This window comes from Peromyscus californicus, unplaced genomic scaffold, assembly GCF_007827085.1.
Source record: "Peromyscus californicus insignis strain IS unplaced genomic scaffold, ASM782708v3 Scaffold_13__1_contigs__length_99412109, whole genome shotgun sequence".
Classification (NCBI taxonomy): Eukaryota; Metazoa; Chordata; class Mammalia; order Rodentia; family Cricetidae; genus Peromyscus; species Peromyscus californicus.
The window spans coordinates 26,077,488-26,148,878 of NW_026294424.1; the positions used below are offsets into that span (position 1 = coordinate 26,077,488).

General features: G+C 47.1%; 1 protein-coding gene, 1 long non-coding RNA gene and 1 pseudogene across 5 annotated transcripts; 2 read left to right on the plus strand and 1 right to left on the minus strand.

The window, feature by feature from the left end:
• Window positions 1-2,038: 2,038 nt before the first annotated feature.
• LOC128108319 (uncharacterized) lies at window positions 2,039-34,665 on the minus strand. 3 transcript variants are annotated; one of them, XR_008217426.1, is made up of 3 exons: window positions 34,405-34,665; window positions 4,368-9,223; window positions 2,039-4,241 (listed from the first exon to the last, which is right to left on the minus strand). It is a non-coding gene; the product is annotated as an uncharacterized LOC128108319 (long non-coding RNA). The 3 variants fall into 3 exon arrangements; XR_008217425.1 differs by having other exon boundaries at window positions 2,039-9,223; XR_008217427.1 differs by lacking the exon at window positions 34,405-34,665 and adding an exon at window positions 12,037-12,137 and having other exon boundaries at window positions 2,039-9,223.
• Window positions 21,278-22,634, plus strand: LOC128108316 (uncharacterized; annotated as a pseudogene).
• On the plus strand, window positions 33,590-42,260 carry Lgalsl (galectin like). Of its 2 annotated transcripts, none has more exons than XM_052734739.1 (5): window positions 33,590-34,299; window positions 35,470-35,541; window positions 35,691-35,779; window positions 36,348-36,525; window positions 39,294-42,260. In XM_052734739.1, exons 1-5 carry the CDS (start codon window positions 34,288-34,290, stop codon window positions 39,435-39,437), a joined length of 495 nt encoding a protein of 164 aa, XP_052590699.1. In that variant the 5' UTR covers window positions 33,590-34,287; the 3' UTR covers window positions 39,438-42,260. The 2 variants fall into 2 exon arrangements, with proteins under 2 accessions (XP_052590699.1, XP_052590698.1); XM_052734738.1 differs by lacking the exon at window positions 33,590-34,299 and adding an exon at window positions 34,716-34,828.
• Window positions 42,261-71,391: the final 29,131 nt, after the last annotated feature.

The window sequence follows — 71,391 nt, forward strand, 5'->3', positions numbered from 1 at the left end:
AGCCTCTAGAGACACCTAACACGGCCGACTTCACAGTCTGTGACCGCCGACCTCACAGGACGGTGACAGCACACAGCCAGTCCCCAGCAGAGAGTTAGGGAATAACTTCAAAGCTGGCTTGGTCTGGGGCTAAAGAGACATCAGTGTTGAGGGTCCACCTCAAGTTCAGTAGTTCTCAAGGCTGAGTCGCCAGCCACTGGCTGTGAAGCAGATTCCAGGGAGTTGGTCTCTAAGGAAGCCCAGAGGAATTTGTCTCTTAGGAGACAGAAATTGCACACAGATTTTATAATGGGGTCAAACTCTGGCAATGTTCAACCATGAAGCTAAGGGTCATGAGAGCTGTATTAAAATAAAGATTGAGGATTTTTTTTTTTTTTATAGATTTTCATCAGGGATTTAATGTTGCTAAGTGTGTGAATACACCCCCGTCTTTCACTGCTGAGTAAACTCTCTACATTCCCCTGTGGTGGCCATCAATACTGTGGGCCCTTCATCAGCTTGCCTGACACTTTGTGGCATGCCAACAGGCTCTAAATGCCTTTGGAGATGCCAAAGAGAAGACAGAACGCACACTCCATCTCTGCACCCAGTCTCTTGGAGTCTCTCAAGTTCCCCATTTTCCCACAGGAGGTATTTCTCCTACTCTGGGCTAAGATTTGTCCTTTCCTTCAGTGAGGCCAAGGGGAAACATAAGCGCCCCGCCTACATTCCGAACCCTAGTTAAAGAAAGGCATTTTGGATTCCCTGGTATTTTTTATGTTCTCTTGTGCAACCTCAGCCTAGGCTTTGCACAAAAACCAGCTGATAAATGCCCGATGCCAGCCTTTGAAATGGTCACACTGCCACTTCCAGGGACCTGGTCCAAGGATGATGCTGAACAACAGCCCCACCCCCTCGCCTGACCTGGGTGAGGCCCAGATACAGATGGAAGCCCTTAGGAGAGGGGGCCTGGCCCTCATCAAATGAAGACTGACTCAGGGCTTCCAAGCCAGAACCCCGGTGTCTACATGACACATGCTCTTTCCTCCATCTTTGCCAAGATGGCAGGCTTGGAGCCAGCCCTCTCAATTCTCAGTGCTCTCCTTTGTGAGAGCCCCTCTCATGAGGCCATGGGAATGTTTTCCCACTCTCCAGCACACAAGTGGGTTGTTGGCTGGGGTAGCTTCAAGTCATTCAGATACCTGCCTCCTCAGTCGCTTCTGTCCCTCTTGCCATCTTTCGCTGACTGAAAACTACCAAGCTATTCCTGACAGCAGGAGCTGGGTGATGTCAGAAGAGGCCCTCAAGTGAGGACTGTAAAGAAGTGGGGCTCACCATACATTGCGCAACAGAACAGAGACCATAGGCTCAGGTTCACTCACTGCCAAGGTTCACTCATCTGCACATCTCGGGGGCGGCAGGGGGTGGGGGGGGAGCGGGTGGCAATGGCGGAGAATCTCAGGAAGTATCACCCCTGACTCCCAGAGTCTGCTCCCTCTGGGATCCTTCATTCTGAGTGAGTCATTTTGCCATCCTGGGTACACTGGCCCAGGTCTGTACACAGATGGGAAACTTGGTCCCTGTAACTGATTTCCACCAAGACTTTTGGACAAGTAACACCCCTGCCAGGACTGCCTAGGCCAAGAGGGTTTGCACCATGGAAGTTTTGGTTTTTAAGAATCCTCTTTAAGGTCACCCCACCTCTGGAGGATTCCCAGTGGCCAGACCATTCCATGCTGCTAACCCAGTTCACGGTTCCCTACAGCATCATTCAGAAACTCCCTGCACCAGAATCCATGCTATAAGAACGGGAGTCTGCTGAGGGAATGTGTGTGTGTGTGTGTGTGTGTGTGTGTGTGTGTGTGTGTGTGTGTACTCATGAGCATGTAAGAAAGAGAGATGGGGATGTGTTTTTGCTTTATCCTTTTATATCTAATTTGTAGAGACACCTAGTATTAAATGGACCTTTACCTTTAGTGTCCTGCTAGGTATGGTACCCACCCTAGAACAGACCCCTCAAAGTCCATGGAGCTTGAAGAAACAGTAAATGCCATCTAGCTCAGGGCTCTTTAAGGGTTTTTATTTACATAGCTTTAAAAGAATCTTGAACCACAGAATGCTATGTTGGTGGTTAAGATTGTTCACGTGCCCGTTAAATAGATGTCGAAGGTTAAATTCCAAAGAGTGGGGAAGTAGTGGTTAAGCATGGGGGGTGGGGGGATGGCTAAACATTTCAATTGACCTACACCCCACTCTTTGGAGTGTATCTCAATACATTTCTAATGTCACAGTAATTTGATATCCTCCATCATCTTGAAAAAGAATTCCCGAGTAGGACTCCCTAACAATTAGACATTTAACTTTCCTCTTTCCCTCCTTTCCCTCCTCTTTCTCTGTAGAACTTGAACCTGAGATAATATAATAGACATTTTACACATTTATCTGCTGGAGTGGAGATGCGGTTTTGGTTTTGGTTTGTTTGTTTATTTGTATCTCTCTCGCAGAATAGCAGTTCTCAAAGTATTGTCCAAGGGTTATCTTACTCGGGTTTACTATTGCTGCAACGAAACACCATGACCAAAAAGCAAGTTGGGGAGCAAAACATTTCCACATTGCTGTTTATAACCAGAGAAAGTCAGGACAGGAACTCAAACAGGAGAAGAACCTGAAGGCGGGAGCTGATGCAGAGACCATGGAGGGGTGCTGCTTACTGGCTTGCTCATTATGACTTGCTTAGTCTATGAATTTTTATAGAACCCCAAACTACCAACCCAGGGATGGCACCACCCACAAAGGGCTGGGCCCTCCTCTATCAATCACTAATTAAGAAAATGCCCTATAGTCAGAACTTAAGGAGACATCTTCTCATTTGAGGGTCCCTCCTTTCAGATAACTCTAGCTTGTGTCAAGGTGACATAAAACCTTTATGTTTTATAAAACTAGCACAATTGACCCCTTGTCAACTTGACACATAATCACATCACTGTTAAGTCATAACCTTTCCTTTCTTGTTCTTCCCCAAGATCACAAACTAACATCAACCTTACAATAGAAACATTCCAATTTTTAAAAGTTCCCCGTCTTTAAAAATCAAACACTTCAAATTCAGTCTCTTTAAAAGAGGCAGTCTCTTAAAATCCAAAGTCTTTTAAAATTCAAAGTCTCTCAACTGTTCACTCCTGTCAAATCAAAAATAAATAAAATACTTTCTTACTTCAAGAGGAAAGTGCCAGTGCAGACTAAACAAAGCAAAACCAAACTCCAACAGTATAAATAATTCAATGTCCAATCATCTGGGATTCACTCACGATCTTCTGGGCTCCTCCAAAGGGCTTGGGTCACTTCTCCAACTCTGCCCTCTGCAACACGACCAGCTTGTCTTTTAGGCTTTGGCTGGCTCCACTCCACTGCTGCTTGGTGGTCATCCCATGGTGCTGGTGTCTCCAAACATGCTTGGATCTCTTGCTGCAACTAGGTTGCACTTTCACTGGCAGTCTCTTCTGGGCTCTCTTCAGGGACTCCAGCCCTGCTACACAGTGCCAATCCTCAGCTGCTCTCCATGACCCCTTCATGCCTTCAAAACCAGCAATACCTGGGTGACTCTTATGCTACCAAGTTTGGTTGCCAGAATAAGGTACAATCTTTGTCATTTCTGGAACATATTTTCTGTGTGCTGACCCTGAGGAAAGACTTCCCAGAGGACTCCACCTCAATGATGCTGGTCTCTTCTTAATCATGGCTGATTCTTCAGCTCCAGCTGACCAGCATCCATAGTCCCAGCACAGCAAAGATTTTACTTCAGTGTTTCTGTTCTCTTGTTAATCGCAGCTGATTCTTCAGCTCCAGCTGGCCAGACACCTCAGATTCTTCACAGAAATGGCCAGGTAGAGTCTTTACTTCCCTCTGAAACTTCACAAGCCAGGCCTCCGTCTTCTGCACGGCTCTCAACAATCTTATCTTCCAAGCTCCTACAGAACAGCTCACTGAGCTCTCAACACTCAATGTCTTTTCTAGCTTCAAGTTCCAAAGTTCTTCCACAGTCCTCCCCCAAGCATGGTCAGGTCTGTCAAAGGCCTCTCAGGAGGGCCTGTGAAGTCAAGGCTATTTGCTAATACACAGCAGTGTTGTCTCTTTCAGCCCCATCCTCTCCCTACAGAACTCAGGAATTTCCCAGCAGAGCAGAGCATACAGCATCCCAGCAGTCCTGCAGGGCAGGCATGAGGCTTCCACCAGACACTGCCCTTCTCCTCAGGAAGCTCCGCCTGTTATTTGTTTTGGAAAATATGGGTTTTTTCATAAATACATTACTTTTATTAGTACGCATGAGTTTATTATTTTTTTAATAATTTTAACTGCTAATATGGTAAATATCAACCAGTTAAACTCACCTGAACAAGTCATATGGGGTCTTTACTAATATTTAAAAACGAAAAGTAGTCTTGAGACAAAAGGCGTGAAGGACTGGTGCTCTATGATATTAACAATGGGTGTTACACATCCTCAACTCTCCCATGGAATGTGGCAAGTTCTCCCAACCATGCTCACTCACACTCCAGCCTACAATGCTCCAATAGCCTCTGAAACCTGAGGAGGTGCCCTTTGACCCCCATCTTTTCCCTGTTACAGGGTCTCCAGGCCTGCTCCCTCGGTTCTGGGCGCCAAAGTGAGGGGGGTTTCAAGTCAAAGCTGTGAAATGCCAGGATTCCCTCTCCCATCCCGTCTGGGGTAGGTTAGCTGGTGGCTGGGGTCCTAAAAAGAGAAAGGCTACAACTGATGTTAAATCTTATTTGGATTAAGTTAATTTTAGACCTTTTCACAGTGAAAAATGCATAACCATTTCTCCCTCCTCCTTAATGTCACCTGGGTCCTCCCTTGGAGTCTCCTCCCTTGAGTTCAGTTCCCCATCAATCAGGCAGAACAGGGTGGTTGCACACCCACATCCTGACACCTGACAGCCTGAAAAGCTCCTGGACAGTGGTTCTCAATCTTCCTAATGCTGCAACAATTCCTCAGGTTGTGGTGACCCTTCCCTCCAAAACCATAAAATTATTTTCATCCCTATAACTGTAATTTTGCTACTGTTATGAATCATTGTGTAAATATGTGATATGCAGGATATCTGATATGCGTACCCTGTGAAAGGGGCATTAGCCACCCAAGGGGTAGAGACTCACAGGTTGAGAACTGCTGTCCTAGACGCTTGTTGGGTCCCTGGCTCCGGTGGGCTAAAAGGGAGCTGTCCCGAAGAATGAGTTCCCAGCCTGTCCTGGAGACAGCAGAGAAAGCCTGCTCCCACCTCTCAAACACGGAGGAGGAGCTGACTTCTCCGTTACTCCGGAGAATGCCCAGACAGAACTGCGAATAGCTTATAACATTCCTGTTTTGAAAACAAACACACACCGATATGACCGAGTTCACAGGAAATATAATGCTGGCTATGTGCACAACAGCCCAGGAGGATAAAACCCTCCTGGTTTCCAGAAATATGCTCTGTTCAGAGCAGAGCTTTGCCAGGGAAACCGTGGCCGAGATGTCTGCTCGCTCCAATGCCCCATCCTAACCCACAAATTCCCTCTTCCGGAGCTCCAGTCGGCTGGAACTTGCCGTTCTCCTGGGAAGCCTGCCAGACCCCTCCTATTTCCCCAGCTTTTCTTCTATTTCTAAATGGAGTCCTTCAAAACCGGATGTTCCACAGAGCTCGTGAGGACCTCTGCCTTGGGGCCCCCACCCTGAAACACAGGCCCCTCCCCTGTTCTGGACTGTGGGCCTGACTGTAACCCAACCCAACCTCCTACTTGGTGGGCACTGGCCCCGGGCCAGAGGGCAGATGCCAGAGAAACTTCACTAGGCAACAGGGATCCCACAGAGCTTTCAGCCCCTCCTCTGGCAACTCTCCCATCTCCCTCCCTGTCCCTGGTCCTGCTGTCCTGGAATCCTCAGGGCAGGTTGGAATAGCCCATCTGGGAAGTCCCTGCTCAGAGAGGGCCACTTAAGTCACCACAGATCACAGAGTGACGAGGAACAGCCAAAGGATTGTCGACGCTCTTCTTACAGTTCATGGTTCACTCATCATTTCACGTGTCCACTTTCTATTCAATAAGGCGTCCCTCTCCAGCAGCTAGCGTAGGTGCTACGGCTTCAGCAACAAATGCGACGGCCAAAGACACCTCCCCTGGGGACCCAACACACAGATGGATGTCAGCAATCTCAAAACAAGGGACCGGGGAGTCACCGGAAACAGAAGGAAAAGCTGCACAATCCCGAGGCTGCTTCCCCTAGAAGGATGCTGTACTTTGACCCTGTCACAACCAAGGGTCGCCCGGGCTTCCAGGCACGAAGCCCAAATCTGGCAACCAAAGGGGTAGAAAAAACAGGTGAGAGTGCAATGGCTAAGGAGAATGGGAGCTCCTAAGTGTGGCTTTGGATTTCCTGTGGTAGCTGGGTAGAGGGAAGGCCCCTCTGCTTCTGCTCAGCTCTGTGAGACAACCAGGCAGGGTTTCCTCAGTACCTGGTACAGTTGCTTTCACGGGGGCCGAAACCCCGTTCTAACCACACATCACCCATGAGTGTGGGCATAGTGGGAAGGACACAAAACACACGGCCACGGCTTTCCTCAAGGGCTGTGGTGATGTCATGTCAAACTCCAGCTCCCTGTGTGTTTAATCCCTGAGAAAGATTAAAGTCAATAGAGTTTAAGACCCCTCCTGTGGGCTGGGGTCACAGTGCAGCCCTATCACTGGTCTGGTGACCATTTCTTGGACAGCGCCTCCAACGTTCTCTTACCAATTTCTTTGCTTCCAGGGTATCTGTCTCATGCATGGGATCTGTGCGTGCACATTTGTTTTTAATGTTTAAATTTTTATTTACCATTGTTTGTGTGGGGGGGTGTATGGGAGGGTGTGTGTGTGTGTGTGTGTGTGTGTGTGTGTGTGTGTGTGTGTGTATGTATGTCACAACACAAGTTTGAAGGTCAGGGAACAACCTTTGAGAGTCAGTTTTCTTCCACGGTGGGCTCTAGAGATCAAACGCACAAATGCTTCCACCCACCGAGTCACCTAACCAGCCACATACACATTTATTCATGCAGCAAATGTACTGTGTGCACACGCACCGGAACTCATACAGGATGGAGCCCGGCACAAACCCGAGAGGCACTCTCACAGAAGGACCGGAGAGCCAAGAGCTGTTAGGCAAGCCGAGGTGAGGGCCCTCCCGCCTCATCTGGTTCCTCCAGTGGTGGCTGCACAGTGAGTGCTGGGCACTGCCTCGTCCAGGGTCAGGGATTAGCTCTGAGGACACAGTGAGTGCATTTGAGATGAATCAACAGAACTTTCCAAGGCCACCGGGCTGGGGAGGAGCTGGGGAGGTTGCAGGCCGAGTTAGCAGCCTGTGCAAAGACAGAGAAGCAGGGAAGGGCAAGGTCCTGAGAGGGCCAGCTAGTGATGCCTGCTGGGAGTCCCGGGTGGGGGTGGGGTGGGCTCTAATTGGTGGCTGAGCAATGGAGGTAGAGAGAGGGTGTAGAACCAGGAGACTGTGCCACCGGAGGCTCGGACTTTATCCTAGAGGAAACATGCAGGAGCCATGAATCAGGCCTGGGAGGCATGTACGGTCACGCACACCTATAAAACAAATTCAAAATCTACTTTCATTCCCATTCCACTGGACATAAACTATCCTCTGAAGTATCTGGAAGATTCCCAGGTGTCTCCCAGCTTCTTAAGGCTAGTCACTCAAACAGGACGCTTGCCACCCAATCCTTCCCGCTCAAGCTCGTGAGTTCCTGCTGGTGTCCTTGTTTATGCCTCCTGGCTGCTCTATTTCTAACATCCCACGGCAGCCCTGTTCTCTGTGGTCCTCTGCTGACCTTGCCGGAAGTGGGTGACAGGAAGTACTTCTGTTTCTCAGCCCTTTTCAGGGAAAGCTTAGCACACACACACACACACACACACACACACACACACACACACACCCCGACACACACACTCTTGAGGGATGACCACCCAACCATTCACAGGGGCTTGGGACAGGAGGTCAGGATAACAGGCTGGAGAAGATCAGTTCGGCCATCTGGGCGGGTGTGACCAAGCTTCCTGATTCCTTGGCAGTCGATGGGTGGACAAGGAACACAGGCTAACCCTGTACCACCACCATGGGTATGGCACTTCACCCTGGAGATAGCTACACCAACCTTTCAAACCACGCAGCCTCAGAGAAAGAGTCTCATCCCTGTGATTGTCCCAGCCAGCTCTAGAGTCAGTTCCAGCACCAGAGAGAGACGGATTAAAGTCAACAGAGCTTAAGGTCCAGGGCCCTGGAAGGGCTCTAGCAATGGAACCACAGCAATCCACACGGTAGAGAAAGTGTGTGAGTCTGCCTGAGCTGCCATAACCCTAAACAAGCCACATGCATTTCTCACAGTTCAAGAGGCTGGGAAGTCCACAGATCAAGGGCTGGACGATTTAGTTCCTAATAAAGATGCATGGTTAATACTGATGGCCACTCAGTGTGACAGAGACCATCCTCTGAGCATGTCTGTGAAGGATTTTTTTTAATCCAACCTTTATTTTCAATAGTCCTGTGAAGGATTATTTTGGTCAGGTTAACTGACAAAGGAAAATCCTTCCTGAACTTGGGCAGTGCCGTTTCCTGGGCTGGGGGGCAGAACGGCAGGAAGTGGAGAAAGCTATCTCAGCGCCAGCGTCCCCTGACAGCTGATGAATATGAGCAGCCCCTCGGGCTTCTGCCTCCCCTGACGTGATGGACTGTGCCCTGGAGCTATGAGCCAAATAAAGCCGGTCCTTCCTTAAGTTGCTTTGTCAGAATATTTTGTCACAGCATCAGAACAAGTAACTAACACAAGGGAGTCACCTGCCTTCCAGACAGCTACTTTCTCACTGTCTTCACGCTGTGGAGAGACAGCCGGTCTGTCTCTTCCTCCTCAGATGCCATCACGGGGGCCCTGGACTCACGACCTCATCTCATCCTAATCACTTCCAAAGAGACCGTTTCCAAAAGACCATGACTGTCAGGGCGAGGGCTTAAATACGGGAGCTTAAGAACAGCGCGATTCAGCCCCCGGATTCTATTCACATCTCACAGTTCTCCACGGAAAACGTATGCGGACACTCACGTGTATAATATAGACACATACCTGTGTTGAGAGAAGGCTGGTACCACTCTCTCTCCGCTGTCCTCATGCCTCCCCCTCAGGCCAGGAGTGGCAATGGGCATCTTGGGGACCCAGCTGAGGAGAAGTTGAAGTAAATACGCATTAGACGTGAGTGTGTAGTCGGGGTGGGGAGGGCATGAGGCCCCCTCTGCCAGCTCCTAAGGCCCTGCTCCGCAGGCCCAGAGGGTATGCCTCAGAGGAATGTGGACCGGGGCACCCGGCACTGAAATAGTCCAGTAGAGGATTAAGATGGATGAGGCCAACGCATTTTTATGGAAAAAAAAAAATCTAACTCTTACAGCTCAGCTATGAAAGGAACCTTTATAAAGACCTCTCTAGGCTTAACTGCAATCCTCAGGGTGCACAGGGCACCACCAACAATGAGCCGTGAAGCTGCAAGGAATTTTACTGTCAAAAGCTTAGAAAAGCACACTTCAAACACATCAGAGGGAGACAACTATCTGTTCTCTCAAAGGACCGAATCAAATCCCCTGACACATGAGGAGAAAGTGTGTGTGGCCTGAAGCTATGAAGAAAGCTGTTAGCAAGGTGATGGACAGTAAGCTGATCTAAAGACCATTCATTTCTGACTCCTGTGTTTCTGCTATTCTTCATAAAACACAGTTCCTCCTAACTTCTTTTGACATTCTAAATACAATTCTTTCTCCCACGCTGTCCTCTTTCAGCTGCACAGGGATCTTCCCTGATGGCCCCAGGTCAGTGTCATGGACGGTCTGGGAACTGGAGCATGAGTGCTAGATGGAATGTTAGCACTTATTTAGAACCCCCCCTCCCCCCCTCCTGCTTCCCGAAGAGGAAACAGACCCAAAAGCAGACATATTTGCATAAGGTCACAGAACAAGCTGATGTCAGAACTTGAACACAGGACTCTGGCTCTTAGTCCAGAACTCTTTACATAATTATACCTGTGGTTTTCAAGATTCATTATAAGCAACCAAACTGCTCAAGTTTTATATACATAATTTCAGTTTTCTATAGTGTTAACACTGTCAGGCACAACTTTGCCCACAGCTCTCTGACATGAATGTCTTGGGTCTCCAAGGGTCCACACCAATGAGCCACAGGGGCCTCAAAATCACCCATTGTTTGAAAGTAGATTTTTAGGCCCCACTGGAGAGGTGGTGATTCCTTAGAACTAAGATCTAAGATTACAAATCGGTGATTTTAGGGACTTCTCCCAGAAAAGCGGGGGCAGATGGCAGATGAGCCACCTCTATTTCAGCCCAGAGCTCTGACTCCTCCATCTCTACCCTGCCCCCCCTCTAACCCTTCCCCTCCAGTTATAGTGGGGAAGGGAGCACAGAGCTCTTTCGCTGACTTCTTACCATCCTGCCTCTGAACACACACTCTATTGCAGGGGAATCCTGAGTTTAAGTCCAGCCTGGGCTACATTTACTTGCAAGCTTCTGTTAAGGGGAAATACAGGGTGAGCTTGAGGAAACAGCCTAGAATCTATACAACAAATAGACTTCAGATTCCTGGAATTCCTCAGTGTTTACTGGTCCTCCAAATGAAATAGAAAATCTGGACCTTGTCACATCCAATTTCATTCATGATCACAGGGACACTATAGAGCAAACCAGGGATCGCTGGTGTGACTAATTGTGACTGAGGGCTTTAACACTGTCTTAATGCTAACTAACAAGGACACAATCTGTTCGCTCCAGATGTCTGGAGCCTTGTGAGATTTGGCAAACAAAGTCTGGACATGCACTATTGATTTCTAAACAAAGCAGATGACATTTGAGGCCTTAACAATCAGGGTCCCTAATGAAGAACCAGCCTGCTTCCATCTTAGGCTTAAAAGCCATCTTACAGCAAAGACAAACTAGGTTCATTCCAGTCTATGACTAAACCTCTGTCTCTCAAGGATTGGGCTGTGCCCCACCTGTAACCTTAACTACTATGGTTCTGTACTGCCTGTTCCAGGAATGGAAATTATGTCTTTGTTTCAAAAAGTTGTTTATAACCATCTTGCAAACCTATCTCTGTTTCCAAAGGTTATTTGACCACCTATGACTACCTTGTCATGACTGCCTGTTGCTATGACTACCTTTTATGCCAACTTTGCAACCCTGTCTTTATTTCAGGAGGTTGTTAGGACTAACTTGTTATGATGTTCTGCTCCTGTAATCCAGCCTATTTTGCCCACCAAGTCCCCCATTTGAAAACCCCCTACTCCTGAGCTATACAACCCTTGTCTTCCTCACCTCCAAGGCTGACCTCTCAAATCCCACCTTGGGGTGGTGGGAGGCAGCCTGTGTACACAAATGAAAAAGCTTGCTTTAACTAACTGCTTGATTTAATTAATTTGGCCATGATGATTTGCATCAGTGGTCTTTCTCCTCCCATTTTTGGGATTAACATTGCATCAGCTTAAGTCAGGAAAAGGTGGCTTTGTCTCTCCCTTGGTGTAGTGGGATAATATATGCAAAACTGCAGATCCCTGAAGGCTGTGTATGCCTGGTGTTTCCATTCATTTGTTTTATATAAAGTCTGATCTAAAAGCTTCCAAAAAATAAACCAAATCTGATCAGCTGGTGTCCCCCAAGTCAGCTGGTGTCCCCCCCAAAGCACATGAATGTGGACCTGACTAATAACTCAGTCTAAAGGAATCATTCAGGCACTACAGTTCTGTTCTTACAAAAGCTGAGGATGGTTTTATGGTGATGTGATGGCTTTGTTAGTAACGATCAAAGCTGCCCAAAACAGCTCTCAGAGGTGCACAAGCCTTCACGTGTAACTCCACACGCCTTTCCAGGGATGTCCGGAGCCCCTGAGAGAACCACCCAAAGGCCTTCTGCTTCTCTACCCACCCACCCCAGTGGCTTGTCATCTTAAATACATGGCTAATTCCCTTCTCTGACCTTTCTGCCTCCTCCATGCTCAGTGTCCTAAATTTTAATCCATAGGGGAGCTAAGCCAGGCAGGATGGTGCATGGCCATAACCGCAGCAAGTTGAGAGGAGGAGATTACACAAGACTGTCTAAAGAAAGGGAATGAAAGAACTCATTTCTAAAGACGGATCTGTGCTCAGTGCTCCAGGAGGAAATCCCATCCGGGTCTCTCAATCGCCGAGGCTCTGATTCCAGAGGCAGCACTGTCCCAGTCAGAATAAACATAAAAATTAATTGAATCTGTGATTCTGTCTTGACAGAGAATTCCAGGGAACCAGAATCCACCGCTCAACAGTCATAGGCTTCATATCAGAATCTCTGAAGACAAGACCACTCTCGGTGCTACAAATGGGAAATGAATGCCTGGCTACTTCTGACCTTTCAAACCAAGCCCATGTAGACAGTCGTGAAGACCACATCTTGACTGTCAACACAAAGTGTTCTACTCCCTATTCAACAAGTGGAAGTCGGAATCCTGCCTTTGAAATGGTGACACGCAGAGAATTATGTCAATTCCTGTCAAAACAAGCACAAAACAAAAACAAGTATGTCATCATTTCTGCGCAGAGGACCCTACAATCTAGTCAGGAAAGAAAGACACAACATTGATAAATGTAAGTACAACACGAGAAGTCCCACAAAAGAGGGTAAACAAAGCTACAGGGTTTCAGGGGTAAGAGATTACATCTGGGTGCCGTAACCCACGAGGGTGGACGGGAGTGCTATGTGAGCCCAGACTCTCGGCACACAGAGCTACAGGATCTGCCTTGTATTTCTCCAGTTACCCACACAATGAAGTTGTCTTGCTAGCGGAGCCCACGACACAACTTGTGTTAATTTCTGTCACCACAGAACACATTATTATGAACTTGGTGGCTTCGGATCACACATGCATTACCTCGCAGTTTCTGAGCATCAAGACCCTGGCCACTGAGTAACTGAGTTCCTGCTGAGCAGCTCACAAAGCTGAACTCCAATGTCGGCTGGGCTATCCTCTGATCTGGAATGTCTCCAAATCCATTCAGTTACTGACAGAATTTGCTGTCTTGCACTTGGAGGGCTGAGGTCCCTATATCCTTGCTAGCTGTTGGAAGGGGTTACTGTCAGGAGCTAGGGACACTCATATTTCAGCTGTGGGACCCTCCTACAGTAGGGTAACTTCTTCAGAGACAATGGCAGGATTCTGTCTTCTTCAAGGAAGACCCAAATCCTCTTCAGAAGGGCTTCCCTGTGGAGCTGACGAGATGGCTCAGCAGTTAAGAGCGCTGCATCTCTCTCAGAGGACTCAAGCTCCAGGGAATCCCATGCTGTGTTCTGGCCTCCACAGGCACCCGCATGCACGTGGCATACACATATGCAGGTACACATGTTCTTACATAAATTTTACAAATAAATAAACCTCTAAAGAACATGCCTAATTACATTCTGTCCAACTGGCATAATCAGGACAACCTCCCTTTAGATTGACCCAGAATAAATGAGGACTTCAATTATATTATAAAACCCTTCACTTTCCTAACCACTGCTCAAAATGCCATCACATTCCCATGTCCCCTCAGAGAGAGGGAATCCCATGGGTGTGTGGTCTAGGGACAGGGGACATTAGTGTCATTGCCTGTCTGCAGGGGCAAAAGCAGTATCGAATGGTTTAGAGATGATGTAAGAGCACAAGCCACACTAAAAGTTCTCTCTCCTGTACCAATTCAAACAGACCAATAAGAGGCCAAGAAAAGGAGGGCGAATATGGAAAGAAATGAAGTCCATTATATCTTTAGATATGACCACCACAATATAGAGCATGTTCACTACAACTTATGAACATTATGTTACCATAATAAAGTGCGCACACACACACACACACACACACACACACACCCCACATGTTATTCTTACAATGTGACACTGAACTCTTTCCATTCAACGGTACAGTCTGTGTCACCCTCTGGCCGACTTGGCCAGTGAGTGCAACGCCAACAGAGAGAGCGGCACTAAATATATGAGCACAATGAAGAGAGGAAACACTAACGAGATTACGTCATATAAGCGCCATTTTTTTCCACCTTGTCTCTCCCCCGCCCCTTACAACCCCGCCATCACATACTCACAGAAAAGTCACACATGAGAGCAACAGCTGACAGCCCCGGCTGAGGTCCCAGCCAACAGCCAGCAGCAAATGCAGGTATGTGGGCAAGAGAGCTGGCTGGCTCCCAGCTGCTGAGTCACCCCTCCCCTTCCAGCCAGACCAGTAACTGCCATGCAGAAGCACAAGGACTCTGATGTGGACATAAAACAAATGGCTGTTGCTTTAAGCCTTTGGTGTGAGGTGGTTTGCTGAACAGCTACACACACACCTGGACCGGTGGAGTGAATGCCTGCTGGACTCAGGGGGGTGGGGGGAGCCAAAGCTGGCCCAGCCCCTCCCAAGCCGGAAGGTGGGAGCAGCCAAGGGCCAGCTTCCTGACAGTCACACAGCATTCTGCTCCTCCTGCTCCTCTGGGCCGTCCCTGGGCAGGGATTAAGATCCCTGACCTCCTGTCTGGAAGGGGATTGACTTAGTGCCTAACTAAGCAGAGAAAGCCAGAGGATGGGGGAGAAGGCTGGAGAGAATAAGGGACAGGAGGAGAGAAGCTGGCTTTAAAACTGGAGCCTGAACCGCTCATGGAAATGGAGGGGCTGGCTGAGAAGACCGAGACTTGAAATAAGAGGTAGCCACAGTGGTTCTCAACCTGTGGGTCGCGACCCTGCAACAAACCACCTTCTATCTCCAAAACTATTTACATTACAATACGTAACAGTAACAAAATTACAGTTACGAAGTAGCAACCAAAATAATTTTGTGGCTGGGGTGGGAGGGGCGGTCATCACAACAGGAGGAACTGTATTGAAGGGTGGCGCAGCGTGAGGGTTGAGAACCCCCGCACTAGACGGATGCCCACCCTTACACACGCCGGAGAAAGGCAACCTGGCTCTTCCCTCTCTTGCCCTCCATGCTGGTTAGTTTGTGTCAGTTTGACACAAATTAAACTTCTTCTACACACAGCTGGGAAGAAGGAACTTCTGTTAAGGGTTGCCTCCTCCAGTTTGGCCGGAGGACATGTCTGTGAAGCATTTTCTTGATTTCTAATTGATGTAGGAAAGCCCAGCCCACTGTGGGCGGTCTCATCCCTGGACAAGTGGGTGTGGCCTGTACAAGAAAAGTAGCTGAGGAAGTCACAGAAAGCCAGGCCGTCAGCAATGCTCCTCCACGGTGTCTGCCTCAGTTCCTGCCTCCAGGTTCCTGCCTCGGCTTCCTTCAAGGATGCGCTGTATACTCTGCAAGCCGAACAAACCCTGTCCTCCCTGTGTGGTTTACCACAGCAACAGAAAGCTAAATCCGCATTCCCACAGGTTCTGAAAATAGGAATCTGGCTTCTAAATAGAAACTGAACTTCCCAAAGCCATGCCACGTCCCTAGTTCTCTACAAAGCATGTAATTCCAGCTGTGTAGAGCTGCAACTCAAGAGGCACTGTAGTTAAAAAAAAAAAAAAAAAAAAAAAAGCTTCACATGTGTTCTTGCTTATTTGGCTGGGGCTGGGGAGAGGATTTCTGAAGGATCTGGAAATGTGGTGTAGATGGGGCAATGTGGGAGGTTGCTCAGAACAGCAAGAACAAATAGTGTACAGCACACCATTCAGACACATCTAACACATGCCACGCACACTGCACACTGCACACTGCACACCGCCTGTGCCACCCTGAACATCAGCCCATGGGAGAGAAGCCTGGGTTAGGAAGCTGGGCTTGGCTAAAGTGAATGATGAATCCTAGAATTTCAACATTCTGTTATTCAATCAAATCCTTCCATTTTACAGACGAGGAAGTTGAGGTTTAGTAGGAGCATGTGTTCTCATTGCTAGAGGGGGAGAGCTGCAGTGAAAGGGAAGGAGGTGGGTGGCATGGGGCGGGGAGGCTTCGTTGCTTTTTCTCATTACTCCTGCACAAAGCAATGGGTCCCCTTTTGCTCCATGCTCATGGGTTATGTTGTAATCAGAACACCAAATCCAGACACAACAGGAGCCCCTAACCTTACTCTCCAGAACTATGCCTTTGGTATAGCATAAAATTTGTTGCTTGGTGTATGTCTGTGTACATGTGCATGTGAGTGTGTGTGTGGGGGGTGGAGTGCATACATACCTGCAGGCATGCTCACCCATGAGGGTGCATGTGGGGACCAGAGGATGACTTCAAGATGTCTTCCTCAATTGCTTCTCCTCATAATTTATTTATTATATTCTTAGTTTGGAGAGAAAGAAAGAGCCACGGCATTTGAGTTAGGCATGGTGGTTGGTCACATGGCAGATAAGCAGCCACACAGTGGGAAAGAGCAAGCCCAGACAGAGTACAGGGAAAGCACACTTAGGCTCTGGCCAACAGTACAGAAAAAGAGACAGAGGAGGAGGAGAAGGGAAAGTCCTGCCTTAGGAAGGAAGGGAGACCCAACAGAGCTCCGTGGGAGTGGGAATTCTGGGAAGGGAAAACACACTGAAGCCCTTCCAGCTAGACCAACTGGCCAGTGGATCTCAGAGAGCCACCTGTCTACACATCTCGGCCATAGGGTTATAGCCACTGCCACCTCACCTGGCTTTTGCGTGAGTGTTGGGATCCGAACTCAGGTCCTCAGGCTCATGCAGCAAGTACTTTATCCACGGAGCCACATCAACAGCTGCATCTTCCCGTCTCTACATTCTATTCCCCACACCCTTGGTATCCAACAAACAACCCGGATGGCAGAAGAAAGAAACTGCACAAAGTTTCCCATTTCAAGACCCCCTTCCTTTCGCATGTTAATCAGCTCTTTAGACATCATTGCCCAATTTAGGGTCTAATCTACAGCAATGTAGTACATTCCTCATAATGATGGCCAAAGACTTGAGGAACAAAAAAGTATGGAACCTAAACACAGCCAACTGTGAACTTGAAATGAAATGATCAAGGAGCTGTCACAGAACAGAGAAGATTCTAGAACTCTCTGCCCCCCAGCTTATCTGCAAAATGTACATAACAGTTAGGTATGCATGTTGATTTCATGGAGAATTTTATGCCTTCCACATAATAGATGTTCAGTTAGTACTCATGAAACATAAAACTATTTTTGCAGGAATCCAAATTCCTGCCAGGACTATGCAGGCCATGTGAATTACCACAAGAGCAGTGCTGCAGTGCCTTTAAGTTTCTTCTCTCGTGGACTGAGTAATCTCTAAATCAAGTCATTCATTTTCTCCACCTTTTTCCTTTCCATACTTACAAAAGCAGAATCAGACAGTGACCGCAGAATTTCTCTAGGGGAGGTGTCACTGAATTTCAACAAGGGTAAGACCCAGAACCTTGAATATAAATAAAATATACCTACTATAAAAACTTATACGAGGGTTTTAGTGTAAATGTAAATCAATTTCACCAGGCAAAATGTCCAGGTTATATGATAGCTGCATTTAGCAGTTTAAGAAATTGCCAAATTGCTTTCCGGAGGGACTGCACCATTTGATATTCCCACCAGCAACGTGTAAGGGATACATTACCCACATTCCTGCCAGCTGTTGTATTCTAGCCATTCTAGTAAATGAGCACTAATGCATTGTGTTATATTGTAATTTTCAATTGCATTTCCCTAACGACTAATGATGGAGAACATTCTTGCAGGTCCTTGTTTGCAATTTGGGAAGCATTTTGGTAAAATGTCCTTTTATGTATTTTATCAGCTTTATAACTGGAGTTTGATAGTTCTATATTCAAGCAGGAACAATAATAGCATCGATACTCTCCTAGTCCTTTGTCAGATATGAGCCTGTAAATATTTTCTCCCATTTCATAATCTGTCTTTTCTTCATCTTACAAGAACCTTTTAGGACAAATTAAAATTTTGCAGGCCTAACTTAACAATGTTTGCTTTTATGGACAATACTTTTGCCAAATCAAAGCTCCCTCCCAAACCCAGATGCAAACATTTTCCTCCCGTTTCTTTGTGTGTATGTGTCTGGATTGTGTGCATATATGGTGCACATGTAGAAGCCAGAGGACAACCCCAGGAACATCACTATCCACTTCCTTTGAGACAAGGCTCCCATTGGCTTAGCGCTCACCAAGTAGCCAGGCTAGCCACTGAGTTCCAGGGGTCTGCCTATCTCCATCTCCCTAGCACACAGGGATCATAAGCATGCACCCCATACCCAGATTCTTAGAATGTGGGTTCTGAGGATTATGCTTCAGGGCAAGCACATTGTTAATTAAGCTATCTCCCCAGTGACCTCTTACATTTTCTTTCTCAGCATTTTATAGTTTTACAGTTCACATTCATGCCTATGATCCATTTTGACTCAATTGTTTTGTAAGCTATACAGCTTGGGTCAGGGTGACGACACTGTGGGTAAAGCTGCTTTTACTGTGCAAGCCTGACGCCCGAGTTCGATCCCCAGAACCCACAAAGGTGGAAGGAGAGAATTCACTTGACAAAGCTGTCATCTGAACTCCACACACATGCTGTGGCACGAACACCCCCCCCCCCACACACACACACACCCCTGAATCCATAAACACAACCTGCTCTGTCTGTTTAATGTCACGTGTATGCATGTGATTTCAGGGCCGAGCACTTGGTGTTAGAGAACCACTCAGGCAGCTCATCCTTGAAGGAGATGCTTTTTCCCGCTCTCAGAATTCCTTAGGTGCTGTAGCTCTTTGTCTGGGGTGGGGCCCCTTGAGAGCCCCCCCCACACTCAGGGAGGGTCCTCTCTCCTCCGCTTCCTTTCCGGAAACACCATCATAGACTTGAATTAAGTGAACGGTTCCAGCCAGGCACGGTGGTGACACCTGTGATCCCAGGACTTTCAGTATCAGGGTTTCGTGGCATTTGAACAGTACTTGACTACAATCACTCAAACAAGTGGCTTATTGCCCCTGAAATAAGAAGTCTAATGGCATAGGTGTGGCTTGGTGGTAGAGAGTCTGCCTACCATGCTCAAGGTCTGAAGTTCAGTCCCTAGCACTGAAAATAAACAAAAGTCTGGAGGCAGACCAGCCAGCCACCGTCCATGATGCCATCCAGGGTCAAATTCCAACCCACTGCTCTCCATGGTTAACACACATCTACCCACCATGTGCTCCCCATGGTTAGCACACATCTACCCACCATGTGCTCCCCATGGTTAGCATACGTCTACCCACCATGTGCTCTACATGGTTAACACACATCTACCCACCATGTGCTCTCCATGGTTAGCACACATCTACCCACCATGTGCTCTACATGGTCAACACACATCTACCCACCATGTGCTCTACATGGTTAGCACACATCTACCCACCATGTGCTCCCCATGGTCAACACACATCTACCCACCATGTGCTCTCCATGGTTAGCACACATCTACCCTTCCATGTACTCTCCATGGTTAGCACACATCTACCCTTCCATGTGCTCTCCATGGTTAGTACACATCTACCCACCACGTGCTCTACATGGTTAGCACATATCTACTCTACCATGGCTGTACTCTCCCATGGTTAGCACACATCTACCCTTGCCATGACCAAATCCCAGTAAGAAAGCAAAGAGCAAAGTCTCAAGCCAACTTCTTATGGAGTAAACTGGCTTTTCCCTAAACCTCATCAATTATACTTCCATGTAAATCTTATTGGCTAGAAGTACCTTACAGAACCATCCTGGAAGACAGGAAGTCTGGATAATAAATTGCCACTTACCCTCAATTAGATCCCTTTTATAGTGAGAAGGAAAAACAAACCAGGTATGGTGGTGCACACCTATATTCCCAGCCCTGGGGATGCTGAAGTCATGAGTTCCAGGCCAACCTGGAGGACTGTGACACTTTACCTCCAAAACCAAAATAAATAAGGAAATTGCAAAAGGGGGTTTTCGAGATGATGTAATCAACTGGCGACGTCAGACGACCCAGATCAACAAACAGAGGACATATATTTACTATTCAGATGTAACCCCGCAGGAAGCGTCCAAACAGGCACCTAAACAAAAGGCCACGCTCTGATTATAAGGCGCATATGTGCCTAGCCTGTCTTTAGAAGTTTCCTGTCCGTATAGCAGTTAGCAAATTGCTGGCCCAGGGATTACCCAGAATTCCTGGGATCATCTAGTTATTAAGCATGGAAAGCCAAGTTTCAGCATCTATAATATAAAGCACAGGATGTTCTAAAAATGGGACTTGTCATAAGGGCTTACATGACTGAGCTAGAAAAACTGCTCTGGCCCAGGGACAGAAGGATTGGTAGGCATTGAGTGATGAACTTCATCTATAATTTAGTGAGCTCCACTCATTCACACACTTAGACGTAGCCTGACAGGGAGGAAGGCTGCCTCCTTCCACTTGCCGGTGAAGTCACCAGAGCTGTGGTGGCAGTGGAAACTGTTGCAAAAGAGGTCAATGTTGCCTGTGCACTAAACAGTGCACTAAATGGCTGGAGCTTCAGAACCTGAGCATGCTCCAGACAGAAACTACCCCACAAGGCAGACAAAACAAACATTAACAATGTCAGCCCAGTGCAAAGAACAACTCATTGCTTATGCAAAGGTCCAGTGGAAATAATCATTAAAGATACAATCACTTGGTCATTTTCCAGAGAGCTTTATCACAGTGTCCTGCCGGCCTTTCAGCGGCTTTCCAGTTGTGTGGTGCACAGCAAAGCTGAGAGAATTGAGCTTCGGGCTGGCGTCCCTTTCCTGGTGACTCAGGTCAGGGAGCGCTTTTCAACAGCACCTGCTAATCTTGTTAAATCTTAAGTACCTCTCGGTTTTATGGGTCCACTTACTTTTCATTCCAGCCCTCTTTGACCTTGCTGTCTTTGTACAGCTTGACTGCCACCCCATGAGAGATGCACAGTTAATTCTAGAACACCAGACTGAAGACTGTGTGTGACCTGCACCACAGGGAAAGATGCACACAATGATGTTGCCTATCAAACAAGATCTAAGAGATATACTGGATTTTGGTCACCTGGCCACCGCATCTTGTCTGTTTTTAAAAGGGGAAAATGTGCCAGGCGGTGGTGGCGCACGCCTTTAATCCCAGCACTCGGGAGGCAGAGGCAGGCAGATCTTTGTGTGTTCGAGGCCAGCCTGGTCCACAGAGAGAGATCCAGGAAAGGCGCAAAGCTACACAGAGAAAAACCAAAAAAACCAAAAAGCTACATCTCGAAAAACCAATAAATAAATAAATAATAAAAATAAAAGGGGAAATGAGTTTGTCTTAAAGTCATTTTAGGTGAGTGGAAATGTACCACCCATGAGAATAGAAAAATGGTATATAATTGATCTTAGCCACACTGCATAGAAATTAGTCATATCTATAAAACTATTAAATACATAAACCTTATGATCCAACAATTTCACTAATCTAAATTATTTGATTTTTCACAAGGTCACGCTGTGTGTGTGGGTATGTGTGGGTGTGTGTGTGTGTGGTGTGTGTGTATGAGTGTATGTGTAAAATGCATTCTAAAAAAATGCCTTTTAATACTGACTCCAATTCTTAGGAGAGTCACATGTCCTGGAAACAGGGTTAGCTTCTAAACGCAGTGTCCAAGGATTAAATATGAACACTTCCAGGCTGGAGAGATGGTTAAGAGCACTTACTTTTCTAGCAGAGGACCCCAGTTCAGCTCCCAATACCCACATCAAACAGCTCACAACTGCCTGCAACTCATGTTCCAGGTGATCTGATGACCTCTGGCCTCTGAGGGCACCTGCACACACATGGTACACATAAATGCACAGAGGTGTACATATACACACAAATAAAAATAATAAATATATCTTTTTAAAATATATGATCAGGAGAAAGTGAGGCATTTGGCTTCAAGTCATAATTGTGGAGGCGTTGGCCAGTGTCTTGGTTACTTTTTATTGCAGCGATAAAACACCATGACCACGGACACTCAGAAAAGAAAGCATTTGATTCGGCTTATGGTTTCAGAGGGTTGGAGTCCACGGTGGCAGAGTGAAAGAAAAATTGAGAGCTCACATCTTGATCACAACCACAAGGCTGAGACAGAGCACTGGGAATCACAGGAGAGTCTTCAGAAACCTCAAGCCCACCCCCAGGGGCACACCTCCTCCAACAAGGCCACGCCTCCTTCCCAAACAGTTCCACCAATGGGGGGGAGACAAAGTATTCAAAACTATGGCCAATGGGGGCTGTTCTCATTCCATCCACAACCAGAGAGGAGTGAGTTAATTGTCAATGGTATTGAGAAAGGCAAAGAGAGTTTTGTTCAGAAGTGGGCCCAGTGCCACACTATGGAACAGGGAGCCGAGCACAAGACTGGACCAAATCTGCATGGACCGCGCAGAAGACAGGTCAGGCTGCTCATACAGACGCCAACAAGAGCAAAGGCATCACCTGGTGAGAGGATACCCGGTGGAGAAGCCCAGGAAGTGCATCCCTGGAACCAAAGTGATCTTCACCAGGATTAAGAAGGGAGAAAGGGCAGACCTGGCGGTTCATCTTAAAAAGGCTACTGATGAGTAATAGCCTTACTTACTACAAAACAAATGTCTCGTGGCTTTTAATGTGTTACATAATGAATTCATACACCAGAGTTCAGACAACGAAATGCTAACAGAATATTTCTGTTGTACAGTGCTGATTTAAGTAAAATTGGAGTGTAGTAATGTGGATGTGATCTTTTTTTTAAAATAGCAACTCCAATTCCATAAACATCATCACTGCTTTTCCTGTCTCAAAATAGACCTGGACTCAATTAGTAATGTTCGACTTTCCACAAAGTAGGAGATGCCGCCTCAAAGCCTACTGGAAGGTTTTATAGTCAGATTTGTAGAACTGGGCATCTGAGTGTGTTTAAACACTGGAGCAATCCTCTCACCTGTGCATCAGTGTGTGTTCATTGGTCCTTTACAAGTGATGGATAGAGATAAGAAAAAAAAAGTCTGCACCAGTGGTTCTCAACCTATGGGTCACGACCCCTTGGGGGGTAGAATGACCATTTCACAGGGGTCACATATCAGATGTCCTGCATATCAGATATTTACATTACGATTCATAACACTGGCAAAATTACAGTTATGAAGTAGCAACGAAAATAATTTTATGGTTGGGGGTCACCACAACATGAAGAACTGTATTAAAAGGATTGCAGCATTGGGAAGGTTGATCTACACTGCTCTTGACAATGTCAGTTTAATTAGAATTCCCTGTGCTAAAAAATGCTGCCTTTTACACCTGAAAGGCATTTTAGTATGGTTTACGTCTGATATAAAATAAAGAGTATTTACTTCTTCTTACTTTGTATAGTTGATCTGTAAGTTCAGATGCTCTTATAAGCTAGCATGGTAGACCAGCAAGTTAGACTTTACTTTTTAAATTCTTTATTGTCTAATTCATAAGTCATAATTCAGAACTGTTCTTAAACACCCACTCAGAAATCACAAAACTAGAAGTATTGCATATGTATGATTGGTAGTGGTACTTTTTGCCAATTCATTAGCTAGATTAAAATAAAGGAGATAAATTGTAAATTACCAGCAGTAAAAATATAACGTATCTACTATACATATATATACATATACACATAGAAATATAAATGTATGTTTATATGGTCAGGGCTGGAGTGATGACTCAGCAGTGAAGAGCACTGACTGCTCTTCCAGACGACCTGGATTTAGTTCCTCCCACCCACATGGCAGCTCACAAGCCTCTGCAAGTTCCACCACAGTCTCTGCTTCAGTTCCTGCCTCTGGGTTCCTTCTTGGGGTTCCTGCCTTGGCTTCAGTCAGCCCAACAAACCCCCTTTCCTCCAGCTAAGTTGCTTTTGGTCGTGGAGTTCATCACAGCAGCGGAAACCAAACTAGGTCAGTCCATCCTGAAGACAAACTGTGTAGTTTGAAAGGCAAACCTGACACTGTGCAGCTTCTCGGGCAGATGCTACTAGACACTGTCCACGGAGCCTCTTCACAGTCTCCCCACAGCTTCCGGTAACAACGAGCCTGGTATTCACTCCAGCAGGAGCGCACTGCACTCTCCTTCGGTTGTGACGCACTACTTTTCGGGTACCACTGTGCTTGACTTACTTTGTAAATTACACAGAGCGGCACTGTGCTGTGAGCAAGTTCCTGAGATGGTTTATATGTCATGAAAATGAGCAAATGAATAAATCATGTTAGAATGCCCAGGAGGGCATGTGAGAGGGTCTTACAGGGGGTTAAACTTGTTAACACAAGGGTCAACAATGACGACACGATCAGTCAGTGGGGAGAATAATCTTCGTTCAGATGCCAGAGTAGAATCCTTTAATCCCCTGGCTGAGAGGACACATTTGGCCTGCTTACACATCATGTTACTAAACTTTATCCCCGCTCACTATTCTTGCAAAGCAATCTTACTACCAAGATTTTGTTCTAGCCTTAGAGGCCATGTTTTATATACAAATAAAAAATATCAAGATTAAAACAGAATTTCTTCATCAGACTCAGAGGGGATTTCATCAAACTCCCGAAAAAGCATGTAAAATCAGTTAATCCCACTGGAGCTAAAAGTCTTAAGGACAACAACTTGTATTACATGAATTCTTCTAGAGAAAAATAAACTGTAAATTACAGGGAAGTACGTGATCTGCATCATCCAGTAACACCTACTATGGATGCCTCTGTACCTACGCACAGTGTTTAGAGCAAGAAGTTTGATTCCAGAATTTAAAAAATGTGGATTTATAGTTCAGGAAACCCGTTCTTTTGACTGGATCTTCTCTCTCTTCAGTTTAGATCCACCCACCTCCATTCTGAGGAGCTACCTGTACACCACTTTCTTCTGAAATCCAGCCCTCGGGGTCCTTCCCAACGCCTACTGTCTCCTCCTCCTCCTCTTCCTCCTCCTCCTCCTCCTCCTCCTCCTTTTTCTCCTCCTTTGCCTCCTCTATTTTCTCCTCCTCTGCTTCTCTCTCCTTTTTTTTTTTTTTTTTTTTTTTTTTTTTGGTTTTTCGAGACAGGGTTTCTCTGTGTAGCTTTGCGCCTTTCCTGGTACTCGCTTTGGAGACCAGGCTGGCCTCGAACTCACAGAGATCCGCCTGGCTCTGCCTCCCGAGTGCTGGGATTAAAGGCGTGCGCCACCACCGCCCGGCTTCTCTCTCCTTTTAAGACAGTTTCACTATAGCCCAAGCTGACTCAAATTCTAAATCCTCCTGCCTCAGCCTCCCAAATTCTCAGATTACCCACCACACAACTCTAAAGAGTGTCCAGGACCTCCTAGTGCCTGCTAAACCCTCCTGTCCTTCTTCCCTCTCCCTGGGGGGTCGCTTTGTCTCAGACGATGAGAGACCCTGTGTGCTAGCTCTTCCCTCCCATGCCTCACAAAGCACAGGCCCCTCAGCCTTGCCCTGCATTTATAGCCTTTCTTCTGCCTACTCACCCTGTCACTCTCAACTCCAGAGGGGAAGCTTTCCGGGACCAAGTTAAGAACCTCAGTACACACCATCTTGTCCTCCAATACAAGCCCAATCACTGCCCCCAAAGCCTCTACTCCTGGCTCTTAGATTTTTTATAGGCAAGATTTAGAATTTGAAATTAGTAGATAACCCCAAATTATCACCTTCTGATGTTGTTCTTGGCAAATGTACCAGCCTAAGCAAACGCGCGCGCAAACACACACACACACACACACACACACACACACACACACACACACACACCACACACACACACACACACGTGTCACAACACCAGAGGACAGCACTAATGTTGTGGCTATCATTGCTAGGCCACCCTCAGCTCTCTCTCTCTGAAATACGGTGACAGCACAGCTGACCCACAATCCCATTATCTCCTGCTTGACAACATCTGCTGAGTTACCCAATTTCCCCATGTCTCAGTTTTCTCGTCAGTAAAATGAGAATAAACGGCCCTGCTTGTAGAACTGGTCTGAGGATCAGAGTTTCTTTTTGAGAAGAGATTCACTGCCCAATTCTGTTCAAGGAAGGGCTTGCTGCTCAGCTGCCAGGAGGATGGTTGGCAAACCCTCAAGCTCCCCACATCCCCAGGTGTTCCCAGATTCAGAACGGGGCTTTAGGAGCCAGGGGTGTGTAGAGTAGGCCGTTCTGGCTAAGGCAGGCCCCTGACAGGCAGGATTTGCCTCCAGCTCCTGGGCTGCTTGGCTGATGCTGCCGAGCCTAGGTTACAGGCTCGCTTCTCCTGGCTCTCTACCTTCTCCTCAGAGGTATTAATCCCTGATAAGCACCCCACATCCAAACTCTGCTTCAACCACTGTTTCCAGAGGAGCCAACCTGTGGTGCTGTTTGTTGCCTATTTAGAGAAGCACCTGGCAGGCGCAGCAGGCGCACTGGGCAAGTGCTCATCAGACAGAACCGGAGAAGCCATCTGGAGAGGAGCGCCTCCGCTGGGCATCCTCTGGGGACGGTCGAGTTTGGTATCAGCTGAGGCCCAGCCCGTCATGAGGATGATATACTGGTCTGCTAACCAATGCGGCTGTTAATATACATTGCTAGGCTCATGATTTAGGACTTTTCGCCATTATCTTCCCTATTTTTGATCACACAAATTCAGTTTTCCATCACTCTCAGGAGTATACTCTGGCATAAATTAAATTATAAATTTAATATTTTAACAATTTTTACTAATGTCTAACATGATTTTAGGTTAAAAGCCCATAGGCTGTCTAGAATTAGCCTCCTCAGGATGGGAATACCCTTCAGGGCAGAGTCAACCCAAAGAGAATAATAGCTCCTGGGCTGTGGACCAAGGTGTGGATGATGGGCTGCAACACAGGGGTCTGGAGGCCTCACCACTGAGAGGTTGGGTTTCTGTCTGCACATCTGTGGTCACGCATTGTCCTGCAATTCATTTGTCTGCTCATTCATTCGGACAAGAGATCACGAGGTCGGGTTCTCACAGCCATCCTGCCTGCCAGGTTTTGACCCCCTGAAGCGGAAGGTTGGTTACAGCAGACAACAAGCAAGACCACAGAAGGGAGACCAGCACTGCTGAGATGAGGAGTCGGACTGGGGCTCAGGAAAGACGACATTTGAGCAGAAATTTTAAAGATGGAAATCCAGAGGAAAAAAAAATGCCTGGGGCAGCACATTCTAAACAGAAATCAGGGCAAGTGTCAAGCCCCTGGAGAATGAATGCCTGGGAAGAATACCAGAGAGGCCATTTTAGCTGGACAGTGCTCAGCAGGGGAGAGTAAGGCGCCCGGGGCTAGCTGAAGAGGAATTCCAATTTCCTTCTGAGGGTCAGAGAACCCCATGTGACCTGAATGGAGCCGACAGATACACAGCTTCTACTTTCAAAAAGTCATGCTGACTAAAAGCAAGTTCCCCCATGATGGAGGAAACCAAGTTACAATAGAGTAAAAGATGTGGGTACTTCTGATTCCTGGGTGATGCTCCAGTTTAGCACCGTAGCATAATTACTCTGGGCTTTTAGGTGGTCGTACAGCTGTTTTATGAGCTTTTATTAGAACACTAAGAATGAGCAGTACTATAGATTAAAATCCACACTAGACCCGAGGAAAAAACCACTTAGGAACACAGCCCGTGCCGCCTTCCCACAGGCTCATTCCCTCTCATTTTCATTTACAGCATACCATTTGTAGTGTTAGCTAATCTTATAAACCAGCCAGTGTCACCCTGCAGCTGTTACTCCTCTAGAATAATTACTAGCTCTAGGATGTCGGTGGAGGGGGGGAGGTGACACATATTTTTCTATAGCATTATGACCCAAAGAGAAAGAGATGAGTATGTGGCCTCTTGAGGCATCTGAACGCACGCACGCATTTCTGTATCCCAAGGAAGAGTCATATATAAACAGAATGCGTTTGTGTAACATTTCTTGCTCTTTCGGACTAGGTGAGAATTGCCTGCCAGATCTAGCTATTAAAGTCAGGTGTGGAGGGAGACGCTGCTTAGGACAGGTAGCCCAGCCCTAGTGGAAGGAACAGGGAAGTGTCCACAGGGCCAGGAACGAAATAGGCCAACTGGTGCAGGGGAGAAGATAGGATTCTAGGGGAAGTATACCATCTTACATTAAGTGCGGGGACTGGGACAGAACTGTCTGGGAAGAACTGTGTGTGAGAAGATTCCAGACTGGCGTCCAGAAGACACCTGCTAACCAAGAAAAGTGAGAAAGCAGGGGGCAGAGAAGCGTGAAGCTTGCCCCTCTAATAAGCACCTAAAAGGAAGTATGAGGTAGCTGTTTTCCTCATGATGGGGTTCTCCCTGGCAGAAACTTTCTGGGATCAAGCTAAGAGTGATTGTACACATCTGTAATCCTCGCACACAGGAGGCTGAGGCAGGAAGGATGATAATTTGGGGCCAGCCTGAGCTACACATAAGAGCTCATCTCAAAAGAAGATACACACAGTGACTTTGCTTCCTCCCCCTAAGTTACTTTTATTTCTTCTTGGTAATAATAGAGAGGTAGCTTTTTTTTTTTTTTTTTTTTTTTTTGGTTTTTCGAGACAGGGTTTCTCTGTGTAGCTTTGCGCCTTTCCTGGAACTCGCTTTGGAGACCAGGCTGGCCTCGAACTCACAGAGATCCGCCTGGCTCTGCCTCCCGAGTGCTGGGATTAAAGGCGTGCGCCACCACCGCCCGGCTGAGAGGTAGCTTTTAAGAAAAGATGACAATGCCCTCCTACCTTTACTCCATCCCATCTCTACGCTAGGCAGTCTTGAAAAGTGGTACCCAGTCCAAAGCCTCCTCAACATATAGAGTCCCAACTAGTTCTCAGGTTCAGGAGAAAGCAGAGCTACGAACATTGTAAATGAACAACACGTAACAAGCATAATCAGTGCAGACTGTCAGTTCCAAATTCTTAATTCAAAATGTTTTCAGGCTGCAGGAACAGCTCAGTAGTACAGGGTGTGTTCATACTGAGTACCACAAAGAAATACTAGAAAGCGTGTTCTTCCATAGTGCACTCAGGCTATGAGGCAATCACTTGAACAGCTCTGTTTGAAACCATAAGATGGGCTGGACTTCAATGGGAGTGTGCTACCTGGTCAAGAATGTTGAAACTAGTGTCTGAATTCAAAGCACTGGAGCCTCCTTTTCTTACAGGCAGCATGTCAGCAAGATGCTTGGAGACTCCTTCTGAATACTGCCACACGGAAGCAACAGTGTGCGGAGGCGGAATCTATTCTACAGATGTAGGGACGGAAGATGGATTTCCTTTGCCTTCCTAGTTCTTTCCTAGCCTATGAATTAAACTGACAAAAGACAGATTAAGAGGAGCGAAATTATACTTAATTATGCACAGTCATGAGAGTTTCAGAAAAATAAGAGAATCAGAGAGGGAGCAGATGTCAGAAGCCCATACAGCACCCTGAGCTATGGAGAACAGGGGTTTGGGGTGGAGGTAATGACATGTTATGGGAAAGTAGGCAGGAAATGCATCGTGAATAAAGGTTGTCTGGTTCTGTGGCCTCTCCAGGCATAAAATCATTCAGGGTATCCCTCTTCCTGATATAGGTAATTATTAATACAATTTTCCTTCCCTTATAGATGAAAATTCCTTTTCAGAGCTGCCCCTATCTGTAAATTCTCAGGATAACCAGCTGAAAATATGTCACAGGGGTATATTGTGGGTAGACTATTCAATCATATTTTGTGTGTCCTTAGCCCTAACATTACGGCAACAGTGGTGTCCGTGAGACACACAGAGCTAAACATTTTAAGTGAAGATATGCATGTGGCTGGTCCTTATTTTTGTGGTGGTGTTGTTTTGCTGGGGGCAGAGGGTGGTCTCACTACGTAGCTTTGGCTTGCCTGGCGAGCTCACTACGTAGACCAGACTGGGCTTTGAACTCACTGAGATCTGCCCGCCTCTGCCACCCTAGTGCTGGGATTAAAGACCATACTACCATGCCTGGCCTTTTTTATGAAAGTAAAACATTAACAAAACAGCAACCACAGCAGAGCCTAGCTCAATGAATCCCTAAACATGCAAAACACACGAGCATTCAAATGTGAACATCAAGTTTAAACTTCCATGTTCTTTGTAGAAGCCATCCTCAGCTTTGAAGGAGGCTGGCAATCTGTGTCACCTAGATGTTTCCTCCTGAGCACCGGGCAGATGCTTCCTGACTTCCCTCTCATGGGTCAGGGATGCTAAATCCCCGAGGAACAGTGTCTCTTCCACCAACCCAAGCCACGCAAGTTCCCACAAAACTACAAGATGAAAAAGCCCTTTATACCACCAACCAAGAAAATAAAATCACAGAAACCACGAAAGGGAGGGCTATGCACCAACAACTGAAAACAGAAGTGTCCAGAACAATGAGGAGCGTGTAGCGGGGCTTGGGGTCCAGCCTCACAGACCCGTCGCACACCCAGCAGAGAGAGCTCTGGTCTCAGATCAGCAGTTTCCTGGAACTACCCGAAGGGGAGCTGGAGAGAAGGCCACCGGTGCAGGCAAGAACTCTCGGAACTGGCACAAGACTGGCCGTGAGGAGTCTCAAAACACCTTCCGTTCACAATGCCAGCTCTGGGGGCAGGAAGCTGGGTTCTGCCTCCAATTTGCCAGGCTTTCCTTACCGTTCACAGAAGGGAGCCACCCAGAAGGAGACAGGGGACATGGGACTGCACAGTCTTTGAAGCCCTGCACTCTTCCAGGGAATGGGTCACAACTATCTTCGGGGGGGGGGGGCACTTTCTGAGATCAGTCCTTTCCATGCCCTGTAATTAAAACACATGCAGGAGGCTGGGTCTAGCTTCCCCATAAACAACAGAAGTTAATGAAATGTTCAGAACCAGTGTTGACTGCCAAGTTTTACAGCTGTCTCCTAATTGTTTGGGTATGAGAAAATTCTGTGTATGTCTAAAAGAATTATTTGATAACCAGGCTATAGTTCCTAAAATAATTAAAAACTGTAATCCTGTTCTGAAATCCAGAAAAGTTGCTTGATAAATGTGCCTTCCTCCTAAGTAGGCAAATCAAAGAATGCTGAGTTTGGGTACTTTGTTGCCTTTTGTGAATATTGGTCCTAAGAGCAGGGACTGGCTTACCAAAAACAATTATTAACAACTAAATGCCTGAGTGAACTTACAGCACTGTGCAGGGCCCAGCTCCTCAGAGTGGGCTGTGGCCTCCCTTCCCAGCCCAGAGTCTGAGGGAATCAACGTCATGGGACAACAAACACAGCAGATGCTTTGAGAGGTTTCATTTTAATAAATATTCAGGCACTGCAAGCATACCAGGTTCATATCGAAATTAACCGGGCAATACTGAATAGAACAGAGGGCGGGGACATTCTGAGCTCGGGCCTGCCCCACGGGGCTCTGGGGGGCCATCTGTTAGAGGTACTTGGTGGAATGTCTACAAATCTTGGCTCTTGAGTCCCACTTCTTACAGCAATACTGATAAGGGGCTGGCTGGGGTACAGGCGGACATCACTGTCCTCGAACCCTCAGAAATCTGCAAGCACAGACGGCAAGCCTACAGGATCAAAAGGGACGAAGAAAGCGGGCTCCTGTTTTTAATCTGAGAAGCCCATCTTCAAAGTCCTACTTGCATATTTTTCCAGACCAATCACGTCTGACTGCTGCTGCTTTAGACTTTTAGTTCCCGAGAGCTTCTAAAAAGAAGTTCCTAGCAGAAATGTTGTTTATCGTGAGTTCTGGCTGTATTTCATAATCAGATCATATTCTTGGTTAATCTTTTTTGGAGATAAATGCCTATAACCAAGGCATAGTGAAATGTTTGCCTGTCTTTCACTCTAGGAACTCAGGAAAATTTGGAAGCTTTAGTTCATTAATTCGCTAGTAGCTTTCCTGTGTAGGAAGTTGTTCAACCCTGCTTAGATTTTAGCTACAAAGACAAGCTTTTAGGCTTTCTCCCTTATGTAAAATTAACCATTTAGATTGACTGAGAAGAATCAAGCTTTTTTTTGTTTGTTTTGTTTTAATAAAAGGCAATTTATCATGTTGACACAGGCCAAGCTGTTCTGCACCTTGCTAATTCTTTTTTTTTTTTTTTTTTTTTTTTTGAGACAGGTTTTTTCTGTGTTGTTTTGGTGCCTGTCCTGGATCTCACTCTGTAGACCAGGCTGGCCTCGAACTCACAGAGATCTGCTTGGCTCTGCCTCCTTAGTGCTGGGATCAAAGGCGTGTGCCACCACCGCCCCGGCTTGCTAATTCTTTATACCCCTAGGATGTAAGAAACCCATCTTCAGCAACCCAATATCTTAAACTCCACTCACAAACAAACCTAAGGGTTATTCTTCACTCTGAAAAGCCACGTATCATGAGGTTTATTTAGCAGCAGCACCACACTTAACCCCACTGGTGTGGTTGGTACCCCTCACACAGCCTTTCAGAACTAGAAGCTTCTAAGCCCTAAGGAAGCTTAGTGACAAACTGTCAGAGCTTTGTGGCGGGAACTGCTAGGTCCCCTGGAGGGCCCCTGCCCTGGGTTCTAAACTGCCATTCCTCTCATCTGGGCCAGGCAGGAGCCTCTCACTCCTGCCTGCCTCCTCTCATGACCTGTTGCCTGTTCTCTGAGGCCCTTGTCACATCAGCTGAGGGATGCAGATCCAGTATGTGACTCAGCAGCAGTATGCCTGCCCTGCACATGCAAGGTCCTGGGTTTGCTCCCCAAACCCCCCAAAACAAGCTTCCTCTCCCTTGCTCAGAAATTTCCAGGGTCTTCCCATTTCCTTGGAGTAAAAGACCTTAGCACTCACTTCTGCACCACCAGTCCAGCAATGCCCCAAGGTCCCACCTTGGGGCTCTATCTTTACAGTTCCTGCTGCCAGCAACCTCTTCCCCTGGAGGTCCCGCCCTCCCTCCCACCCTCCCTCCTTCCTTCAGAGTTCTTCTCAACATCACTTTACCAGACTACCCTACTTAGACAGCCCCCTCCTACACTCTCTCCCTCCCTGCCTTATTTTTCTCCAGAATCTTTACTACCTGCATAATTGCATATTTTCGCCTGCCTTTCCTCACTAGAATGTAATCTCAACAATGTCCCTGCTGCTCCTCAATTCCTGGTCAACAGCAGGCACTCAAGTGCTTTAGAACGTGTGAGGTGCTCTTCTTGGGAAGGTGTGTGAACCAGTTTACTAATCTGCAGAGTAATTCAAGATAGGCATCATCATAGTTATCATCATCATCATCTCTAATGAAGAAATTAAAGCATGCTACTATCAGTAGTAAGTGGCAGAATTTGAACTCAGGACACTGCCCTTTATAATCCCCTTGATTATTGCACTCTTAGCTAATGGCAAATAATTACTTTAGGGATTTTCCCTATACTAGAGTCTTAGAAATTCAGATAATCAAAGCATGACTTTAAAATATCAAGTTTCCTATAATTGCCCAATATCTTAGAATAATAGGTGTGATTTTTTTTTAAGCTCAGGCTAGTAAACAAGAGCAAAATAGGAAGCACAATGACACCTCACTTCGGCCTCTAATTCTGAGGCCCATTTCCACAAAGACTCTCTGGATTCCAGGCATGCTCGGGTAATTCCCCCGCACCACGGAGATTACCATGATTAACGCTGGTCCATACGGTAAAACTGAAATACAAAAGCGCAGAGATGCCAGGCCCCACGAAGGGCCCCTTTGGGACTGTAGCAACTTACCGAAGCCCCTTGCTTATTAGTGTGGCGACTCACCCAGTGCACAGGGTAAGCCAAGGATGTCACCTAACAGAGGGCACGCTGATGCAGCCTTATCTGAGAAGTTACATAATAATGCTAGTGTGGAGCTCCCATAGAGGAGTCCGAGCCTTAGAGTGGAAGAGAAGTGTATGCCCTGGGAAGTATTCCACAAAGAATGTCGGGGGGTTTTCTGTGAGGCGCTCGTTACCCCAAACTAAGCAAGTGAAGTAAACTAGCTCAGGACAGAGGCCGTGTCCAGATGAATTTGCGATCTGGCCAGGCACCTGCCCAAGAAAGCTTCTAGGACGCGACAGGGCCTGCGCTTCCCCGGGAAGGAGCCTTGCTCGGTGTTCGGTGTTCCGCAAACTCCCTCCCTGGAGTCCCGCCGCCTCTTTCTTTAGGGTCAACTATCTCCTGCAAGCCTTGGACCCTGCGTTCTCTTTCTCCTCCCTACAGTGAAGCCAACCTCTCCTCCCACGCGGCTGCAATTCTCTGAAAGAAGCCACGCCGGGCCTCCCGCTTCGGGGTCCCCCATCTTCTCTGGCCCAGGCTCCCCACCGTTCCCCCGACCCTGGCCCCCCAGGATGCGGAAGGAGGTGAGCGATTAGGCTGCCGGCCAGGAGGGGCAGGAGTGTCCCCACACCTGTCACCTGGCCCACCTGGGCCCTCCCGCCCCGCCCCCCTTCCCCGGCCCCACCCACCTTCCCGCCGACGAGCCACCGCCCTCCCCGGCCTCCAGCCACGGTCCAATGGCCGTGGGGCAGGGCACGCTGAGCAAGCCGCGGCGCCCGGGCCGCGTCCCCGCCCTGTTCCCGGTCCCCGGTTCCCGAGCCGGGCTCTGCCGCCTTTAAATGCCACCCCGGGCCGACGCACTGCGGCCCTCGCCACCGTCCTCCCTCCGCCTCCGCCGCCGCCGCCGCCGCCGCCGCGACCTCCGCGCCGCCCGCCTCCCCTCCCCTCCCCCTCCCGGGCCTGCGGCCGCGCCAGCCCGGGGCGTGCGCGCGCGCCCGTGTGAGCGCGCGCCCGGCTCGGACCCGCGCCCGCCGCCGCTGCCGCCGCCGCCGCGTCCCCGGCGCTCGCTGCAGGAACATGGCGGGGTCGGTGGCCGACAGCGACGCCGTGGTGGTGAGTGCAGCGGCCGCCCGCGAGGAGGGGAGCTCGGCGGGCCCGGGGCCGAGGGCTGCGGGCCGGCGGCGCTGCGGGCGGCGCGGTAGCTGTCAGCCGCCGCGGGGTGGGAGCTCCGGGCCCCGGGGGCGCGGGGCAGGAGGGCGCCGGCCAGGTGCGCGCCGGGCGCGTGTGCGTGCACGTGGGTTCGTGTCGGGCCGCGGCCCCGGCGGCCGGGGATTTCCCCCCTTGGGGACGGCCCCGCGCCCCGGGGCTCCCGAGAGGAGCGGCGCGCCGTCGCTGCTCGCCAGCCACGTCCCGGAGGACAGGCCTGGGGGCCAGAGGTTCCAAGAGCATTCGTGCCTGGAGAGGGGCCTGCAGCCCACCTCCACGGGCTTTGCTGCCCGGTGGGCCGCGACCTTGAATTTGATCCGGTCTGAGAGGCTGGGGATCATCATCAGAGGCTTAGACCGGGTGGAAAGGCCGGGTTTTGTTTCGCGGTTATTTAATGAGCTATAAAGAGGCATCCTGTGCAGACGCTGCCTGTGTGTCTGTGGAGGGCTGCTGGACTCCGACAGATTTGTGTTGATTCCTCGCCCTTCCATTCACTCCCTAATAAACAAGGATCTGTGGAAAGCCAATCTGTGTGCTTCTATTTTTAGAAACTTGATGATGGGCACTTAAACAACTCCCTGGGTTCTCCAGTTCAAGCCGACGTGTACTTCCCACGACTGGTAAATCAATGTGCTCAGTGTCTCTACCGTTGATCCCTTGCTTTCTGTTGCAATTTTCTTGCTTTCTGGTGGGTCAGGTCCTCAGGGCCGAGGGCTTGGCTCTTCGCTAACAGCCGTAAACTTCCTGTTTGTCCCCTCCTCCTTTGCAGATAGTTCCATTTTGTGGGCACATTAAGGGTGGCATGCGACCAGGCAAGAAGGTATTAGTGATGGGCATCGTAGACCTCAACCCAGAAAGGTAAGGACAGAGCCCTGCAGTTGCTGAGCTATGGCTGCCTCCTCCTCTTCAGGGTTGCTACTTAGGAGTGCCAAGAAAGTACCATGTTCCCATGAAAAGAATGTGTATGAATCCTAGCCATCATCTCTCTAGATAGCTATTTATATCAGCAACGACAAAAATAGGTCTACAGTTTCTCTTTGACCCATGAGGAGGCCAAAAAACTTCATTTTCTTTTTTTATGGTTTTGAAACATCGTAAAAGCCATTAGAATAAATAAGAACCAAACTTTACAAGATATTTCCCTTGTCAGCTTCTGGAGCTGTTTTTGAGAATTCCGAAATGGATTAAGGCATGGGTGGCCTGGGGCATCTGAAGTCTTCAGCTGCAATTATTTTCAGTTACAGTAACATTTTCACCAGAGCCTGCTTTAGGTAACAAAATCTATTGGCTTGAGTGTAATCTTCTCGGTGTTTAAACTCTGTGTAAACAGTAGCAGCCCATTACAAGCAGACGAACCCACACGGGGAGGAACTGGGTCAAATTAAATGTTACATCTAACTCCAGCTAAGTGACACCTTCTTTTTAGCTTTGCCATCAGCTTGACCTGTGGTGACTCGGAAGATCCTCCTGCCGATGTGGCAATCGAACTCAAAGCTGTGTTCACAGACCGGCAGCTCCTCAGAAACTCTTGTATCTCCGGAGAAAGGGGTGAAGAGCAGTCGGCAATCCCGTACTTCCCATTCATCCCGGACCAGCCGTTCAGGGTAGGTACCTCGAGTGCCTGAGCGCAGGGTTGGCAGGGCTGCTGCGGACTCCTTATCTACTGTGTGCCAAGAGCTCTTTAAGAATTTCTTGGTGTCCAGGAAACTTGTCAGCCCGCTGTGAGAAAAGAATAAAAAACAAAAGAGATCTGCTTGCTGATAGGCCTTAGTACTTGCACAGTAGCTCTTGATTCTGGTCAGCCCATGTGTTTAGTTAATGGATGCCTGTGTACATACCTAATTGCTAAATCCTTAACCACAATTCTACTTAGCCGATACGGAGGTATTAATTATTTATTTGTTTACTTTGGGGGCGGTAGTGGGGATGGAACTCAAGGCCTTGTGCACATTAGGTAAGGTCTACCGCCTAGCTAGCTACGATCGAAGCCCTCTTTTTTGTTTCTATTTTAAAACAAGTTCTCACTAAATTGCCCAGGCCGGCCTTGAATTTCTAATCCTCCTGGCTCAGTTTGCAGAGTAGCTGGCATTATAGACCTGTACCATCAGGCCAAGCTGGGAGTACTTAGTCAATAATTTTCTGTGTAATTCCCAGCATAGTGTTAGGCACCTAGTGAAAACCCACCCTCAAGTGTCTGATTCATTATTAAATATTAATAAGTATCCAGAATTTTCGTGTTTCTCAGCCTTTGAGTAGCTCAAAACCTTACTAGTTTTGGGTTTAAAACAATTTAGTGATTATTATTTCATCTTCTCTCATTCCCTTTGCTAATGAGTCCATATTTGTGTATTTATTTTCCCCTGTGGGTTAATTAAGCCTGTCTGTTTCATGGTCACAAGCTGTGTGGCTGACAAACTTCTTCCCTTGGGCTTGGTTGGATATTAGAGGTTTGCTCCTGCTGTCTAGCAGGCAGGAAACACAGCCCAAACGTGCCATCTCATCGGGCAGCAGTAGCAATGCATTCCTCTGCAGGGCACTGCCATGTAAGAGGTTCTGGTCGGTCATATAAAAGGGCTTGCTGTCGGGCCTGATGATGCTCCATGACCGCACTTCACAATAACGGCAGCTTGGTTAAAGGCTCAGTGCTGCAGTAAGCCAGAGCAAACAAAACTGCTCTTAATGCCTTGGTCTTCATGTGGAGCTTCTCAAGGCCTCCGGACTCTTTCTCTTTCCTTAGAGTCTAAGGCAAAATAAAAAGCCATAACTTTTTTACGTCAGTGATAGAAATGAGATTGTTCCCCTTGCAATCATAATCTAGGAAGTTACCCTTTACCTCAGTCCCCCTTTAGAATGGTAAGCGCTCGTAGGCAGCTCTTGCTATACCGGTTTCTTAAGTGGTAAGCTGTGTGTGTGTGTATCCATGTCCGTGTGTGAGTGCACATGTGTGTGCTTGAAGGCTGGAGGCCAATTCAGGAATCATCCTTCGGACACCATCCTCCATCTCCTTTGAGACAGGGATTTTCACTGTCCTAGATCTCATCAGTTGGGCTAAACTGGCTGGCCAGTGAACCCAAGTATCCCTGTGTCTCTGCCTCTCCACCACTGATATAACAGACACATTTGGGGCCTGACATTTTTGGGGGAGTATGAGGGGGGAGAGAATTAAATGTGGGTCCTCTTGCTTGCAAGGCAGAGTATGAGGTGGGAGAGAGTTAAATGTGGGTCCTCTTGCTTGCAAGGCAGAGTATGAGGGGGGAGAGAATTAAATGTGGGTCCTCTTGCTTGCAAGGCAGAGTGCTCTGCCAGCTGAGCTATCTCAGATAGTAAATCTGCACACCTAATTCGTGATTGTGAGCTTCTGACTAGGAGGAAGACAGTGCTTCCCAACAACAAAAAAAAATGGAATGAAATAGAACTTCCTGGTGATATAATTTAAACAGTAATATGAAGTAAATGTGACTAATACCACATGTCGAGTCTCCTACATGGTGATTGCCAGTGTTTTTCTAAAAGCATCATAGCACAGCCAAGTATTAAACTCTGTGGTGGCCAGGTGGTGGTGGTGGTGGTGGTGGTGGTGGTGGTGGTGGTGGTGGTGATGGTGATGGTGGTGGTGGTGTTGGTCCACGCCTTTAGTCCCAGCACGGAGACAGAGGCAGGCCAAGCCCAGCCTGGTCTACAGAGCAAGTTCCAGGACAGCCAGGGCTACACAGAGAAACCCCGGCTCAAAGAAAGAAAAAGAAACCTCTGTGGTGAATTATGGGAAAGGGTTTCCCATGTGGACTCAGTGTTTGTTTGTCTTAACAAAGCCTGGTTAATTACACATTCTTGTCCAGTGGTAATTACTGTGTAATCCTCTCTCCTAGCAGTTACCATGTTTGTCTAGACTATTCTTAGATGCTGCTAATGGACCATTCAGGCCTCAGGAGCGGCTCTCCTGTAGGTGGGATGGAATTGTTCAGCAAGGGACGTGAGGGCATCGTGTTAGAGTAGCAGACCTGTGCCCCTTTGTACCTCTGCGTGGAGCTCAGAAGGGCTGTCACAGCCTCCCGCTGAAAACCTTTCACTGATACAGAGCAGTGCTTCTCAAAGTGGGTTCCTTGCTCCAAAAGCACCTCATCCCTTCCTGGGCTCTGGAGAGAATGCAGACTTTTAGCCTGTGCCCTGGACTTGGTGAGGTGACAGTTGGAGGATGTGGAACCCAGCAGTCCAGACTCTTAACTAGCTTCTGCACCTTGTGATATTTAAGATTCGCTGGGGGTATTGCTTTTCTTCTCAACAATGAAGTGTGCGTTTATTGTTGGGGTTTTTCCCTCCCTCCAGCAGGATTCATCCAAAATTGTGCATTAAATTGTTACTTTGTTTCTTCTAGGTGGAGATTCTTTGCGAGCACCCACGTTTTAGAGTGTTTGTGGATGGACACCAACTTTTTGATTTTTACCATCGCATTCAAACATTATCTGCCATTGATACCATAAAGATCAATGGGGACCTCCAGATCACCAAGCTTGGCTGATGGTTAAAGCGCTTCTATTTCACATATGATCAGGTGCCACAACTACATGACTGTCTGAAAGAAGTAGTGTCCTAGCAAGATCTGGAGACTCAAAAAGAAAACAAAAAGTCCAGAATGACAACTTCATCTGCGCCTTGCCCAGAGGAAGAAAGCTCGCAAGAAAGACGCCGAGCCATTATGCCCAGAACAAAGTAATACATTTATGCTGGATTTTATTCAGACTAAACTAAAATGGATTTGTGATGATTTGTGATTTGGTAGCAATTATTCATCATTTCAGAGCAAGATGATATTTAGAAACAGAAGTGCTAACGACCTTAAAAACAACAACGGTACATCAAATCGATGCATCTCTGCACTAAAGTGGACTTGCGTAGCACAACCAACATTTTAGTCAGGGTATTTACATAGAATGTAGATTGTGCAAGGTTTGGTTTTTTATGTTTTCTTGGGGGTTGTTTTGTTTTTGTTTTGTTTCGGGTTTTTTTTTAGGACAGCATCATGTTAACTTGGCTTTTTAAGCTTCCTCGGTTATTTATTTATATTCAGTGTATGTATCAATGTATTAGAGAATGAGCAATGTCTACAGATTATGAACTTAGGTCTGAGGGGGAAATTATGTATTCCAAGCATAAAACAAGTGGATCTATACCTTAAAGAATTTGAGTATATTCTCCACTCCCCTCAACTTTGGCTTCTTAACATAAATTGCTGTAAGTGCTTTTGGGGAAGATTTGCAACATTTCGGCGAAACTCAAGTTTTTGTCGATGATGTGAACTTCTGTTTGCATTGCTTCTTCTCCTTCCTGTGGATTAGCGCGGTGTGGGCTTCCTTCCGTAAGGCTAACTACTCCCTAGACTCAAATGATAGCTCGTTAAGTTGTTATTAAATTAATGGAAAGCGTATAAGAAGTGATTGCATAGACAACTTTTAAAATAACGATTATATCGGTTTTTAATAGTGTCCTAAGAAAATGATTCCAGCACACAGTGTAAAGCAGAAGCAAATTGCCCCAAATTACTGACTGGGAAATAATTTATATCAACTTAGGCTGTTAGCTCATTGTATAATTTTTCTCTGAGACCCTCCCCAGTATCCCTAAAGCAATGCCTTTGGAGCTTCTGAGCAGACGGTACTGCCTTGCCTCTGTGTGGTTTTGCAGGAAGTATGATAAGGTGGGATCCAGTGAGGTCATCTGAGAGATTAAGTCTCAGGGTTTCAGGTCTTTGATTCCCGCCGATAGCGTTCATGTTTCCCTGCCCTTGCAGAGCTGATCAGATAGAAGCTGTCTGGAGGGGAGGCTGCAGGTTATTGATGTATCTGCAAGGGTCAGGATGGTTGGGGTCACAGGAGTGTGTTTCACACGCTGCATTGGTCCCGGAGAGAAGGGCCCTTGGCATTGCTTTGGCCAGTTGTGGGAGAAGAAAGGGGTGCTGGTTGGAGGTGTGTTTATATATAGTTTAGGTTTTGTTTGTCCAGTGTACGTGTCTTATTAGGGCATCCCCTCATCCTGCTTTGCTTTTAAGGTTTTTTACACAACATGCAGAGGCACTGAAGCGGCCATGTCTTCTTCATGTGTCAAGAATGTAGACAGTGTTTCAGAACCAAAGTCTAAGATAAATGAAGCAAACTCAAATAATGAACTTTTTATAGGGGATATATTTGGAGCCTTCTCAACTTTAAAACTGTTTAGCACAGTTCTATGGTGTTATATACAAAGACTTGTCCACCGACACCAGCTGCATCTTCCGAAGCTTTAGGAACCCGCTGGCTTCTCAGCCACAGTCAGCCCTGAGAGCTGTTTCATAGCTCCAGGTACTTTTTAAGCCTGTAATCAATTTCTCATGGTTTGAAAAGCCACTTTTGAGGAGTGTTTGTCAAAAGACTTAGAAAGCACCCTGAAATATATTTGTATGAGCTTGGATTCTACTCATGTAGTGAGCACCCCTGCCCCCAGAGGGCTCTTCTGAGTGGCCAGGCGGGTGATTGACAAGCCAGGGGAATGGGGAGTGTAAGAGATCAGAAGTGACTTTTCACTCGTTAGCAGCCGATCTCAGACTTCTTGGTATGGAAAACAGTGTTAAACCATCACCCTACAGGTCAGCAGGGTCCTCTGACCGGCCTCCTGGGACTCCTCTAAGTAATGTGATGGGTTCATTTTGGACTAGCTAAATAAATAGGGAACACATCCCACTGTCTTAATGGCTAGCTAGAAATGAGGACACATTCACACCCTCCTCAGCCTGAGAGGTCTAATGTGGGAATTTCAGGATGGAAAGTGCAATTTGAAGCTTCACGGGAAAGTATTTGCATACATAAGGAGTTATATCCACCCAGAGCCCTAGTTCCGCAATAACCAAAACCAAGGGATAACAGTCAGGCTCTGGGGAAATAAGCAGCCTTTAGACAATCTGCAGCAAAATTGGAGTAAATGTGTCTATCAAGGTAATAGAAGTGACTTCTACTTTCTGGGCTGTCCCAGAATTGTCTTAAAATTAATATTTTTTTAAATTTTGAAGCCCGGTTTCAAATCTTGCCAACTTCTCTAAAACCCCCTAAGAGATCACTCTTAGAATTGTCAATGCACTAAATGGCAAATCCATGTGCATTAAGAGAAAATATCCAAAACAGGATTGAGCCCTATTGCCTTGAGAAAACAGCCTTGGCATTTTCTGGCATTAATGTAAAGATAATGTTCCTAGGATGACATATTTTCAAAGAAACACTTTCTTATTTACTGCGTGGTGTAAAGTGTTAAATGTGTTGTTACATTATGTCACTGCTGGAAGTTATTTGCACTATAATAAAGGAATTTTCTACAAGATAGCGTCTGGGTTATTACATGTTGCACTTGGCCCGAGATATAAGGTACTTATCATAGACCATGTGCTTAACAGTGACCCCTCTATCTCACATACTATAAGGCCACCTGTACATGAGTTTCCCTTGTTGATAAAGGCAAAGAAAATGTCTCAGAGACCTAAGGAGCTTTTGCATGGATGTCTGGGTTCTGTTTTAATAAAATATAAAACATAATGACATTCTGCATGCATTGACCCTACTGTTTGGCACACAGTTCTATGAAGTTGAATGCACACATAGATTTAGTATGTAACTATTTAATCAATGCAGATTCATTGTTTTCATCCCCCAGGTTCCCTTATGTTTACATCTGTCTCCGATTTCTAACTTGGGTCAGGCAGCCATTGATCTTCTCCCTTGCTGTAGCTTTGTATTTTCTGTAATACTGTAAATGACAAAGTCACACACCATTCAACCCATGATGTTTTAAAGTTGGCTTCTTTGAATTTGCATGATGTGTTCGGGCTACATTGATACTGTTTCAACTGTTTTCCCCTTACATTGCTGAACAGTATTCCACTCTGTATACTCTACAGTAGTATATTTTTTTTTAATCCACTCTCCCTTAGGATGTGCTGGATCTCCCTCCCCTCTCTTTCTTTCCACCCGCCCCCGAAATCAGGTGTTGCTATGTAGTCCAAGCTATCATTTTTTAAATGGCAGTCCTCCTGCCTCAGCATCTCAGCCTAACCTCAAGTTCTTTGGCTGCAGTATGCCGAGTGAAGAGACAATGGGTCTTTAATATATCTTTGAAACAGAAGGTGTTTTCTTTTGTGTTCTGTCCTGGGATTTGAATGATTAAGGAAGGATTCAGCCTTGGAGCAAAACTGGAAAGCTTAAAGAAGTATGTCCAGCTTCAGTTACCAATAGAGGCTCACATGCTGAACTTGGGGTCTTACTCCTAAATTAGCAGATCCCTTCCTTCACTTTTTCAGAGGACGGAACTGTGAGGTTTGCTGCTTGCTCTGTCCTGACTTTGGCAAGGAGAGAGCGACTAAGGGCGGCTAAGGTGAGAGACAGCTTGCTGAGGCTGCCACAGAGATGGAGGCGAGTCCCCTGCCCCTCCCCCACCCCGCCCCACTCCCCGCCAGTCTAGAAATGTCCTTGGGGGATAGGACATTTTACCAGTTTTGTGACAGCGTGCTAAATTAGATGGTCTGACAGAGATCAGTAATTAGAGCCTCTAAAGGCTCCCACCACTTAGGGCTGTCATTCATTCAACAGGTGTTTGTTGGACTGGGTCAATTGCTGTTCTAGACTCTGAGAGCCTTCAGTGAGTAAAAAGACCCAGGTGGTTTGAAATTTCCATGTACTTAGTCACCTGGGACATCTGTCCTCACCTCCAGGAGATTACATCTGTGGGTCTGGTACTGCCCAGGAGCTTGTATTTCAAGAACAGCATCGTACATGTGGGTGGTCTTACGTCCCAGATGAAGCAGCTCTTCAGAAGAGCCCAGACAGTCTCGGAATCACTGTTGGCCTTGAGTTCTGATGTGCAGTCCCGGTGGGCTGCTTTTCAATGGGCTCCCTGCTGTCAGCTCTGCCATGGGCATCCATGCCTTGCTCTAACCTCCCATCCCCACCCTGCCTCTTCATCGAAAATGCACTGTAGTAAAAGGAAATCTGCCTTCCCCGAAAAAGCTGTCCTTCCTGTAAAAGCCTTCCTTGTTTGGGTTGGGTGAGGACCTGGGTTCACTCCGGCATCCATTTTAAATAGTGCACACCCTTGAAAGATTGAGAGAGCCTGGGAAAGGCTCATCATCTTCAGAGTTTCAGCTTTTCACTGTGAGGCCCGGATGTTCAATAAGGCCACTGCATGGTGCCTTGCAACCTGAGAAGCTAAGAGCAGAGGCCCAAGCTTTTCATGGGACCTGGGAATCAATTCAAAGTCTTTGTAAGAAAATGCACCTGAGCGCACACTACTCCGAGACTGCCTCCAGCTGCTTCTGTCTTAATCACCATGCAATTTCACAATGATTTTTCCTTTAAAAAAAAAAAGTATCCCGTATAAAGCAGAAAAGTGCCTTGCAAAACATACTTCATAATTAATTAAAATGGGTGTGTCTGAGATGCCGAAGCAATACCAACCTAGACAGCAAGAGAAGAAATAACCACTGTTGCTTTGATACACCCTTCCACTGCCCAGAAGGAGACAGTGGCCAGGTGAGCAAGCCTGGGAAGGAGGCGCTGTTGTTTGATAGGGTCACACAGACGGTCTCTAAATAATAGGCCCTGGGAACTAGCAAGCCAGCCACAAGCCTTGGGCATGATGTGCGGGTTTGGGACCTTTGAGGCCATCCAAGCTTTCAGGAGCTAGACTGATGGCAAACATTGGCTAATAACCCTGCCCTCCCTGTCTGCCAGTGTCTCCTCCTGTCTTCTCTCTCCACCCTGCTGCCCAGGCCACAGCACCCAGATGGTCTTAATTCTAAAACATCAGAAGCAAGTGATCAGCGCTTACCTCAACAGCTGTTCTGAGCTGAGGAGAACACGGTCAGCCTGTGGTCAGGGCCAGGGGCAGTACCCCTGGATTTGAGAAGGGTTTTCAGGTGGATACTTTAAATCAACAGTCTCCCCTCCTCTGTGGAAACAGGCACTGGCGATGACATGTTTGGTGAGCCAAAGGTGGCTGGAATAAAATTTTTCTGACAGATGGAGCCAAAGATTAAAATAATTATGACCCCAATTTCTACATGAATCATATTTTTATAAAGAAATAATGTAAAACATGCTCGTCTTCATGGACTTTTAATTCATCAGAATGTCTTTCACACAATTGCATTGGAGTCTTATTTAAAAATCAGCCAAAGGCCAGGCCTGGGGGCACATACCTGTAATCCCAGCACTTGGGAGGTAGAAGCAGTAACAAGGACTCAAATCTGAGGCCAGCCTGGGCTATTTTTCAAGGAAATAAAAAACATAACAACAAAACATGAATATCACCAGAAATCCAACCTAAACTAGCAATATTAGGCAATATTCAGGATGACACTTAGGGATTTTACTGTGCGTGTATGTGTATATGGTGTATGTACATGTAAATGTCCATGTATGCAGGTAGATGTATGTAGGTACATGGCTAGAGACGGACTTGCACAGCAAAGACTTTACCCACTGAGCCACTTCCCTAGCCCTTACTTAGAAGTTTTTAATGTAAATTATTATAACTATTATAATATTAGAAAACAGGGATTTTTCCTAATGTAATAAAAATAACCTGTAGCACAGTATTAAATAACATTTTGTGTTGTAATAAAATGCTTAACCAGGAAGAGAGACAAAATAATGAGGTCCTGCTGAAAACAAAATTTTACTGAGTATCTTCATAGAGTAGTGTGATTTGTTAAGACTCCAATCAACCATTAGCTCACCGCTGACCCACCTTTTATGGCCTCACACGGAGAAGGAATTCTGTGCGGCCTAAGTCCGTGGTCTTCCCCTTGAAGGGGTTGGAAGCCATTACTGAGGTTCCTTCAAAGTCTTGTTTCAAATGCCTAGCATTATCTTTATTCTTGGAGGTATCTTGAGAATCCCCTTAAAATCCTTCAAATTAAGTATGTAATTTTTTTTAATTCAATCTCCTAAATTGAAAGAGCAAATGCTGGCCTTTTTATTGATTGTGCTTTTAAAGTATGTCTGAATACTTAATTCATACCCATAGTTCTTCTCTCACGTAAGAGAATCAGTTCTGATGGATGAATGAAGCCCTTTCATAAGAGGGTCCCATATTAGGCAATATGGGTTATAAAAAGAGATAAACGGCAAACACCATTAGCCCTTGAGGAATTTGTGGCCTTACTGGAAATGTGTGGTATAACATGAAGTACAGATTTATGACCGCACACAGTTAGAGCCCGGACGGGCAGAATGATGGGGGTTTGTGGGGAACAGAACTTTCTGCAGAGTGGGCTGATCCCAGAGGGCTTTGGGGTCTGAGCAACTCTATTGCAGTCACCAGAATATGTAACCTCCCTCTTGATCTTTGGGGTCAATGGGTGTTGAAGTGTTGGCTTCCCAAGAAAGATTTCAGGGAGGAACTGTGTTGTTTTGTTTTGTTTTGCATTGGGGGAGGGACAGAGTGTTACTTGGTAGTCCAGGCCGACCTCAATTTTTGATCCTCCCCCTACCTAAGGCTCTCCAGTCCCAGGTTCACAGATAAGTCTCACCATGCCCAGATTTTTTTTCCTGTTTGGTTTTCCTTTGTATTGTTTAATTATAAAACACTTAAGCCTGGCTAGAGAGGTAACCCTCCTTTAACTAAGCCTTGAGCAAAGATTGTCTATGAGGAATCGCACTGTGGATGCATCTAACGTGCTCATACTTCTGCTCCACCTATCTAGCATCAAAACAAAAGTGAAAACATCTCACCTAGAAAAAGAACTCCTGAAACCTGTGGATACTTCACCTGTTGTTCCTTTAAAAGAGCTAAGAGCCTAAGAAAAGAGATGTGATTCAGACTGTGCGGGCTACTTGTTTCCTGGCTCTCCTGTAGCGCAGCCCTCAGGCTTCCTGCAGTGATAGAGGAAAATCTGAAGACACCGTTTGTGAGTCCTGCACATTGCCCCTAGCTGCAAATCAAGTCCTTCAGCTTGTGTTTAACCAATGAAACAACTACTCCTCCAGAGTTGAGGGGCAAGGGAGCAAAACTATAACACTGGACATTCGGAGAGCCGACTCCTGCTGGGATAGAGCTCAGTTGTGTAGAAGTTGCCTAGCATTTCTAAGGCCATTGGTTTATGCCTTAGGGGAGGGGAAGAGATGGGGTCAGGCACTAGACTGAAACACACTTTCTAAAAGATCAAGATATATATACATATATGTGTGTGTTTACACACACACACACACACACACACATATATATGTATATGTTAACTGTTTTGCGTTTACCTCTGCATGCTGACTTTAGTATCTAATCCATGAATGGGACATACCTACACCATTTATCCCAAGAAGATAATTTTCTTATTACATAGGAAACCTATTCTATGTGCTTGGTTCTAGACACAGCTTCATCTAACACAGCTATGGTGATTGGGGAAATGTTCTTTGATCTACCCAGCCTAAGACAGTGGCCACTAAGCACTTAAAATGTGGCTAGTGTGATGGGGTGACTGAGGAATTAAATTTTTATTTTTTTGTCACAGTGTTAGGCTTACTAAGCTCATGTTTGGACTACTAGACCCTCTGAAGACACCAGAGGAGAAGTTTGTATTTTGCACCTATCATGTTTAACATTGACTGTTGACTTGATTAATTAGAAATCAAGAGTATGGAGCTAGAGAGATGACTCAGTGGTTAAGAGTACTTGCTGATCATGCAAAGGACTTGAGTTCAGTTCCTGACACCCACATGGTGGTTCACAACTGTCTGTAACTCTGGTTCCAGGGGATCTGGTGTCCTCTTCTGGTTTCTGTAGGCACCAGGCACACACATGAAGTGCAGACTTACATACATGCAGATAAAACACTCATATGCTAAAAAATTAAATGTAAGACATATAGAAAAGATGCACCACTGGTGTGCCTGTTTGTAGCTAGAGTTTTCCTGCCTGGCCCACAGTCAGGACAAATCTCTCTCACCCGCCAGTCCCACAGCAGCTCAGACCCAACCAAGTAAACACAGAGACTTATATTGGTTTCAAACTGTATGGCCGTGGCAGGCTTCTTGCTAACTGTTCTTACAGCTTAAATTAATCCATTTCCATTAATCTATACCTTGCCACATGGCTCGTGGCTTACCGGCATCCTCACCTGCTGTTTCTCATCATGGCGGCTGGCAGTGTCTCTCTGACCCAGCCTTCCACTTCCCAGCTTTATTCTCCTCCTTGTCCCACCTACACTTCCTGCCTAGCCCAATATCCAAACAGTGTTTTATTTATTGACTAATCAGCAACACATTTGCCATACAGAACATCCCACAGCACCTGTTAGAGACCGTTCTCAGGCTGCAACCTGATCAAGGCTTCAGAATCCCTCAGAGAATTCATTACACGGTGGTGCTATTGGGGGGCAGTGAAAAGTAGGAGATGGGACCTTCAGAGGAATTAGGTCACTTGAGATGTTCCCTTGGGGCTCGATCATACCTGGCCCTTCCCATACTACCATTTCTCTGCTGGGGATGTCTTTCTGTATGCTATGAATGTGTTGCTCTGATTGATTGATAAATAAAACACTGATTGGCCAGTAGCCAGGCAGGAAGTATAGTATAGGCAGGACAAGTGGAGAGGAGAATTCTGGGAAGTGGAAGGCTGAGTCAGGAAACACTGCCAGCCGCCGCCACCATGAGAAGTAAGATGTAAAGTACCGGTAATCCACAAGCCACGTGGCAACTTATAGATGAATAGAAATGGGTTAATTTAAGATATAAGAACTAGATAGCAAGAAGCTGCCACGGCCATACAGTTTATAAGTAATATAAGTCTCTTTGTGTTTACTTGGGTCTGACCAGCTGCGGGCCCCAGCAGGACTGGAGAAATCTCCAGGTACATTTCTCTGCCTCCTTGCTGCCATGATGGGAACTGCCCTGCTCTCTCGGCCCTTATGGAATGTTGTATCTGCAACCATGAGCAAAATTAATGACTCCTGTCCTTTAAGTTGTGATAGTTAATGCTCGTTTTCAGCTTGGCAGAATTTGGGCATGTCCGTGAGGTGTTACCTTAACCAAGTCAATTGAGGTGGGAAAATCTGCAGTTGGAACCATCCCGTGGGCTGGGGTTCTGAACTACATAAAAAGGAGAACCTAACTGAATGCTAGCTTTTATCGGTCTCTGCCTCTGGACTGGGAATACATTGTGACCAGCCTCCCCCTGCTCCTGCTCACATACTTCCCCCACCACAATGGACTGTGTTCCTTAGAACTGTGAGCCAAAGTCAACCTCTCCTACCCTAACATGAGTTGTCAGCGACTTTATCACATCAAGGAGACAAGTAACCAAGACAGTAGTTCTCCGGTATTCTGGTCACAGCAACACAAAAGTGCCAACACAGAGCCTAAGGCCTGTTCCCCTTCATTCTGGAAGTATGTATACTCTATAAAGGCTGATGGAGGTTCAGCAGACATCTTGGTGTTCCTGGAAGAAAGTCACTTTTAGGGGAGAAGGAGAAGGAAGACCCCTACTTGCTCTACTGGGCCTGAAGAGTCTCCGTGTCCTTCTAAGCTTATCTTTCTTCCCCAGACCAACTGTTCTGAGGACTTTTCTTGTGAAGGGGAGACAGCATTCAGTGTGCAGTCGTGTGTCCAGCCACACCTCCCAAGCATCTCCTAAGTGTCAGGCTGGGCGTCACGTGGGCAGCTGCTGTAGTGCCTCTCTGGTCTGTCATCGGCCACCTCTGCACAGCTGTCAGCAGCAGCACAAGACACCACCAAGCCCTAGCAGCGCAGCTCCCTGTGGGGAACTGCACAGAACAGGATCGTTTATGTACTGCAGCGACTAGCACCTTGCATTAATGTGCTTGTCTAGATTCCAGATGCGGGCTTTGGAGATGCTCGGTGGGTGCAAGCATGAAGACCTGTGTTCCAGTCCCCACACCACGGAAAAAGTCAAGCGTGACTGTGCCTGCCCATAACCCCAGAGTTGAGGGACAAAGACAGATGGGTCCCAGGAGGCTCTGGCCAGACAGCCTAGCCAAACTGTCAAGCTTCTGGTTCAGGGAGGGAGCATATCTCCAAGAAGTAAGATGGAAAGTGATAAAGGAAGACACCTGAAGTCCTCCTTTGGCCTTTGCATGCATGCACACAGGTTTTCACACACATACACACACACACACACACACACACACACACACACACACACACACACACATCTGGTAATGTTTTAAGTAAATTTTGGTTTTGTGTTGGGCTTCATTCACAGCTGTCCTGGGCTTGAACACTCCTGGACTCTCTAAAGGATAAGTTACTAATCTTCTGTGAACCAGTTTGCACTCCCCTGAGACCAATCTTAAAGAAAAATGCAGTATCTGTGTCAAAAAGGCAAAGCTACTCCCGGTTCTATGTAGCAAAAAGTCCCACTGACCTTTCATGGGGAGAGCGTGCTACTGACAACACGATGACGTAGAGATACTCCACGTGGCTTGTCTTCCCTGAGCACCTCGGCAGTTCTAGTCTGTCAGGGTGCTGTCCCGGGCAGCTCCACGCTTCCTCCCTGCACCTTGCATGCAGAGCTGTGGGGCCTGTACATGCACTCCCAGGGATCTTGTAAAGCACTGATTTCCCTAGGAAGGCCCATTTTTCCCTACAGGAGGGGAATCTGCCCTGAGAAAAGGAAGATGCCCCTGCCTTACCTTTGGGACATTGCTACTTTCTTTCTTAAAAATTTAAGGCATCAAAAGGTGATAAAGTCAGGAGAGATACCAGGGGGAAATAGCAGCCCTTCCAATCCTCATGCTCAAGTTAATGGTGGCCCCTGCTTAGCAGAAACTCCATTCAAAAGACACTACCATTCACTGTCAGTGTTCCCAGTCTCTTTGCTTGATTCGTGTTTATCTCTCCCTCTAAATATTCATTTCTCGGAGGGCGTGCACCACCCTGGCTTTGTTTCCTGAGCGTTTAGCATGGTGCTAGATACTTAATAATGAGTAAACGTCTGTTGAATGGTAGCCATTCCCAAATTTTAGCTTCTTAAAACAATAGGCACGGATTGCTTCACCCAGTTTTTGGCATGTAGACATTTCAGAGCAGCTCAGCCGGTGGTCTCACCCCAGCATCTCTCATGATGCTTCAGAGCAGCCGTCACCTAGGGCTACCGCCGTCTAAAGTCAGGCCGGCAGCAGTTAACAGTCCCACAGCCAGGGTGGCTCACTCACATGGCTATTGGCCACAATCTTCTCTACAGGATTGCTTGAGTGGACTTAGAGATTGACCCAGGAGTTAGCACTGCAGGAAATGAGAGCACCAACCTTCAGAAGCCACACTGCTGTGATATTCCGTTCCTTACTCAGGTCAGCACTACCCAGCTGAGAGGGAACAGCATCAGAGTGTGGCTGTGGCTCCGGGAGGCAGGCCTAGGAGCCCTCTTGGAAGCTGGCCTCCATAGGTGTGGCTGAACTTTGATGCATTCTTTGCACACGCTTGGAATTGCCAAAGGAAGGCAACGGCTGTTTGCTTCCCTAGCCAACTCTAGGCTGCTGTTGCCTGGGAAACTGGCATCCCCTGTAGAACGCAGCCCCTCTGGGATGCGTATATCCAAACCCTTGGAGTACAGCGAAGAAGACACAATACAAAGAACACAGAAATTCCCAACAGACCTCACGGAGTTTTATTAAAAAAACTACATCAAAACCTCAAAATTATCAGCAGAAGGTAGAAAATGGATTCCTTCTGGGAACCTCAAATAAACATAACTGCATTTTGGAAAATAATCTAGTCTTTTCAGGTTGGTGAAATATAAAAGTACTCTTGAGAAAATATGTAAAGTGAGCATTTCTCTGTCTTGAAGTTTAATGTTTATTGTTCTAATGGAATTGAGTGGAAAGGCCTGGAGCAGAGTCTATTGCCAAAATAAGTCAGAGGTCACTAAATCGACTGTATACATGGGGCAAGCAAGTAACACGTTGAGTAAAATGGACACGCTGGCGGCTGTCACCCAGACCTGTCCCTGTTGCAACATAAGAATGTGAGGCCTTTATTATTTTTTTAAAAAACCCACACACGCAATACATGGCAACTAAGTAAAAATAATGTTAGCTATGTAGGGCATCATGGGCCTGGATCTGGCCTACCAGCTGCCATTTTGCAACTTCTGCCACAGATCAAAGAGCAGATGGAAAGTAATCAGATAAGCTGATTGGGTACCGGGTGCTGGGTGCAGGGGTGAGAGGGTCTTAAACTTCTCAGCCTTCGGATTCTTCAGGCTTACTGAGAAATTCTTCCATCGTCCTTTCCACCAACTCTGTATCCCACAGCAGGCAGAAAGTTAAGGTTAAAGTTAAACATAACAAGAAGGGTAAGAGAGACTGGGTACCCAGAGGCACAGAAGCTGACGAGAACATACTGACAAAGCCCTGCCCGTGGACCTCCTTGTCAGTGAGGCCACTTTCCACAGTGGCCTCTCTTCCGTAGGTTACAGCAAGATGGTTCTTACACAGCCCTCTACAGGCACAGAGTCGTCCGGAACCAGGCCTGCTGTGGTACCCTGTACCTTTGCCTTTAAGCCCAGCACACAGGAGGCAGAGGCAGGCAGATTCCTGGGAATTTGAGGCCAACCTGGTCTACATAGTGAGTCCCAATTCAGCCAAAGCTATAAAGTGAGCCCTTGTCTAAAAAAAGAAAAAACCTGGAACATCTCATGTCGTTGACTCTTCAAGTGGGGTACCTTATTTATATTTCACAATGTTTTTTGAGTGAAGTCATTGTCTGAGTGCAAAAGAAAAGCGTGATGACAGAGGGGTTGTGATTTGCATCTCGCCACTTATCAGCTGCGTGGCTGCTGTTGATTAGTGCTGAGCAGTCTAGGCCTCGTTTTTCTCATCTGCAATGTGGGGTTGCGAAACTCTTTACGCAATGACTTCAAGCGTGAAGCAAGAGACGTCTTAAGATACTCATCACAGTGCCTAGCACCTCAGGAGAGTTCAAAGAGGGGTCACTCTCAACCACAGCAAGGTGACAATCTCCGTGGTTTATAGTCTGGTGTGGGGGGGCGTGTGTGAAGTACTGTGATTGAATGCAGAGCCTCACACATGCTAGGCAAGGGCCTCTAGCCCTGAGTTTCATTACCAGCCCCTGACATTTTCCACTCGGGGCCTATACTTAGCGGTGCCCAGTCTACCTGATCACTCCCTGGGTTCTCACGCTCACGTGAGAAAAAAAAATGGGTGTAGGGAACTTGAGTGGCTTGTCTGTGCTGGGACTGTCTCCTGTCTATCTGAGGACATTCCGGTGTGAACCAGCACCACAAGGGGCTGAGTCTCCCAGACTCACCGATGACGCTCAGTGGTGTACTGGCTATCTAGTTACTTCTCTGATTCCTTGGGAGACATTCACGGGTCTGACCCACCCCCTAGCGTTGGTTAGAAGGGCTTAATTAGTGGCTGGGAACCGAGCAGTGACAGGGCATCCTCATTCCAACAAGCCACCAGAGTGCATCCAGCAGCCACAGCAGATGGAAACAACCACTTAGGCCCTAACGAGCTGTTCAGCTGTGACCCTGGGGATCTCGGAGAGCCTTACTAATTACCGAGGTGGTGGTGGTGGTTGTTTGTTTTGTTTTGCTCGTCTTTTCATTTGTTTTGAGTTTTTCTCACTGGGCAGGCTGCTTTGACGAGCTTGCCTCCACCACCTGCACCCCCACACAGCCTTTCTGGGTAGAGTTCAAGGCTCATTTGGGAGGTGCAAAGTTAAGAGACGGCCCCTGGATTTCTATGCCTGGCTTCAAGCCCTGCTCAGTCCATCGGAACAGCTTTCATCTGTACCCAGGGATCTCATTTCTTTTTCAATCTATTCTAAAACCATATAATATCTATTTAGAGCTCCAGGGGAGAAAGGGGCCAGATTTTCTACAAAAAGTTACTCCCTAGTTAAGTGATGAGCGAAACACCAGACGCTTTTGGATCAGGGGTATGGGGTCCCGTGCCCTGCCACGGGCTTCAGTGAAAAACTTGGCATATGAAATTTCATCTGCTGCTCATGAAAATAAGATGGCAAGTTGGCCTTGTTCACACTACAGTGGGTTCAAGGTACATTCTACCCCGTGTAACTCCATGGCCTAAAACATGTAAAACTATTTATTCACTCAGAGTGTACGAGGGGTGTGCCTGGATAGAGCCAAACAGCAAATAGATACTACCTGGGTAAATGACTGGTCATTTGCAGTGAGCAGACTCCGGTTCCAGCTCAGCACCACCCACACCCGATGCAGGGCACAGTGCTCCCCTCCCAGGCAGCCACGTCCTGGAGATAAGCTCTGTGTTCCACCTGTGAAGAGAACGCAGGAACTATCTGGAAGGGCAGCATATTACCCCTAGGAACTGGGACATGGATCCAGATCTGAAGCAAGGGACAGGCTGACAGGAGCTGATAAGTCTGTTCTGCGGCGTATCTAACATTGCAGTTTTACTGATGAGAAAGCTGACATCCACGGAGATAAAGTCGACTGCTTAAAGTCCCATAGGTATTGAGAGTCAACTCCAGAGCTCCTGCTTCTGAGGCCAGGGCAGGGGAAAAGTGAGAAGGGTGAGGTGAAGAAGGGCAGGGGGGAAGGAGTTGGGTCTTCCAAATATAGTGTTCCCAAGACACCCCAGTTCAGAGGGTAGTGAGGATGACCCCTTGAGAAAATGAATTTTGTTTCAAAGGACTTGATTTCACTGTCACCTCAACCATGTTAAGAGTTGTCTAAGGCATTCATGAGGCACAGCTGTGGGTTGCCCAGGAGGACGTTTGCAGAGATTAGCCGAAGGACCAGACTGAATCAAGGAGGAGGAGGAGGGCAATTGAGCACTAACATTCCCTCTTGTCTGTTGCGGTAAGATGTGAGTGAGCGACTGCCACGCTCTCCCACTGCAGCAGAGCCCCCAACTCCCACGCCTGCAGACGCAATGTGATTACCGTGACGACGGACTGAGTGCAGCCCTTCAAGCTGTGCATCACAGCAGTGAGAAAAGTAACTAATCCTGGGGAAAGTAACTCATAGTAGGGAAAAGAGATGCCAAAGAGACGAAGGCCTCATTCCATCCAGCTAAGCTCCCTACAGAAGAGAACACCTGAGACACAGCACTGCGGGAGAACTTAGAAGCTTTATCAGATGCCTTTTGGGAGCATTTAGATGCTGTAGACACTTCTGGTCTGCAGGGATGCTTCTAGCCAAGGTCTACTGAACGGAAGCAGATACGTGTGCCATCTCTGGCACTTCACACTAGCATAATTATCACATTGGCACTGTGATGGTTAAGCTTGACCGTCAACTTGATGGGATTGGGTTTTTGTTTTGTTTCGTTTTGTTTTTTTGAGGCAGGGTCTCTCTACATAACTCTGGCTGTCCTGGTACTCTCTCTATAGACCAGGCTGGCCTCAAATTCACAGAGATCCTCCTGCCTCTGCCTCCCAAGAGCTGGGATGAAAGTCATGAGCCACTATGACAGCTCGATCAGACTTTTAATCACTGTGGATACAAATCTTTGGGCACGTCTGTGAGGGGTTGTCTAGATCAGGTTCACTGAGGTAGGATGATCTACCCAAAATGTAGACAGTGCCATTCCATGGGCTGCGGTCCCAGACTGAATAAAACTTAGAAAGGGGGTTGACAGCGGCAGTCCTGCTCCTTGTCACTGTGTCTTCCTTGCCGTGGTGGGCTGTGTCCCCTCAAACCGTAAGCCCACGTGATCCCTCCCTTAAGTTCTCCTCGTCAGGTATGATGCCATAGCAACAAGAAAGTAACTACTACACAGGCCAAGAGCCGGTTCTGCTGGGCGTCCCCATGGCCCATTCTGCAACAGGCACTGACTTCACATGATGGCTTACCCATGGGGCCGAAGATTCTCCACTGTTTGAGGAACTACCCACCTATGTCCGAGGGAGGGTGAAGGCCCCCAGGGGCCCTTCTAAATTAGGTCAGCAAATGTGACTATGGGCCTGAAAGGTCATAGGGATGCTGAGGACTAGGTGCTGGACTCTAAGTTGCCCTAAGTCTCGTATCCTGAGTGGGGCCCTGAGAGGCCTGTGTGGCAGGGTCAGTCAGTGCATGCATTTGGCCCTGGTTGGCAGCAGTAGGTCAAACAGCTGTGCCTACCAGAGTCACAGTCTGCTGTATCTACTGTGTCTCTGGGGTTGAGCAGAATGAACAGAAAGAACAGAATTCAGGAGTTTAGCTGTCTGCTGGGATGAGGTCTGTGGCTCTGTGAGGAGTGTGCTGTTTGTCCTCACAGACAGACCGTCCCCTTCCATGCTCTCCCTTGCTGCCCATGCTCCCAGAAGACCAGCTTTTCATTTCTTCCGTTAACTGAGTGCTAACTATCGTAAGAGTGCCAGATGGTAGTAGGTCTCAGGTGGAGCCAAGTCTGCTTCTGGCAACTTTTTCTCCCTCACCCATGCCCAGCTTCCCTGTAAACTGTCATCTTAGGTGACATGCTGCGGTTATAAACAACCATTGGTGTCACAAAGACTTCAAAGAGCAAAGTCATCCTCTGCTGCCGCCTCATGTCCGTCCTGGGCTGGCAGAGATGCTGGCTCATTATGCTCACTGCAATTTCCAACATCTGCACAAGTTCCTGGGGCTGGAGATCCTTCACTAATGAGACTGGAGCTTTATCCGGCGGTCAGTTTTCCCCATGAAGCGATTCTGGTGATGGTGGAGTGGGCTGGTGAAGTTCTGGTGATGGTGGAGTGGGCTGGTGCAGTTCCAGTGATGGTGGAGTGGGCTGGTGCAGTTCCAGTGATGGTGGAGTGGGCTGGTGCAGTTCTGATGATGGTGGAATGGGCTGGTGAAGTTCTGGTGATGGTGGAGTGGGCTGATGCAGTTCTGGTGGTGGTGGAGTGGGCTGGCGTGGGAAGGGTGACACCGTTCATCACAGGACAGTGAGAAGGCCGAGGTGATGATTAGGAAACTGATGCTCAGTTTTCAAACTGCCAGTTCCAGGGACTGGAGAGATGGTTCAGTGGATAAGAGCACAGGTTGCTCTTCCAGAGGACCTGGGTTCAACTCCCAACACCCACGTGGTGGCTCACCACAGCCTGTAACTCCAGTTCTAGGGGATCCCTTGCCCCTTTTCCAGACTCTGTGGTCACCAGACACACACATAATGTACAGAGACACATGCAAACCAAACACCCATGCACATTAAGTACATATTTACACACACACACACATACATGCATGCACACTGCTGGTTGCACACTGTGAACTAAGGCAATTCACAACACAGTGTGAATAGTTTCTGTGGTGTTATCTACAAAGAAAGCAACCTGGATCTGAGTCACGGTGAATGGGCTTAAAGAGGCAAGCTCTGTCACCAAGCACAATAATTTGGTTTTCGTTCCAATGATGGTTCTCAACCACAGAAGAACCTGGTCATCCCGGGCTTTGGGTCAAGCAGGATGCAGACCCATCTTCCCAAACGGGAAGAAGCCAGGCAGTTGCGATTTGTGGCTTCAGATCCACGTTGCACTTTGCTTGGACCTTCATGCAGCCATTGTGTCCTGAGGCCCTTGACCTCAAAGCCTGTGTAAAAAAGGTACTCTGCTTGTTAAATAACGCTTTGAGGGTGGAGAGGATTTCAGGCCTAGAGATTCTCTTTCTCCAGCTCCTCATCTGAACTCCAAAGGGCAGCTTGTAGTTCTAAAAGGGCATCTCAGATGAAAAGCCTCGTGACAAACTTTCCATGTATCTACCAGCAGGTCTCCTGGAGCATCAAGATTCTAGGCAGCAGGCTCACCTGGACACATACTGACAACCTTCCTAAAAGCATTTGATCCAGTAGAAGAGAACTTTCAAAAACAAAGTCACACTTTGGAAATTGAAACTCCCCTCCCCTCCAGCACTGGCAGGGCAGGCAGCTCTGCAGCCATTTAGGGAGCTGAGGAAGCCCTGAGTATGTGAAGTCCTGAGTGAATGGATATGTATTGTTGACAGGGAAACTCCAAGGCCTTGGACCCACAGAAACTGGCTAGGCCATTAAGGCTTCAGACTGCCAGCCCACAGAGACCTCCTACAGAGACTAGCTAGCCCTCCTCTGTGTGTTCCAGGTTGCCAACATTAGTAGGTGCAGCTCCATCAGAAAGCACCCCCCCAGGACTCCAGTTTTCCTGTTCATGTCTATGTGTCTATTCTTTCTTCATTCTCTCTCTGCCCTTCGTCAGGGTTCCATGCAGGCAACAGAAGGCCATGTTGAGTGACCACTTGACAAAAGGCATCACAGAGGCTAAAGATGTAGCTCAGCAGTTAAGAGTGTTGACTGCTCTTCCAGGGAACAAGGTTCAGTTCCCAAGTATCCTTTGCATCTATAGTCAAAAAGATAGTAACTTGTGCGTAACTAGCTCACTTTCTCCTTTTCATTCTTATTTATTTTTATGTGTAGGCATGTCTCTGCACCGTGTGAGTGCCTGGCGCCTCTGAAGTCAGGGGAGGGCGTTAGATGCCCTGGAACTGGAAGTAAGACAGTTGTAAACTACCATGTAGGTGCTAGAAACTGAACCCAGGTCCTCTGCAAGAACAGGGAGTGCTTTTAACCACTGAACCATCACCAGCCCCTCTTCCGTTTATGTAGTCCAGGATCCCAGCTCAGGAAATGGCACCACCCACAATAAGCAGGTTTTCCCACCTCAATTAACCTAATAAAGATATCATCCACAGGCAGGCCAGGGGCCCCTTTCTCAGGTCAGTTTAGATCTTCCAAAGTTGACAGTCATTTCCAGGGTCTAGAACCCTCTTTCCCCAGCCAGCAGATAAATATTGAACAGGTGGGAACACTGAGATCTGTCAGGAAGTTTCTGAAGGGCCAGACCTGAAGGTGGAAGTTCATTCCTGCCCATCCTCCACCCCACAGACTTAGTCCCATGGTACCACCTAACCGTAAGAAGCCTGTAAAATAGTCACTGGAAGAAGAATGGGGCGGGGGGGGGGGGGGGGGGCTGAATATGGAGTATTTCCTGTTTTTAATTGCCTCTAACCTGCTAGCATTTAACCAAAAACATGGGGATTAGTAAACAACAGCCTAGGGGCAAACTCAGATCATGGCCTGTTTTTGTTGTTTGTTAATTTGTATTATTTGTGTTGCATGCATGTGCACATGCTCATGTGTATACTCATTAGTGTGTATGTATGGGTGGATACAAATGCATGTGTGTACTCCCGCATGTGGAGGCCAGATTCTGATGCTGGATGTCTTCCTCTGTCATTCTCCACCTTGTGTGTGTGTTTGTGTGTGTGTGTGTGTGTGTGTGTGTGTGTGAGAGAGAGAGAGAGAGAGAGAGAGAGAGAGAGAGAGAGAGAGAGAGAGAGAGAGTCTCACACTGAACCCGGAGCTCACTGATTCAGCAAGATTAGCTGACCAGAGAGCTCCAGGGAACTACAGGATCTCTCACTCTGAACCTGGAGCTCCAGGACACTAGGTGACCCTGAGCTCCACAGGAGCTTTTGGTCATCCTTGTAACACTGCTGAAATTGTTTCATGTTTTAAGGCTTACAGAAACTTCCTGGACTTAATTCCCTTCTCTTTGTATCAGCTACTGTTCTGTTGCTGTGATAAAGCACCAAGGCAGCTTATAGAAGGATGAGTTAGATGGGCCTGCAAAGTCCATGATGGCAGAGTAGAGGCGGCAACAGCAGCTGAGAGCGCACATCTCAAACCACAAACAGGAATCAGAGAGCAACTGAGCACTGGCATATGGCTTTTGAAGCCTGAAAGCCACCAACAGTGATTTGCTTTCTCCAATAAGGCCACACAGCCTAAGTATCTCCAAGTAGCCATCCACTGGAGATCAAGAACTCACATGTCTACAATCATCAGAGAACGTCTCATTCAAACCACTGCATTCTCATTTGACCTACAGATGTAGTTACCTGATTCACCTGGAAGTGCTCTGTATCTCATTTTACAGATCAGAAAGGAGATGGTGTAAATGTAGACAGATAAGTGGTTAAGATGGGACTGTAGAATAAGCAAAAAGTGGAAAGAGATGAGAGACTGTGCAAATTCACAACCAATTCCCAGCCCCACCCTCCAATGTCCTATCATTGCTAATGAAAACCAGGACTAGCCATAAAGCATGATGGCCGTGTTCACAATTGTAATCCCAGCACTAGGGTGCCAAAGATCTGAGTTTGAGGCCAATCTGCGTCACATAATGAGACCTTGTCCCGTAAATAAATAAACAAACAAACAAACAAATAAATAATAGATGTATTGTATAAATCATGATATCTTTGAAAATTCAGTAACTGTATGACACAGGTCTTTTAAAACAATTACTATGTTGCCCCTTGTTATAAATATAATGTTATAAACTTTGATATATAGTCAAAATTTCCTGGATTTTTTTTTTTTTAAGGAAAAGGAAAGGAAGGGCTTGGGAAGAATGGGCATGCCTCTTCTCACAGGGGTTCCTACGCCGCCGCCAACAACATCACCCAACTCCCAGTGGATTGAGGAGTGGCCAAGCCCTTCCATGGTGTTTCTGAGCATATAGCTTTGGTTTCTGAAAGAACTGACAGCTCCCTGGCCCTCCTGGCACTCTGAAACTGAGTTTTCAACCTCCCGATTGCCTGACTTGGGCCAGAGCACCCATGTAGTTCTGCGCCATGAGGTGGTACAGCCTACCTCCCAGGCCACAGGGAGACACCAGGGTTGGGGCTGCAACCATCACAGGAACCATTTGGGGGCACATCTGAAAGAGCAGTTCTCATCTTGGAAGCAGGTCACCTTTTGCTCCTGGCTTACAAACCTCATTTCTCCACGCATCATCAAGATCCCCTAAGAACAGAGCTTATAATTGCTCTGCTAGGACAGGAATGTTCCCATCCCATCACCCCCTCCTTAAAGAGTGAAGTGTGAGTTCATAAGAATGGGGACCTTTGTCTTCTTCACTCACGGGCCTAGAACAGTGTGAGGCTCTTATCAAGGGCATGTGAGGTGTCTGCTGAATGACACTTAGATGCTTCCCTTTATATACTTGAACATCCTGCACTTACTAGAGTCTTAAAAAGTAGGTCTTCTTTTCATTTCTTAGGCCAAAAAAAAGTCTTACTCCTCAAGTTGGGGTCCTCTGTTTATTCCATTCTAGAGTTCTTACTTCATTTTACCCTATCATGAAGACACATGTCCACCATCACCTACTGGAGTATAAGCTCTGCTCAGTCGCAAACACTGTGCATCACAGTGTGTCTAGAGCCGAGCAAGTGAAAAGGCATTGACGTCTGAAGACCTGGACCATCTGGAAGTAAATCCCAGATTCAAGGACACACTGATGGCCAGTTATGGGTATATTGCTGAATATAAAAGCTGGAGCTGTTCCTGGATGAGAAGAAGCTTCTAGACTTCAGGGAAGGGTTCAAGAAAACGCAGATAATGGGGCACACATGTCAAAAATTTGCCTTGGATCAAATCTACTCTTACAAGAGCAGCAGCCCCTTCCCACCCACACAGTGAGTGAGCACTGACCTTCCTCCACACCGAGCCCCACCCCATATTTATGAATTAGCAGAAGTCCCCACAGCCAGCGGATAGTCTGCAGATGGCTCTTGGATAGAGTCTTGGACTCTTGGACATCTGTTTTATCTCACAAAATAGCAATACATGATGACATGATCCACATCAAGCTGTTGTCTGGTACCTAGCATGTATGTCAAGAATAGACAGAGAACTCCCTGACAGTGTGTATGGCTTCAGCGTAGCCTGAACCCACACTGTTGCCGCCACCTGCTCCCCTGCCTGCCGGTCTACATTTCACATGCCTGGACTTGGACCTGAACCCACTGTTCCTTCTCTCAGACCCTGGTTCAGCCTTTCACCTCACAGCTGGACCATGCCTGGGACATCTCCATCAGCAGCTCCCTCCCAGCATTGGTCTGGTTCCTTGTTTTATCAATACAGAATCTCTCAGCCTACTGTTTATATATATATATTTTCATTTTTACTTATGTGTCTATGTGAATGATGTCATAAGTGTGTGGATACCCATGGAGGACAGAGGAGAGCATTGGCTCCTCGGAATCTGGAGTTAAAGGCCTTTGTGAACTACTAATGTGGGTGCTGGGAACCGAACTCAGATCCTCAACAAGCGCCTTTAACTAGTGAGCCATTTCTTCTGTCCCTCAGCCCTCTTCTGAAACATTTTTAACTCTGATTCAACCTCTTGAACTTGTACTCATTCTGTAAACCACATATATACATGTAGATATATAGGTATATTTACTGTGTGCCGTGTGATACAAGGGTTAATATTAATAACTAACACTGGGATAAAAGAACATGCCTGTGCCTTGGCCAGATTACAAAGGTAAGTGGGATTATCTGGCAAATGGCTGCCGTTGAAAGCACCAAACCTTGTGAATTTATTGTTATTCAATAAATTCTGACATTGTGGGAAAACACAAATAGGTTTGTCTGTTTCTGGGGTAGCACATTTATGATACCAAGAGAGACTAGTTTCTTGTGAAGATGTTCGAGATATTAGATCTCAGGACCTGAGAGCAGGATCTGGATCCTGAATCGTCAATCTCTGAATCATAGTAGAAAACAATGCAAGTCTTAGATGAAACTGGTTTGAGTTTTATTTTTTCCTTTTCAAATCACTTTCTCTTGTGAAATCATGCTTATCATGTATTCATTTTTGAGGTCTTTATTAGAAGGACTCCCTCCTGGGAAAAAGCATTAATCTTTAAAAAAACATGTTATCATTAAAATTTAGATCACTCTCTCTCCTCTCTCTCTCTCTCTCTCTCTCTCTCTCTCTCTCTCTCTCTCTCTCTCTCTCTCTCTCTCTCTGTCTCTCTCCCCTCTGAGTCATGACACAGAAGAGCATTTCAGGAAATTACTTTTCTCCTGCTCAGAAAGAAGGCCTCTACTTGGTCTAGTCTCTGCATGGCTAAGAACTCTGTCTGGCCATCTTGCTGTCTTGGTAAAGGGCTCAGAGCTGCAACTGCCAACCCAGCCTCCCTGCTCCACGACACAGCAGGAGTGTCTCCATTGACATAGCAGGAGAAACCAAGCCTGGAGCTCCTGATTCTTGGTAGAGAGTCCCAAGACACTCTCTCTGGACCTTGAAGTTCCTGATCAGCCTCCTCCACTGGGATAGGCCACACGCCTCTATAATCAAGGGCTGTCACGGGCTCTTGTGGGGGCTGACAGGCCTGCATCCTCACCTGCACAAGACATGGGGAGTGAGGAATTCCTTTGTAAGGGACTCACTCAGCTGACAGGCGGTTTGGTTAGAAATTTTCTTTGGCACAGAAAGGAAAGCAGCAGGTAATCCAGTGAACGCTGAATGATTAAACGGGTCGACTGGCACGGAGACTTGAAGCCACAGCCAGCCTCGCATGCTTTCGTCAGGGCCGATTATCGGATAAAAGCAATTACCTGCCTGCCAGGGTACACATACTGTAATGGAATGAATGTGCTTTTCCTGCATCCCAGCTCTGCCACTTCCCAGAGAAGTAATCCTGAGCCGGGCATGTGGCACATCTGCTCTCAGGCTCAGGTTTCCTATGTGTAGAGAAGGGCTCATAAAACCAGCCTTACTGGGTTTGAGGGAGTGATTAAATGAGATCAACTATGGAGCAGGGTCCGAAAATTGCTAGGCACAGAGTAGGTCCTCGTTCTTACCAGTTCATTAGTACAGTTCCCTTGATGGTATGTTTCTCTTTCCTACTGCCTCTTAAGAAAACTTGCAGGCCGGGCAATGGTAGCACACATCTTTAATCCCATCACTCAGGAGGTAGAGGCAGGCAGATCTCTGTGAGTTCGAGGCCAGTCTGGGCTACTGAGTGAGTTCCAGGAAAGACGCAAAGCTACACAGAGAAACCCTGTCTCAAAAAAAAAAAAAAAAAAAAAGAAAGAAAGAAAGAAAAAAAGAAAGCTTGCAGAATGGGAAGTAAAGGGTACCAAGGAAAAACAGTGACGGACCTTGAGGAGCACAATGCCGGAAGTCTGGGAGGGAGTGCTCACGACTCTAGTTCAGAAGCTAGAACCAGGGTGGAATTTTGTGTTCTTGCAGCTTTTTCTGTCTGCTCAATGTCATTCTCCCTGAATTGATGTTCTGTTGCTATATAACAAGCCACCCTAGAACACAGCAATTTCAAGCAATGCCTATTTACTCTCTCAGGTTTCTGGGTCGGGAATCTGGGCGACACTTCGCTGAGTCATCCACCCCAGGGTCTCACACAAGGCTGCAATTGTCAGTCAGGGCATCCTTCAGCTCCAAGTTCCCCCAGGTGGTCTGGAGGTGGTTGGCAGGACTCAGTCATTTGTGGGGTACTGGACTGAGGGTCTCCTCAGTTACTTGCTGGCTAATGTCTGGAGGCCGTTTTCTTGCCAGGTGGGCCTTTCTGCAGGATTTTCATCCCTAGCTTACAACAGGGGAACTGGCTTCATTGGTATGAGCAAGACAAGGTTAGAGGTGGGGAGAAGATCGTAAACTTTCAAAGATTAATCTCAAAGTGGTACCATTGCATCCCCTTTATTCTATTCCTTAGAAGTGAGACACTAGGTCCAGTTCGTGCTCAAAGGATTACATGAAAGCCCGGATACCAGGAGGTGGCGATCACCCAGGACAGTCCTAGAAGGCTCACTACCCAACTGTCCTTCTTTCTGATGAATGCACCGCTCCTTCCTCTATGAAGTGGTATGCGACTCGGTGGGACTGCCCTCCACAATACCTGCCACCCTTCCCCATCCCCAGGGTGGGGATGAGGTGAGACCCAGAGCACACCAGTACAGTACATCCTCTTGGCACTATAATTGTGACCCAAAAGAGTAGCCACATGCCTCCAAGCTTGATCATTCAGAGCCTTTCCCTGGGATTTACAGAAGCAGAAACAAGGAGAGACAAGTTCACTCTTTAATCTGAAATCACTAACATGGAATAATTATATGCCTGTGGCTTCCTGTGGCTAGATCTTCCTCCAGCCATATAAATGAATTCCAACTACACCAGGAGCCATTCAGGACATCATGTTCTGAGGCAGAGGCAGGTTTAAGATAAAAGAGAGACCACAAATAGCAATGGACAGTAATTTTTTTGTTTTTTTTTTTTTCCTGGTCCTGAAGGTTGGTTCTACTTCTAGACCTAATATATTCCCCTTCTCATCTGAGATAGTTTTAAATAGGTTCTGTCAGTTGTAACGGAAAAAAGGTTGTTTTTATTAATTTAGCCATGGTTTAGCATCCATAAAATCAAGGAGCTAAACTAAATGTTCGTTGTGGTTGTTTTTCTTTCCAGGTTTCAAGTTCCAAGATTCTGATTTCAAATGTCTGGTTCTCAGTAAGATTTGAATTTTCCCGAAGCGAGGGAAGAGCAGGAATAGCTAGTGTCTGGAGGATGAAGAGCTCAGACGTGAAGGTGAAGAATGCAGTTTTCTATGGCCCTCATAGACTCCTCTTCTGTACTAGCTGTGTGATCTTGGGGGAGCGAGCGCGCCTCTCCACCTTTGCCCTATCACCTACATGATGGATAACATCACCCCCTTCACGGGGCTGCCTGACACGTTTTTCTTCAAATGTCCTTCCTTGCCTTTCACATCCAGTTCAAATATCAACTCTTCTGAAAACCTTCGCCAAATGCCCTTCATGTCTTCTGTCCCCTACAGCTCTCCACTTCTGGTCCCAGTTTTCTAGCCCAATCCCCTTGGCTCCCCATCCTTTGTCCTTGGGTGTCTGGGGCCAAAGCAATGTCAAATACGCGGCAGAACAGACACGCACCGAGACACACCACGCCTCTCGGTTTCACCACCTCTTTGAGCAGCAGGGATTTCTGTCAGTCGAAACTCTGATGTGCACGGATGATGCTGCCTCTCGAAAGAAACCACCGGTTGCTCAAGCTAACCCTCACGATTCCACGCAACTGGAAGGGCAAGCCGTCAGCAAGCGAGCACGGAGCCGTGCCTGTGTTCGCGGGTGCGGTGCTGCCGGGTTGGAAGCTGACCAGAGACAGTAAACACGACGGTTGCCTGGGTGCACAAACACAAATTCAGCGCCTCCACACCTCACCCTCAGACTCTACAGTCATAGCGTCAGGGACACCACAAGTGACTACTTGTCAAGTGCAGTGGCGAGGCCCTACCAACCCCCAAACACAGATATGAGAGACAAAATCACAGTAAAGAGTTGGAAGGAAGTTTAACGGGAGGTTGAAGGCGTAGCCTGCCAGGAGAGTGCTGGCCTGCCTGCTCACAGCTAAACAGTATGTGCATTCAGAAAAGGCACCTAAGGTGAGTATAAGCAAGAGTCTGTGTTAAAGGAGGAAACATGTCACCGCTTCTGAGACCACATTCTCTCCTCCAGCTGAAGACTGGGTAAAAAAGGAAAGATCTTTTGGAAATGCTCACCCACCGGCTGACGTGAGGGACATCTAGAGGATATTCTGCTAAGCTAAATGCTGCTAGCTGACCATGAGATAGTTCATTCCCTTTTCTTTTAAGAAAATTGTATTTATTCAATGTTTAACGTGTATGGGTTTTTGCCTGCATGTATGTCTGTGCATCAAGTGTGTTCAGTGTCCAGAGAGATCAGAAGAGGACGTCGGGTCCCCTGGGACTAGAGTTGAGAGCTGCCATGTGGGGGCTGGGAATTGAACCTGTGTCCTCTGGAAGAACAGCCAGTGTGCTTAACCACTGAGCATCTCTCCAGCCCCTAGCACCCTTTTATGGTGTGGGGAGGGGGCGGTGGTTGGAGACAGGGTTTCTCTGTGTAGTCCTGGCTGTCCTGGAACTCATTCTGTAGACCAGGCTGGCCTCGAACTCACAGAGATCTGCCTGCCTCTGCCTCCTGAGTGCTGGGATTCAAGGCGTGCGCCACCATGCCTGGCATATCTCATTTCTTAATGGTACAAATATTAATCACGGAAGCAGTGTAAAGTACTTTTGAATCTAAAGAGAATGAAGAAAACAAGATGCACACTCGGCTGGTGCTGTACGAAGTCTTCAAAGTAAATACTAATAAAGGCTTCAAATGCAGTTCTTATTACCCTGTGTTGTTTAGGATTCAGCTTCAGAGTATGGTAGAACTTCAGATCACAATGAATAGTCTCCCAAAGGACTAGAATTTAAAAAGCAAAATGTCCCTCTTCCTTGGGTACTTATTTATTATTATTATTATTATTATTATTATTATTATTATTATTATTATTATTCACATGTGCAAGCTCGTGGTGTGGTGTGTGTGTGTTTGTGTGTGTGTGTGTGTGTGTGTGTGTGTGTGTGTGTAGTTTGCCTAGGTTGACCTGGAATCCACTATGTAGCCCAGGCTGGTCTTGAACTTGAGATTTTCCTGTCCCAACCTCTCAAGTGTTGGGATTACAGGTTTGTGCTGCTATGTGTGGCTGCTGGTGACTTTTAAGCTAGGGAATCCCATGCTAAGGAGTGATCTTTAGATCGGTAGAACTGATACTGAGGGTGGCCTTAGAGAAGACAGAGGTACTCCTGGGTAGAGAAGAACTACAAAGTGCCGTATTCTAAAGACTGTGGCTAGTGATAGCGCTGTTAAAGTGCACTGATTCTGTGGGGAAAACAGCTTGGGAGAGGTGTGATAAAAAGTACGAGGAAGAGCAGTATGTACGAGTGACCCTCAGATTCCAAACACGTGTCCAGCTGTCAGGATGGGTGACAGGATGTGACACCAGTGAGGATCCGTTGTTGCCCCCCTGATCTCTTGTGGGCTGGTCTCCAGCTGCATCATATAAAGTCGTATGTCCTCCATTCACAGCCTGTCTTTCCATCCTGACTGTGCCCCACGTCACCACAGCAATTTGGAGAGAGTGTAGGAGTGAGGCAGGACCAGCAGCACGTGAGAGGCTGAGCCAGGGTCTCCCACTGAGAATGGGGCCCGTGTGGCGCCGTTATGTCTTCCACAGATTAAAGGATGACTGCAAATCTACCAGTAGCAGTAAACTAAGTATGTAGGGGTGGCTGATCTACTGCCAGGGTAAGCGTGTCCGCAGGCTGCGGCTCTAAGGACTGGGCAGGCAAAGGCTCCTGCGTTACACCGGTCTGATCTGATTCCCCCTCGAAAACCCCTTAGTCTCCCCAGCGACGGCCTCTTCCACACCAGGCGAGTCTCCTCGCCTGGAAGCCTGCAGCACAGAGCGGTTGCCGTCTGCTGGAGCCCTGTACCCTGCCGGAGCCTGCACTTGGGGTCTATCTGATTGCTGCACAAACCAAAGGCTTTGTTTGGCTCAGCTTGAGAAAATTTTGCATTTTGTTTGGGGGAGGGGTAGTTTGTTTTTTGAGACAGAGTCTCACTATGTAGCCATGACTAGCCTGGTACTCACTGTGTAGACCACTCTAGCCTTAAATTTAACAGTGATCCGTCTGCCTCTGCCTCTGCCTCTGCCTCCTGGCTACTTTACAAGTATGCACACCAGAGCAGCTTAGCTTGGGATTTTTTGTGTATATTGTTCATTTATTCACACCTTTCTTTGAAAAGGTTCGCAGCATCTTGCCGTATAAAAAGATGTTTTGAGAACTCCTTCCGCAGAGGGACATAAACAATGTCTACCGCTCTCTGTAAGCTCCCATCAACAAACCCAAGTACAGTTCCACCAGATCCCACACTGGAGAACCAATGCGCTTGCTGGGCTTACTCACAGAGCATGGGGGCGCTATTCTGGAAATCTTCCGTCCTCGTGGATGATGGTTTCTCTATTGCCACACAGCTGGAGCTTTCTGCCACTCACCCCTGCCTCAGTTCATCATTTTAGGGCACAGTTGCACACGAGTGGCTGGAAGGAGCGGAAGGGAGCAACCAAAATCTCAGATGACGATCCACGCCCCTTCCAAGAGGGACCGTCAACGGTTAACAGGCCTGCTCCTGATGGCCTTTTACAGACAGACACGGCTGGTCTGGTGAAAACTGAGGCTTCTTTGCTAGGAAGACAAGCATTTACGACACAAGATTGATTTTACTAATAAGGGGAGAATTGAGATGCCTTCCTAAAACACCTGTGGCGCAAGGGTCCGGGCGCCCCCTGCTGGTTTGATTTTGCCCCTGCAGCCTCTTCTTGTCCAGAGGCTTGCGTCCCAGTGATAGCATGCGAAATTTCACAGGGGGCAAAGCTGGGCTCACCAGATCCTGAAAATGCTCTTCCTTTCAGAACCAATAATGACTGTCCCTTTTAAGGTGATCATGTTCAAAGCTCATCCCATCACTTTCTGCCTTTCTCTTCCAGTAGATCTTGTGAAAATATTCTAATGTGTTCATTTGTGGAACGTTGATTGGACCCTGCTACCCTAGTTCTGAACCAGGAATCAACTCTGGGCATGCCCATGAATGAGCAACACTCACTGTGGTATTGGAAGACCAGCATACATGGAGTTACCTTCTTTTAGGAGCTAACTCTGTAGTTACACTGGCCATAGACTAAGGCAGAACTAGGCTGACCCCTGCAGGTGAGAGGAAATGCTAAGTATCCTGCCCCTGGTTGGCTCTGCTCTGGCTGGGTAGGCCACTCAGACCATCTCCTGCTGGGCCTAGAACAGCCTGACCTGCAGGCATGTAACCTCCAGATTGGGAACCTAACAAGAGCAAATTCTCAGAGCTGAAAGGAAACCCTGGGGTGGGCCCTGGCGTCTGTGGTTTAGCAAGCCTCACAGGAAGAGTTTGAGACGCTCTTAAGTTTGAGGCCCACTCACTGCAGTGTGGCCTCTCCGGCAGCCCTAATTCAGTTTCATAATTAGGCCTCACAAGATGGCCTCTGCTGCCTCCATCAGATTGAAAGCACACTTCTGAATGTGCCGAATCTATTCTCCTTACCCTTACAAAGGAGAAGATAAGGTTTGCCCAAGGCGATTTTCTCCCCAATATTTCTAATCTGTTTCAGAGGAAAGTAGAAGCCAGTAAAAGAGACCTCCCTGTGGTCCTCAAAGTTGCTGGCCATGGCTTCCGGTTCTGGTCAGGGGCCCGGTCTGGGAGTCTGCCCCTCTCAGGCCTACAGCTAGATCACCACAGAGCTGTAGACCTGTCACTCTGGTTCCGTAGGCCCTTTGCCTAGTGTTCTTTCTGGGATCCATGTTACCTCCAACTTTCTTTTCTTTGCTCACAGTTGCCTGATGCCACCCACTCAGAGATGGACCATGGAAGGCCAGCTGTGAAAAGGTCTTAACAGGGTTGTTGTTGTTGTTGTTTTTTTAAACCCATCTCCAGCATCTAAAAACGCTGTTAATTACAGAGAACTAGGAAGTCACTAAAGACAGGGAGTCCTCTTAGCCCGATCACAGGGCACATGTTTTCAAGTAAGTAAGGGGTCTACTGAGCGAGCTGCAATGAAGGGAATATACTAACTGCCCCCCCACACACACACATCCTTAAATGCTAACTTCCTAGCAGGAGAAAAGAATAGGCTTTATTGATATTAGTGCCTTTGTGAACATCGTCAGAGAACTGGACACTGAGAGGGAGACTGAACTTGGAAGACACAGCTTTCTCTGAAGAAATAAAAGAAAAATGAGGATACATGGTAGGAGCACTGTGCAGAGAGCTGCACTATGGGGTGCTGACTCAGCCACAGACAGGCTTTCTGAGCCTCTCCACTTACATCACTCTTCCTTCCCTTCCTTAGCCATGGGGGACAAAGGAAACCGGCCTTCTCACCAAGCATGGAGGGAGATCTCATGAACGCCTGGAGGAAGATCTGGGGGTTAACTACCTGGGCCATGGAGTCAGCTCATAGTAGACTTTTCAATCTGAGGGGATTAGAGAACAAACACTCACACATTCTCTTGATGGTTTCCTTCAGACCTTTTCTTTATTCTTCTTTTGCATTCTCTATTCTTTATTTTCCTGGTGATTTCCTTCTCTCATTCTTGATGTCTTCCTTCTAGCCCATTTTAACTCTATCTTTATTCTTTTTTTTTTTCAGCTTATATACCCCAGCAAAATCTGTTAGGCAATACGAAAATTACAATGTGGTTATATTCTGTTTTTCAAGTGAATAATTACAATGAATACAAAACAACCAGTAAAAAACATCATGTTTTCCATATCCCTTACATGATTAACCATTTTACGTATTACAGGTGAAAAACAAATTATCCCAAGAACCCACATACATTCATACCCAAGCAACTTGTTATAGAATAACTGAGTGGGCAAGTAAAGTACTCTTCTCAGTCAGGTCTTTTACTGGTGGGCTATAGTTTTGCAGTTACATAGAAAGGGTCGATTACTTTATTACTTATCTTGAAAAGTAATCTTATAAGGAGTCTTAAAGGAATCACAAACCTAAACTTTCATATATGAAAAAGAATCAGTCAGCTCTATTTTAAATCTTTGGGGTGCATACCCACTCATCAATAGTTTCTTATATCAGGAGATTGAGGGCAAAAGTGGGCACAAGGAATTAATCATCACCTTTGATCACCAACCAAACCTAGCAAGGAAAGTACTAGCAACAATTGGGCTGCTTTGTATTTTTTACCCTAACCTAATGAATCTGTAACTCAGCTATGTGTCCTTG

What these genes read in the sequence shown, in the direction of transcription:
- Lgalsl (XM_052734738.1), top strand. Translation starts at nt 34,793, where the DNA reads ATGGCGGGGTCGGTGGCCGACAGCGACGCCGTGGTG. An exon ending in CCGACAGCGACGCCGTGGTG is followed by an intron (nt 34,829 to 35,469) that starts GTGAGTGCAGCG and finishes TTCTATTTTTAG; the next exon opens with AAACTTGATGATGGGCACTT. An exon ending in ACGTGTACTTCCCACGACTG is followed by an intron (nt 35,542 to 35,690) that starts GTAAATCAATGT and finishes CCTCCTTTGCAG; the next exon opens with ATAGTTCCATTTTGTGGGCA.